This window comes from Salmo trutta, chromosome 37, assembly GCF_901001165.1.
Source record: "Salmo trutta chromosome 37, fSalTru1.1, whole genome shotgun sequence".
NCBI classification, from domain to species: domain Eukaryota; kingdom Metazoa; phylum Chordata; class Actinopteri; order Salmoniformes; family Salmonidae; genus Salmo; species Salmo trutta.
Window position 1 is genome coordinate 11,217,949 of NC_042993.1, and position 71,137 is coordinate 11,289,085.

General features: G+C 44.6%; 5 protein-coding genes and 2 long non-coding RNA genes across 8 annotated transcripts in view; 5 read left to right on the forward strand and 2 right to left on the reverse strand.

Annotated features, from left to right (window-relative positions):
- Positions 1-508: 508 nt before the first annotated feature.
- LOC115176695 (apolipoprotein A-IV-like) lies at positions 509-2,317 on the reverse strand. The gene is made up of 4 exons (XM_029736893.1): positions 2,219-2,317; positions 2,056-2,109; positions 1,699-1,849; positions 509-1,347 (listed from the first exon to the last, which is right to left on the reverse strand). The coding sequence occupies exons 2-4, from the start codon at positions 2,093-2,095 to the stop codon at positions 771-773; spliced, it is 768 nt and encodes a 255-aa protein (XP_029592753.1). The 5' UTR covers positions 2,096-2,109; positions 2,219-2,317; the 3' UTR covers positions 509-770.
- Positions 2,318-4,347: 2,030 nt separating this feature from the next.
- Positions 4,348-6,047, forward strand: apoa4b.2 (apolipoprotein A-IV b, tandem duplicate 2). The gene is made up of 4 exons (XM_029736892.1): positions 4,348-4,503; positions 4,608-4,663; positions 4,906-5,056; positions 5,174-6,047. Exons 2-4 carry the CDS (start codon positions 4,624-4,626, stop codon positions 5,748-5,750), a joined length of 768 nt encoding a protein of 255 aa, XP_029592752.1. The 5' UTR covers positions 4,348-4,503; positions 4,608-4,623; the 3' UTR covers positions 5,751-6,047.
- A 5,413-nt stretch (positions 6,048-11,460) lies between these two features.
- Positions 11,461-13,062, reverse strand: LOC115176696 (uncharacterized). The gene is made up of 2 exons (XR_003872267.1): positions 12,944-13,062; positions 11,461-11,499 (listed from the first exon to the last, which is right to left on the reverse strand). It is a non-coding gene; the product is annotated as an uncharacterized LOC115176696 (long non-coding RNA).
- A 12,610-nt stretch (positions 13,063-25,672) lies between these two features.
- On the forward strand, positions 25,673-30,796 carry LOC115176693 (apolipoprotein Eb). Its single transcript, XM_029736891.1, has 5 exons — positions 25,673-25,735; positions 26,333-26,398; positions 26,976-27,129; positions 29,155-29,442; positions 29,547-30,796. Exons 2-5 carry the CDS (start codon positions 26,356-26,358, stop codon positions 29,887-29,889), a joined length of 828 nt encoding a protein of 275 aa, XP_029592751.1. The 5' UTR covers positions 25,673-25,735; positions 26,333-26,355; the 3' UTR covers positions 29,890-30,796.
- Positions 30,797-36,741: 5,945 nt separating this feature from the next.
- On the forward strand, positions 36,742-38,650 carry apoc1 (apolipoprotein C-I). Its single transcript, XM_029738367.1, has 4 exons — positions 36,742-36,842; positions 37,572-37,638; positions 38,055-38,196; positions 38,321-38,650. Exons 2-4 carry the CDS (start codon positions 37,584-37,586, stop codon positions 38,385-38,387), a joined length of 264 nt encoding a protein of 87 aa, XP_029594227.1. The 5' UTR covers positions 36,742-36,842; positions 37,572-37,583; the 3' UTR covers positions 38,388-38,650.
- Positions 38,651-64,552: 25,902 nt separating this feature from the next.
- Positions 64,553-66,632, forward strand: LOC115177021 (apolipoprotein C-II-like). The gene is made up of 4 exons (XM_029737467.1): positions 64,553-64,689; positions 65,648-65,710; positions 66,018-66,219; positions 66,323-66,632. Exons 2-4 carry the CDS (start codon positions 65,662-65,664, stop codon positions 66,408-66,410), a joined length of 339 nt encoding a protein of 112 aa, XP_029593327.1. The 5' UTR covers positions 64,553-64,689; positions 65,648-65,661; the 3' UTR covers positions 66,411-66,632.
- Positions 66,633-69,341: 2,709 nt separating this feature from the next.
- Positions 69,342-71,137, forward strand: part of LOC115177478 (uncharacterized) — an 8,526-nt gene continuing 6,730 nt past the window's right edge. Inside the window, exons 1-5 of one of the 2 annotated variants that reach the window (XR_003872411.1) lie at positions 69,342-69,485; positions 69,947-70,108; positions 70,251-70,502; positions 70,613-70,746; positions 70,911-71,092. This is a non-coding gene — a long non-coding RNA (uncharacterized LOC115177478). The other variant, XR_003872410.1, reaches the window with a different exon arrangement.

Here is a 71,137-nt window from a genome sequence, read left to right on the forward strand (position 1 = left end):
ACAGAGAGACACACAGAGAGAGAAAGAGAGAGAGAGACACAGAGAGAGAGAGAGAGAGAGAAAGAGAGAGAGAGAGAAAGAGAGAGAGACAGAGACACACACAGAGAGAGAGAGAGACACACACAGAGAGGCACACAGCAAGTATTTATGTTGCTAAAAGAGAGAGAGCGAGAGCGAGACAGAGAGAGCGAAACAAAGAGAGACAGAGAGAGTGACACATAGAGACACACACAGAGAGACACACACAGAGAGACACAGAGAGAGAAAGAGAGAGAGAGACACACAGAGAGAGAGAGAGAGAGAGAGAGACAGAGAGACAGAGACACAGAGAGAGAGACAGAGACACACACACAGAGAGGCACACAGAGACAGACACACAGAGAGAGACACACAGAGACAGGGAAGAGACGGGGACAGCCATAGTTGTGACTTTTCCTGTGTCCTTAAGTGACATATTGCATGTGTAATTGGATTGTAATGAATGAGGGAACAATCTTGCATATGTTCATAATTTCAATAGCTTTATTTTTCTTAACAAATTAATGAAATTATAAAAAGTTGACATTATTCAACAAGGTAAAAACAAACACATATAAATATTTGAGTGTGAACGTTTGGTTTACATTTCTCACCCTGCACTAAATAATAATAAATATGATGCTCTGGGCATATGCCCAGTTTAGTTTCCATGTTTTACAGTGCAGTTCAGGGTATGACAAAATCACTGAAAACATTTCAGAGGATCAAGGAGTGGTGTTGGTTTGAGCCATTTAGTTGGTGTTGGTGAAGGCCTGGTAGAGGGCGGTGAGCTGGGCCTTCAGGTCCTGGGCATAGGGGTCCAGCTTGTCCTTCAGGTCCTCAGCATAGGGGGCCAGGCTCTTCTGCACCATCTGAGCTCTGGTGGTCAGCTCGCTCTGGAGATTCTCGGCCAGGGGGGCCACTCTCTTCTGGAAGTCCTGCAGGCGCAGGTCCACCTTCTGCTTCAGCTCGTCAGTGTAGGGGCCCAGCTGGGACTGCAGCTCCTTCACACTCTCCTCCAGACTCCCCTTCAGCTCCTCACTCTTCTGGAGCAGGGTGGCCCTCAGGGCCTCGGAGTCCAGGGACTCTGCATAGGGGGCCAGATCCTGTTTCAGCTGCTCCACTCTCTGCTGGACTTGTGTCTTCATCTCCTCCGCGTAGGGCTCCAGTTTCCCCTTGACACTGCCCAGGTCCTGCTCCAGACGCTCTTTCAGCACTTCGGCTTCCTGGGTAATCTTGGTCATCAGGTCCTTGGCTGCAGGAGGAAGCTGCTCCTGAAGGGAGACTGCGTACTGGCTGGCCACGTCAGCGCTCTCTGTGATGCGGTCACTGCAGGAGAGGAGAGGGGTCTGGTCAGGATTCTAGTTTTATTTATTGATTTTATTTTACTTACTGTAACTAGGCAAGTCAGTCAAGAACAAATTTGTATTTACAATGACGGCCTACCCCGGACAAACCCTCCCTTAACCCAGATGACGTGGGCCAATTGTGCACCACCCTATGCAACTCCCAATCACGGCCGGTTGGGATACAGCCCGGGATTGTCTGTAGTGATGCCTCTAGCCCTGCGATGCAGTGCCTTAGATCGCTGCGCCACTCGGGTGACTAGTACTCTGAGGGCTTCCACTACAGACATTACACACATGTTATGACAACTAGATCACAGGTCAAATGACTTACTTGACATCCTGTCCCAGCTGAGACTTCCTGATCATCTGGACGGTGTCGTCGGCAGTTTTTGTTGCCTTGGCGACGTAGTCCCAGAAGGCATCTGTCAGCTGCTCCAGCTGTGGCTTGGGTTCATCAGCATAGAATAGGTTAGCATGGCAACCTGTTGGGGCATGGAAGTAGAGTTAGTTCCTGTGAAACTGCTAGTTTAACCTGACCTACTTTATGACCTTACACTGTTCAAGGAGCTTGAAGTAGGCCAGGTTTAAAATAATAATCATTCTAATAATCTTGTTGCATTCAAAAGGTTTCAATTATTTATTTTTTTACAGAGTAGTTATGGTTGTGGTAACATTAGATGTTACTTACCAGAGAGTATAGCAATCGCAAGCACCGCCAACACCTTCATATTTGCGTCTCTCACTGAAACAGAAACATCGTTAATCAATTACACTTCAATTACATTTGAATCTTAGAACCCTAAAATCCTAGTTTCTCAACACCTTGTTTTGAATCTCAGCATTGGCCTCACCTGTTTTTTTCTTGGTGTATTTCTGTGTATTCAGTCTGTCTGTGTGTCTATCAGACCAGTGCCATGCTGTATATATAGTCGAAACCTGCTGTAGAGCTGTAGATGTAAACCCAAAGTCCAGGAGTCACTGCCATGTCACCTCTCTTCCTGCTTCTGCTACAACTCCTTGCTGGCTGTCATCACATGACTGTGCGGTTACTATATTGACATGTCCCCCCCACATTCTGAAATTGCATTTTTGTCGCCAACAGTTTTATCATTGGAATGTGATACAAAACGAGGCACCTGTGTGCTTTAGGACCATGTGGACACCTCCGAGCGGTTGGGTAGTCTGTTTGGAGTGTTTATCCGACTGGATAAAAAATATAGAAATCATTTTCAAAAATATGTCCCCCCCACTTCTAAAACCCCTGCTTACAGTAATGCTAATGGGTAAAGGCATTTCACTGCTGATGGCCAGCAGATAACCTTAAACATGTCCACACCAAAGACACTTTGTAATCAGGTCAAGCAATGAGACCACAACCACATATACAGTATAATACTAACTAGATTCTACGGATGCTGGCATTAGTACATTTCACTTTTCAATTTGGTGCTTTTCGACAAGGACATGATTTCATTATAGACATCCTGGCGTTTGTTTAGCCATCAAAGGTAGCATCCCAACGATTGTGTCACCTCAACTGCCAAAGCAAACCTATAGCGCAGTGTCAACCTTGACACATTTTAGTCATCACTGGGGTCAGAGGTTATTTGAGGTGTTGAACGTTGCACTGTAGTGCATTTACATAGGAAATAGTAGATTCCAGGCAACACCCTCTCCTTATTCTACTCTCTATAGAGTGGCACTGTGATGGTTTGTAATAAGGCACAGTGGGCAGATAGGAGGTTTAGAACTCAACTCCTGACTTCAAAACTCCAGATTACCAGGGTGTGACATCATGAATAACTCAAGTGATGTAGAATGAGTGCTGTGAAGATTCTCAATCCGGCCATTCTCTGGTTAGACTGATCCACCTTTTTGACATGGTAATGTCGTTCCCAGACACTTCTTTGTGAAATAACCTGGGGGCAAGGTTATGACAAGGTAAACTACCAGTATAGCACAGTAACCCACTATCCATTTAAACAGAATACCTACAGTATGACAAAGGGGGAGCTTTACTTTGAAAAATGAAAGTCTACTGTAACATTTAATTGATTCCAAATAAGTTCCTAGACACCATACCTTATCTACTAGCTATTGTGAAATCACATCTAATGAATAGACTGGGCCCATGCGACCCCTAACCCTAGACCCTATCACAGTGTGCATGAGCCGGGGTCAAATGAACTTTGGTCAGACAACTGACACATGGAAGTGCTTGAACACATAAACCTCACAGTGAAACTGAAAACTATATCATAGAATATATTCTGGGAGTCAATGCCAGCTGTCTGGGCATCAAACTTAAACTGACTATTAATCAATACCCTATCTGATCAGACTGATATATCATGAAGTTTGGGAGGAAGGTGTTGTCTGGACAAAGTGCTATTTATGTCTGAGAAATGGCTGTGATTGGCTCAGAGAATGGCTGATTCGATCTGAGACTTTCTGTGCCATCAAGGAAAAATCCATGAAACTGACCTGGTGTGAACCAGATACTCACTATCAACATTGTAGAGTTGTAGCATCGTATATAAAGACAAAGATACATTATGGTTGAGAGAAAGGAACAGGCTAGTGTATGTAAAAGTGCATAAGCCTCAATACAACACAATACATCTACCCTCAGATGATATTAACAGTAACAGACCTGTATAGCTGCAAGGCCAACAAGTGTCCCGCTGCACATGTATCACTACTGCATATCATTGAAAAACTATAGACAAGGGGATTGAATGGAGATGTGTTTATCAGCATGCAGTCCCAGGAGATTGGTCTTCACTGTGTATCTCTGATCACTACTTTATGTTCCAAACTCTGTTTGTGACACTTTACCCAGAGGTGATGATAACGCAGTGCTCTCCTGTGCGTTCTGGGTCCAGGGGTTCATTGGGACAGGTCCAGGGTGAGTTGTAAGAACATAACTGGGCTGGGTCAAGTAGACAGGTGCTGAGTGGTGCACTGCGGTCTGAGGGTTTATGATTTGGAGCACTGCTGACAGCGAGGCACTGGCTCCTGGACTTTGTGTTCCTTACTGCTCTGCTTACTATATATACAGGCCAGGACACGGCTGAAACTACAGTCACTGCAGACTGGACTCAGAGATACACCAACACACTCATACACAAAGACGGTAAGCTGGATTCTACAAATCCATGGTGTTATTTGATAGTATTCCATTATGTTTTTTTTCTGGTGGATTACAATGTTTTAAGTGATTGTTGCTTTATTTCACAGTATCTGATTGAGAGTCATGAAGGTCCTTGTGGTGCTCGCTCTGGCTGTATTCACTGGTGAGTGGGATACAAGAATATTTCAGATTATAAGTGACATTTATAGAGCTGAAGTACAGCAACATAATACCTTCCATCAATCTACCAAATTCATTTGAAGTCAATAGTCAATAATAACCATGGCAGAGGGGCTATACTTTTCTAGTTACCTTAATGCCGCCAACAGGTTGCCATGCCTAACCAGTAATGACCTTGAAAAATACAGTTTCACAACAACTAACTCTTCTGCTATGCCCCAACAGGCTGCCATGCTAACCTGTTCTATGCTGATGAGCCTAAGCCACAGCTGGAGCAGCTGACAGATGCCTTCTGGGACTACGTTGCCAAGGCAACGCAAACGGCCGACGACACCGTCCAGATGATCAAGAAGTCTCAGCTAGGACAGGATGTCAAGTAAGTAATGTGATCTGTGATGTAGTTGTCATAACGTGTGGAATGTCTATAGTCGAATCGCTCAGATTACTAGGATGGGCACCTGAACTGACCCCCCTCTCCTCTCCTCTCCTGCAGTGACCGCATCACAGAGAGTGCTGATGTGGCCAGCCAATACGCCATCTCCCTACAGGAGCAGCTTCCTCCTGCAGCCAAGGACCTGATGACCAAGATTACCCAGGAGGCTGAGGTGCTGAGAGAGCGTCTGGAGCAGGACCTGGGCAGTGTCAAAGGGAAACTGGAGCCCTACGCAGAGGAGATGAAGACACAAGTCCAGCAGAGAGTGGAGCAGCTGAAACAGGATCTGGCCCCTTATGCAGAGTCCCTGGACTCCGAGGCCCTGAGGGCCACCCTGCTCCAGAAGAGTGAGGAGCTGAAGGGGAGTCTGGAGCAGAGTGTGAAGGAGCTGCAGTCCCAGATGGGCCCCTACACTGACGAGCTGAAGCAGAAGGTGGACCTGCGCCTGCAGGACTTCCAGAAGAGAGTGGCCCCCCTGGCCGAGAATCTCCAGAGCGAGCTGACCACCAGAGCTCAGATGGTGCAGAAGAGCCTGGCCCCCTATGCTGAGGACCTGAAGGACAAGCTGGACCCCTATGCCCAGGACCTGAAGGCCCAGCTCACTGCCCTCTACCAGGCCTTCACCAACACCAACTAAATCACAAACACTTTCCTCCAACGGACTACTCTTGCCCTCTTGATGACTGTATTCTCCCTTCAAAGCCTTAGAACATTCCACCGTTGTCAACAGAATGAGGGAGAGTTTACAAAGATGAACTTGGTAATGCAGATGAGGTCCATTCTGTATTTTGTATGAACTGAATTGGCTCTGATGAGTCAATGACATCTTTGTATTTTGTTTGTTTGTTATCTGAAGGTTGGTCAGTGACTGTGCCATGTTGGTGTTGTATTCTTAATTTATGGAAATAAAAAGCAAAACTAAACATAACTTAAATGTATTGTGTCTGATGTGTCGTGTCTAGGATGCTAATTTAAATAGTTTAAGCTACTTCCCCAAATGATAAAGTGGTGATAAGGGTATGAGGTGGAAGGTCATATTAGGACATACAAATAGTAGATAAACATTGTCCAATAAGACTGGATCAGTAGCATATTGTAGTTCTACATGCAACCAGTCATCTCTCTTCAACATAAGCATATGCGTCAGAAATATCAGAAATAAGTGTGTGTCACAGCATAAACAAATCTTGAAGATGTTTAAATATTCCATTTACATTTTAGTCATTTAGCAGACGCTCTTATCCACAGCGATTTACAATTAGTGCATTGATCTTAAGATAGCTAGGTGGGACGACCACATATCTCAGTCATAGTAAGTACATTTCTTCTCATTAAAGAAGCTAAATATCTTACTCAAAGGGAGAGTAAAAGCTATTAGGATTATAGCCTGCAGTGTTTGTCTTCAAAGTGGAAGCCATAATTACAACCTCTGTGTTGTGATAATTGTGTTGTTTGTTCTATAACCTGTTAGTTCATATGCCTTGACACCGTGATATAAAGGCCTATAGCCGAGACAATAGGAAGACACAGTGGCAGAATAAATTCAACCACACATTTATTTCATTACAAAACCGGAGAGCAACATCTGTCCGGTGAAGTCCACAAAGCATATTACATGTAACAAAGTTACATGACCTACAGCATGGTCAATCAAGTTAATATTTCTGACATTGTCGAACTACTGAACAACTATTGATTTAGAACATCGGTGTTACGGCAAGTCCCAGAGAAAACAGGAGCTGCCTCCACTATTCCAGCACCATTTCAACTTCAACATTTCAACATCATCAAATCACCGATTTTTAGTCTAATACAGTTACAACTAAAAGATTTCCGAAACAATTTAGTCCAATCAACGTAAGCTAAATATCATGTGGTTGACCATGGTACTGATATTTGTGTGTGTGTGTGTGTGTGTGTGTGTGTGTGTGTGTGTGTGTGTGTGTGTGTGTGTGTGTGTGTGTGTGTGTGTGTGTGTGTGTGTGTGTGTGTGTGTGTGTGTGTGTGTGTGTGTGTGTGTGTGTGTGTGTGTGTGTGTAGAAAAAGTAGATAAAACATTATGACTCACCCTACTTGAAGAGAAACGCCAATGTCATCCTCCTCTCTTTCATGTTGACGAAACCGTCTATGACTGTCATACAGTACATGCTTTTAGTTTTTGTTGTCCTAGGCTACTGGGCTAAAATGCTTGCTTGCTAGCCTAACTTCCTTTCATGGTCAACGATTAGCCAGTTAGTTAACATTAGCCTACTACATCTCCCGAGTGGTGCAGCTGTCATCTCCTGAGTGGCACAGCGGTCTAAGGCACTGCATCTCAGTGCAAGAGGTGTCACTACAGTCCCTGGTTTGATTCCAGGCTGTATCACATCCGGCCGTGATTGGGAGTCCCATAGGGCGGTGCACAATTGGCCCAGCGTCGGGGTAGGCCGGGATAGGCCGTAATTGTAAATAACAATTTGTTCTTTAACTGACTAGTTAAATGAATGTTAAATAAAATGTAAAAATATAAAAACATCTACTGTAGCTACAAATTGAACTTCCATCCTCTCAGGCCAGGGGCACAAAGTATGAATTAACATTTGGATCCAAATCCCTATCTCCATCCATGGCTAATTTAGGATTAGGCCACCAGAGGACAACAACACAACGAGATGCAACAATCCAAGTTTTTTTCTTTTGATGTGGTGTGAATCCAAATCCAAAATGGATTCCCTAAACACTTTTCTTTGGTGCACCAGGACCATTCACAGTTGAGTTCACTCAGTTTAACTCAAAATATATAAATTATTGTATATGTTTTATTATTTTTTATTGGTACATTTTGGGGGGAAGGCTGGCTTCCCTTGGCATCCATGAATACACACCACTGGCAATAGCTTGCTTGCTCCTTCAACATAGTTTTAGAATGAATGCCATCTAGTGGCAGTTCATTGTCAATTCAGGGAATTATAAAGCCCTGTGCAATGATGGTGATTTACTGACCTCATCACAGAAATCAGAAAATAACCATATACACAATCACCTGACAAACAGTCATGTACAGCTCTCTCTACCCCCCCCCTCGCTCTCTGAATTACTTGTAAAAACAGCACAGTCCTGTAACACTATCTGAAAACCTATCACACCCCACAATCCCAAAACCCCTCCAGAGGTGGGTATGGAGCATGTTCAGAGCTGTCTCTGCATGTCTGATGATGTACCTGTATCACCCATCCTCCCCCTCTCACCCTCCGGCTCTGCCAGGGCTCTCCCATGCCGCCTCACCCAGAGGAAAACAACATTCCTTGGCTCTGCCCCAAACTGCCACTGGCACCAGTAACCGTTAACCCTGCTGGGTTAGCCATGTACTTCCTTTGTTCAACATCATTACATTATCAACCTAATATAAATTACCTGTAAAACGCTTTCTACTGGCCGAACTGTTAACCCTCCAAACACTGTTAGACAAGCATATTATTTGTTTACTGTTACCTGCATTGGGTAGCAGAACGTATGTCCATAAAACAACTCTGTGAGAACAGGGAACATGACAACTCAACATAAACCAAAAGTGGATGTTGATTTAGATCTTTGCCTGGTAGTAAGACTGTAAAACAAATCTCTGAGATCTGCCTTATGCCACAGGGGTTCTGTAATGATAGACTAAATAAAGGGCCCGCATCTAAGCCTATAATGAACTGGCAAAAGGCTAATAGATAAGAACAACAAGAGACAAGTATGGAAATGGGCCTTACAGTGTTCCTTATGTTCCTTGGAGCAGCATTTTTACATAGTGAACTGTGTTTGATTTATGGTCCTTGTTGTTTGCTAGTAAACAGACACTGACTGTATTTCTATGTAAAAAGAACATTGGAGGTGAGGTCAACCAATTGTTCGGTGCAAGTTGCCACCAGTCAGCTACGTAAGCAAAATCAGTGAGTTAGAAGCAGATGACTGACCACACACACGGAGAATGGAATCAAACCTTCAAAACAGGACCCAGCTGAGCGTCCTTTGGCCCAGGCGCAGCCAGTTGTGGTGACATCACAGACTCATGTGAAGTTAGAGGTGAGAGGTCTCACTCTGACCAGAGGTGACCAACTAACCACAGACCACAGTCCTCCAGCTCCCGTCACACCACTCCTGACTCCAAGATGAGCTGGCTGGGGTTATGAGAGTTCACTGCTAACCGACAACCTCTCACACACTGCCCTGGTAGACGCATATTACCACATCACCCATCCTTACAATGAGAGGGAACAAATAAATAGATCTTTTTTAGGACAAGAGGAAGTGTCTTCTGTTACAGAACTCTGTAGAAGTCTGTTGGTCTGTCTTTCTACAGCTAGTTATACCATACCATCATTCTTCTTATTCTCTCTCTCACTTCCCTCGCATTCTCTCTCCTTATTTCAATGCCCCAATGTTCATGCCTTGAAAGCCATTACAAAAGCTCAACTGCACTACTCTTCATAACAGCTGTGCTGCTTTCCTTGTCCCTCGTGGTCCCAACTTTAGTAGGACATGTCTGTCCCAGCAGGGAGAGCAGCAGTGGGTAGGGTATGGAGTTCAGCTCAGACTGAGACATTTAATTACAAAGAGTGAACCAAATCACAATCAAATCAAATTGTATTTGTCACATGCTTCATAAACAACAGGTGTAGTCTAACAGTGAAATGCGTATGGGCCTTTCGCAACAATGCAGAGAGAAAAAAATAGAAAACATTCTAGAAAAATAATAAACACGAGGAATAAATACACAATGAGTAACGATGTGCAAGGGTAGCAGGTAATTAAGGTAGATATGTACATATACAATACCAGTTAAACGTTTTAGAACACCTACTCATTCAAGGCTTATTCTTTATTTTTACTAATTTCTACATTGTAGAATAGTAGTGAAGACATCAAAACTATGAAATAACACATATGGAATCATGTAGTAACCAAAAAAGTGTTAAAAAAATCAAAATATATTTGAGATTTGAGATTCTTCAAATAGCCACCCTTTGCCTTGATGACAGTGTTGCAAACTATTGGCATTCTCTCAACCAGCTTCACCTGGAATTATTTTCCAACAGTCTGGAAGGAGTTCCCACATATGCTGAGCACTTGTTAGCTGCTTTTCCTTCACTCTGCGGTCCAACTCATCACAAACCATCTCAATTTGGTTGAGGTCAGGGGATTGTGGAGGCTAGGTCATCTGATGCAGCTCTCCAACATTCTCCTTCCCGGAAAATTAGCCCTTACACAGCCTGGAAGTGTGTTGGGTCATTGTCCTATTGAAAAACAAATGATAGCCCCACTAAGCTCAAACCAGATGGGGTGGCGTATCGCTGCAGAATGCTGTGGTAGCCATGCTGGTTAAGTGTGCCTTGAATTCTAAATAAATCACAGACAGTGTCACCAGCAAAGCACCCCCACACCACAACACCTCCTTCGTGCTTTATGGTGGGAAATACACTTGCGGAGATCATCCGTTCACCCACACACGGCGGTTGGAGCCAAAAATCTCCAATTTGGACTCCAGACCCAAGGACAAATTTCCACCGGTCTAATGTCCATTGCTCTTGTTTCTTGGCCCAAGCAAGTCTCTTCTTCTTATTGATGTCCTTTAGTAGTTGTTTCTTTGCAGCAATTCAACCATGAAGGCCTGATTCACACAGTCTCCTCTGAACAGTTGATGTTGAGATGTGTCTGTTACTTGAACTCTGTGAAGCATTTATTTGGGCTGCAATTTCTGAAGCTGGTAACTCTAATGAACTTATCCAAGTTCTTCTCTCAAGAAACTTTCCAAGTTCTTGAAATGTTCCGCATTGACTGACCTTCATCTCTTAAAGTAAGGATGGACTGTTGTTTTTCTTTGCTTATTTGAACGGTTCTTGCTATAATATGGACTTGGTTTTATTTGAGCTGTTCTTGCCATAATATGTACTTGGTCTTTTACCAAATATGGCTATTTACATTTTAGTCATTTAGCAGACGCTCTTATCCAGAGCGACTTACAGTAGTGAATGCATACATTTCATATATTTTTTTTTCTCGTACTGGTCCCCCGTGGGAATCGAACACACAACCCTGGCGTTGCAAACACCATGCTCTACCAACTGAGCCACACGGGACCTGGCTCAGTTGGTAGAGGGGCCTGGCTATCTTATGTATAACACCCCTACCTTGCCACAACACAACTGATTGGCTCAAATGCATTAAGAAGGAAAGAAATTCCACAAATTAACTTTTAAGTAGGCACACCTGTTAATTGAAATGCATTCCAGGTGACTACCTCATGAAGCTGGTTCAGAGAATGCCAAGAGTGTGCAAAGCTGTTGTCACGTTCTTCAAAAGGGCGGGACCAAAGCGCAGCGTGCGTATAGTTCCACATATTTTATTTCAAAGTGAAACTTAACCTCTCTGGGCTATGTGGGACGATTTCGTCCCACCTACGTAACAGCCACTTCAATCCAGTGGCGCGATTTTTGAATCGTTAGAAATGCTATAACTTCAATTTCTCAAACATATGACTATTTCACAGCTATTTAAAGACAAGAATCTCGTTAATCTAACCCCACTGTCCGATTTCAAAAAGGCTTTACAACAAAAGCAAAACATTAGATTATGTCAGCAGAGTACCCAGCCAGAAATAATCACACAGCCATTTTTCAAGCTAGCATATCATGTCACATAAACCCAAACCATATCTAAATGCAGCACTAACCTTTGATGATCTTCATCAGATGACACACCTAGGACATTGTGTTATACAATACATGCATGTCTGTTCAATCAAGTTCATATTTATATCAAAAACCAGCTTTTTACATTAGCATGTGACGTTCAGAACTAGCATTCCCACCGAACACTTCCGGTGATTTTACTAAATTACTCACGATAAACGTTCACAAAAAGCATAACAATTATTTTAAGAATTATAGATACATTACCCCTCTATGCACTCGATATGTCCGATTTTAAAATAGCTTTTCGGATGAAGCACATTTTGCAATAATCTAAGTACATAGCCCGGCATTACAGGGCTAGCTATTTAGATACCCACCCAGTTCAGCCTCCACCAAAATCACATTTCCTATAAGAAAAATGTTCTTACCTTGCTTGTTCTTCATCAGAATACACTGCCAGGACTTCTACTTCAATAACAAATGTTGGTTTGGTCCCAAATAATCCATCGTTATGTTCCAACAGCGACGTTTTGTTCGTGAGTTCTAGAATGCTTCTTCGCGGTGTCGCGCATGGCGCATTGGCGTGTCAAAAATGTCTAAATATTCCATTACCGTACTTCGAAGCATGTCAACCGCTGTTTAAAACCAATTTTTATGCCATTTATGTCGTAGAGAAGTGTTAATATTCCGACCGGGAGTATGCATTGAGCCTAAACAGCCGAATAAAATTTCTCCTCAGAAGCGACTCATGCACGCGCATCATTGAAAGGTCCTCCGAGCATCCACTTACAAAAGGCGATAATATATTTCAACCTGAGGTTCCCTCGTAAACCTTCAGTTATTTCGCGGGCTCTGAGAGCCTATTGGAGCCCTGGGAATTGTCACGTTACAGCTAAGATCCTTACTTTTCAATAAAAAGAGGTAAGACGCACGACTCCTTGTCAGACAGGGTACTTCCTGCTTGAAGCCTTGTCAGGTTTTTGCCTGCCATAGGAGTTCTGTTATACTCACAGACACCATTCAAACAGTTTTAGAAAATTCAGAGTGTTTTCTATCCAAACCTGAACAATAATATGCATATTCTAGCTTCTGAGTTGGTGTAGGAGGCAGTTAAAAATGGGAACATATTTTTTCCAAAATTCTCAATACTGCCCCCTATACCAAACAGGTTAACAAAACAACAAAGACCAAATGAACGTGCCGTTCATAGCACACAATGCACTAAACAAAACAATAACCCACAAAACAAAGGTGGGAAAAATGCTACCTAAATATGATCCCCAATTAGAGGCAACGATTACCAGCTGCCTCTAATTGGGAACCATACAACTCACCAACATAGAAATACAATGACTAGAACACCCCCTAGTCACGCTCTGACCTAAACACCATAGAGAACCAAGGGCTCTCTATGGTCAGGGCGTGACAGCTGTCATCAAGGCAAACGGTGGCTATTTGAAGAATCTTAAATATAAAATATACTTTGATTTGTTTAACACTTTTTTGGTTACTACATGATTCCATATGTGTTATTTCATAGTTTTGATGTCTTCACTATTATTATACATTGTAGAAAATAGTAAAAAATAAAGAAAAACCCTTGAATGAGTAGGTGTTCTAAAACTTTTGACCGGTAGTGTAGGTAGGGATAAAGTTAGTCAACAGGACAGATAATAAACTGTAGCAACAGCATATGTGATGAGTCAAAAGAGTTCAATGCAGATAGTCTGGCTAGCTATTTGGTTAACTACTTAACAGAGAGAACAGTCTTTGACTTGGGTAGCTGGAGTCTTTGACCATTTATATGGCCTTCCTGTGACACCGCCTGGTATAGAAGTCCTGGATGGCAGGGAGCTCGGGCCCAATGATGTACTTGGGCGTACACACTACCCTCTTTATCGCCTTGCGGTTAGATGCCTAACAGTTGCCATATCAAGTGGTGATACAGCTAGTCAAGATGCTCTCAATGGTGCAGCTGTAGAACGTTTTGAGTATCTGACGGCCCATTCAAAATCTTTTCAGCCTCGTGAGGGGGAAGAGGCTTTCTTTACAACTGTCTTGGTGTGTGTGGGCCATGATAATTCCTTAGTGATGTGGACACCGAGGAACTAGAATCTCTCGACCCGCTCCACTACAGCTCCGTCGATGTGGATGGGGGCATGCTCGGCCCTCCGTTTCCTGTAGTCCACAATCAGCTCCTTTGTCTTGCTGACATTGAGGAAGAGGTTGTTGTCCTGGCACCACACTACCAGGTCACTGACCTCCTCCCTATTGGCTGTTTTATTGTCGTCGGTGATCAGGCCAACCACCGTTGTGTCATCAGCAAACTTAATGATGGTGTTGGAGTCGTGCGTGGCAATGCAGTCATGGGTGAACAGGGAGAACAGGAGGGTACTAAGCACGCACCCCTAAAGGGCCCCCGTGTTGAGGGTCAGCATGACAGATGTGTTGTTGCCTACTCTCACCACCTGGGGGCGGCCCGTCAGGAGGTCCAGGATCCAGATCCAGTTGCAATAGAGATTGTGTCATCTGTGGATCTGTTGGGGCGGTATGAAAATTGAAGTGGGTCCAGGGTATCTGGGATTATGGTGTTGATGTGAGTCATGACCAGCCTTTCAAAGCATTTCATGGCTACAGAAGTGAGTGCTACTGGGCAATAGACAGGTAGACAGGTTACCTTGGCATTCTTGGGCACAGGGACTATGGTGGTCTGCTTGAAACATGTAGGTATTACATAATGGGTCAGAGAGATGTTAAAAATGTGAGTGAAGATACTTGTCAGCTGTTCAGCGCATACTCTGAGTACACGTCCTCGTAATCCGTCTGACCCTGCGGCCTTGTCAATGTTAACCTGTTTAAAAGGTCTTACTCACATTGGCTATGGAGAGCGAGATCTCACAGTCATCCTGAACAGCTGGTGCTCTTATGCATGTTTCAGCGTTGCTTGCCTTGAAGCGGGCGTAGAAGGAATTTAGCTGGTCTGGTAAGGTCGAGTCACTGGGCAGCTCGCGGCTGGGTTTTCCTTGGTAATCCAACAACCCTAGGAACCTGTTGGAATGTAAAAACCTAATTCAATGCTGTTCCCACATTAAATGTGTGAGAAAAATAACTGATGTTAGAGGCCGGTCAGATATCACAAAAGGATTGTGTGACAACAGATTGTGAGGTTGTTTGGATTCAATTACTTCAGTAATCCTCTGACTGTGTGCTGAACAGGACTGAACTTGTCATGCTGTTGAATGCCCACTTTTTCCATCTGACACACCCATACTGTGACATAGAGTATAGGAAGCATGTGGAATTCTATGCATCAAATTGAGAGACATTGTAAACATCTGATGGGTGATTTGATTTTATGTTACATATTTTTTATCCAGTCAAGTAATGTGTAAACTAAGATGGTAATTTTATTTTACATGAGTCCTCAAATTGCTTGTAGTCAGAAGAGAACACATGCACTGCAGTGGCTGTACATCTCAATATTTGCTAGCTAGCTATAGGTATACATATCCATTCCGACCAATCAGTGAAGAGATAGAAGTTGACTCCTGGAGGTTATCTCATAGTATCAGGCTCTGAACAAACCAATCAATTCCAGTTCGTGTTTCTTGGGAGAAGGCTTCTTGTGATAACAACACAGAGAGGAATGTCTAGTATTGACAGTAGAGGTAGCGTACCTGCTGGACCATTCTCGGTAAAGGCCATCTGTACTGCTGGAATCAGTAGTGGTGCTGATAACAAGACCAATATATGACCAGCATTGCACATATATAGACTGTCATTACCTGAGTATAACAATGACTCAACATAAGATTCCTCATTATGAAAGCTCTGTTGTTGTACCACTGGGGCTTTCCAGAACCCCTTACAAGACCCAAGATGTTAACTTTCACCATACAACACCATCTCCAGCCAAGCCTTAACTATGCTTAGATCTTACTATGCCAGACTAAATTCCTGAGCAGAACATATTCAGGTCAAATCTGATACCGCAAGGACATTGTTGTTGATCAGGATGTGGCCTTGATGTACTTCCATTGTATTCATCAGTTGTGTAAAGTACTTAAGTAAAAATACTTAAAAGTACTACTGTCACGAATGTCATTGGAAGCATACTCGAACCAAAGCGCAGCGTGATCTGGGTTCCACATGTTTATTAAATGAAACTCTCAAAAAACAATATAGAATAAACGAACACGTGAAGCTATGGAGTGCTCACAGGCAATTACACATAAACCAAACAAGATCCCACAAAACACAGTGGGGAAATGGCTGCCTAAATATGATCCCCAATCAGAGACAACGATAAACAGCTGCCTCTGATTGGGAACCCTACCAGGCCAACATAGAAATAGAATAACCTAGATTACCCACCCTAGTCACACCCTGACCTAACCAACATAGAGAATAAAATGCTCTCTATGGCTCACAGATCCGCCAGCATCGGTGGCAGCTATGGTGCAGGACTTTGCCCCCGCCCAGACCAGCTGGGTAGAATGCCGCGCCCGGACTGGGCCTCGGCGCAGAGAAGGACCCCGGCCATGGAGCTTGGTTGAACGCCGCACCCGGACTGGGCACCGGCGCCGAGGAAGGCTCCGGCCATGGAGCTGTTGGCCGCCATGCCTGGACTGGGCACCGGCGCATAGAAAGGCTCCGGCCCTGGAGCGGGACTGGACACCGTGCCTGGACTGGACATCGGCGCAGAGGAAGGCTCCTGCCCTGGAGCGGGACTGGACGCCGTGCCTGGACGCCGTGCCTGGACGCCGTGCCTGGACGCCGTGCCTGGACGCCGTGCCTGGACGCCGTGCCTGGACGCCGTGCCTGCACTGGGCACCGGCGCAGAGGAAGGCTCTGGCCTTGGAGCTGGACTGGACGCCGTGCCTGGACTGGGAACCGGCGCAAAGGAGGGCTCCAGCCTGTGGACCATCGTAGGAGATTCCGGACTGTGGACCGTCACAGGAGGTTCCGGACTGTGGACCGTCGTAGGAGGGTCCGGACTGTGGACTGTCGTAGGAGGTTCCGGACTGTGGACCATCGTAGGAGGTTCCAGACTGTGAACCGTCGCCGGAAGCTCTGGACTGTGAACCGTCACCGGAAGCTCTGGACTGTGAACCGTCGCCGGAAGCTCTGAACTGGGGTCCGTCGCCGGAAGCTCTGGACTGGGGACCGTTGCCGGAATCTCTGGACTGGGGACCGTTGCTGGAAGCTCTGGACTGTTGATGCGCACTGGAGGCCTAGTGCGTGGAGCCGGTACAGGTGGCACCGGACTGGTGACATGCACTTCAGGGCGAGTGCGAGGAGCAGGCACAGGACATGCCGGACTGGGGAGGTGCACTGGAGGCCTGATGCATGGGACCAGCACAGGTTGCACCGGACTGGTGACACGCTCTTCAGGGCGAGTGCGGCGAGCTGGCACAGGACGTACTGGGCTGTGGAGGCACACTGGAGACCTGGTGCATAGGACCAGCACAAATTGTACCGGAACGATGACACACTTCCCACGGCGAGTGCGGGGAGCTGGCACAGGACGTACTGGGCTGTGAAGGCATTCTGGAGACTTGGTGCGTAGAGCCGGCACACATGGTACTGGACAAATGATATGCACCTCAAGGCAAGTGCGGAGAGCTGGCACAGGACGTACAGGGCTGTGGAGGAGAACTGGAGACCTGGGGCATGGCGCTGGCACAGTTTTTACCAGACTGCTAGCACGCTCCTCAGGACGAGTACGGAGAGCTGACTCAGGTGGCATCAAACAGATAACACGCTCCTTAGGGCGAATGTCGTGCATCATACACCAACACAACAACTCTCTCATTTCTCTCTCCTCAAATTTCTCCATCAACTCACTGACGGTCTCTGACTCTCTCTGTTCACTCTCCTCCAATTTCTCCCTCTTCTCCCAGATTGGCTCTGGTTCGCTCCTTGGCTCTGTCGACCACCCCGTGTGCCCCCCCCCAAAAAAATGTGGGGCTGTCGTTTGGGCTTTCCTTGTGGCCGCGAACCCCTGCGTCGTCACTGTCCTCCCTTCTCTCCTTGCGTCTGCCACCAAGGAAGGTGATCCTGTCCTGCCAGGATTTCCTCCCGAGTCCAGGATCCCTTCCCATCCAAAATCTCCTCCCAAGTCCAGGATACTCTCTCCTCCTGGGCACGCTGCTTGGTCCTGTTGTGGTGGGATCTTCTGTCATGAACGTTGTTGGAAGCATACTCGGACCAAAGCGCAGCGCGATCTGGGTTCCACATGTTTATTAAATGAAACTCTCAAAAAACAATAAAGAATAAACGAACACGTGAAGCTATGGAGTGCTCACAGGCAATTACACATAAACCAAACAAGATCCCACAAAACACAGTGGGGAAATGGCTGCCTAAATATGATCCCCAATCAGAGACAACGATAAACAGCTGCCTATGATTGGGAACCCTACCTGGCCAACATAGAAATAGAATAACCTAGATTACCCACCCTAGTCACACCCCGACCTAACCAACATAGAGAATAAAAGGCTCTCTATGGTCAGGGCGTGACAACTACTTAAGTAGTTTTTGGGGGTATCTGTACTTTACTTTACTATTTATATTTTGACAACTTTTACTTTTACTTTACACATTCCTAAAGAAAATAATGTACTTTTTACGCCATACATTTTCCCTGACCCCCAAAAGTACTCATTACATTTTGAATGCTTAGCAGGACAGGAACATGGTCCAATTCATGCACTTATCAAGAGAACATCCCTGGTCATCCCTACTGCCTCTGATATGGCAGACTCACTAAAAACACATGCTTTGTTTGTAAATGATGTTGGTGTGTGCCCCTGGCCATACTTAAATAAATAAAAACAAGAAAATGGTTCCGTTCTGGTTTGCTTAATATAAGGAATTTGAAATGATTACTGTTATGTTTCCATGTTAGATGCTGCTCTTGTATCGGTCCATGTTCGTCATCATTAAACTCACTAACTGCACTTGCTTCCTGACTACCTGCATCTATGTTACAGAATATTGCCTCGGCGAACAGGGAGACCTTCTTCGCCATCACCACGATCAGCTGGCGCAACTGGGGACAGCGATGGATGAGGTCCTCCGCGTTCTTCAATGTCTAGATCTTTCCCAAGGGGTGTCACACCCAACGAGCGAAGGATCCTCTACCATGAATCGACCCAGTGACCCAGCACCACAGCCCATTCAACAGTCTGCATAGGTCAGCGATGCCCGTTTGTCCCTTTCAGACAAATACGGGACTCCATCCAAATGCCATGGCTTCCTCCTCCGGTGCTCCCTCTAGTTTTCTCATCAAACGGGAGCCTCCACCACCGAGAGGTCCAAAGTTGTCACGGTTATATCCCTGTTGACCGGTGGGCGTGGGAGAGAGGAGAGGAGGAGCTGGGTTCCTATGGGAGGTTCATGGCTCTGTTCAGAGGAGTTCAATCAACCACTGGAGGGCAGAGAGGGGGGTGAGCGACCTACTCCAAATACGGCAGGAGGACCAGACTGCTGCGGAGTACGCCCTCACTTTTTGTACAGTGGCAGCTTCCAGCGGATGGAATGAGCCGACGCTCCGCACCTTATTCAGAAGAGGATTGCGTGAGGAAGTCCAGACAGAGCTGGCATGCTGAAACAACACCCTCTCATTGGACACACTCATTACGATGGCCATCCGTCTGGATAACCATCGCCTTTCTCCCTCCTTCGTTGACCAATCTGAGTCAGAGTCTGAACCCATAGAGGTAGGGGCCACACGCCTCCCTGCGTCTTTGCAACGCCGTCGGAGAGAGCTGGGGCTCTGTCCCTATTGTGGCCAGGAGGGACACAAGCTTCAACAGTGTCTGCTACGTTCTAACCCGAGAGTCAGTAGATCAGAGGGACGGTCCAGTGATCGTCCGTCTCCTGGGGTAGGTGTGAGTTTTCCATCTTCACTCTCCGCCAAACATTTTTAGTATCAATATCACTGGCTGTCCCTCATGTTTTGTTTCCACAGCTCTATGTGGACTCCGGTGCCACTGGGAATTTTATTAACCAGGCCCTTGCCTCCTCCCTGAACATAACATCATACCCTCTCTCCTCTCAGTTTCCAGTTCAAGCGCTGGAAAACTGACCACTGGGATCTGGCACAGTCACACACATCACAGCATCACTCACCATCACCGTGGGACCCATGCACCAAGAAAGCCTCCCCTTCCTCATCATCCAGGCACCTGTACACAGTCGTCCTCAGTCTCCCTGGCCGAGGATGGAGATTACGGCCTGGGCACTCGGATGCCGGAAGACCTGCTTTCCCCCTGTGGTTCCACGTCGGTTGAGAGTCTTGTAGTTGCCCTCCAGGACAACATCCCGAAGATTTACCAGGATCTCCGGAAGATTTTCTCCAAGACTCGCGCCACCTGTCTCCCTCCTCATTGCCCCTGGGACAGTGCCATCAACCTTCTAACAGACTCTGCGCCTCCATCCAGGAGGCTCTCCAACAGGGTTTCATTCCCCCATCCACCTCCCCTGTGTCAGCTGATTTCTTCTTTGTGGCCAAGAAGGAGGGGTGTCTTCGTCCATGTATTGACTACAGAGGTCTCAATTCCATCAACACCGCTAGCCTCTCCCGTTGGTGCCGGCCGCCATTGAACAGCTCCATGGGGCCCAGTTTTTTTTTACCAAGCTGGACCTGCGGAGTGCCTACGATTTGATCTGCATCCAGGAGGGGGATGAATGGAAGATGGCCTTCAGCACAGTGTCTGGGCACTACCAGTACTTGGTGATGCCTTATGGTTTAGCCAATGCTCTGTCGGTGTTCCAGGCATTCGTGAACGAGGTGTTTCGGGACATGCTTGGACACCAGGTGGTTGTGGGTATATCGATAACATCCTGAACTACTCTGCCACCTTGGAGGAGTACATCGCCCACGTCTGGGTAGTCCTGAAACACCTCCTGGAAAACCATCTGTACGTAAAAGCGGTGAAGTGCCAGTTCCATTGGGTTGCCATCTCCTTTTTGGGACATAGGAACAGCCCGCGGGGAGTGGTTCTAGAGGAAAGAAAGTTAGATGCGGTCAGGTCATGGCCAGTCTCAACCATCATAAAGGGACTAAAACAGTTTTTGGGGTTTGCCAACTTTTATTGCCGCTTCATCAGGAACTTCAGCTCCATCGCCTCTCCACTCTCAAAGGTAGTCCCCATAAGTTGCCGTGGAATCCGGCGGCTGAGGCCTTCCACCTGTTGAAGGGGCATTTCACCTCCGCCCCGTTGCTGAAAGACCCAAACCATATGCTGCCCTTCGTGGTGGAGGTGGACGCCTCAGAAGTGAGCTTGGGGGCTGTCCTGTCACTATCAAGGTAATCCACAAAAACTCTATCCATGAGCATACTACTCTAAAACACTTTCCCCTGCAGAGAGGAACTATGACGTCGGTGATCGGGAGGTCCTGGCGGTGAAGTTGGCAGTGGAGACACTGGCTGGAGGGCACCACGGACCCGTTTCTCATGCTCACCGACCATCGGAACTTGGAGTACATATGGACAGCAAGGCGGCTGAAGTGGTCCCATCATACCGCCCTCTGGAATCGTTGCCCCTGTTCTCTGAAACATAGACCTGGACATCCACCAGGCTCTGGAGAGGGAACCCGCACCAGCTACCTGTCCTCCGGAGAGCACCTACATTCCCACAGAGGTAAGGGATCGGCTTTTGACCTGGGTGCACACATCCCTTGCCGATGGACACCCACCAGCACCACTCAGTCTATCTCTGTTAAGTACTGGTGGCCCACCTTGGCGCAGGACGTCGCCCACTACGTCAACTCCTGCTCCATATGAGCCCAAACCAAGTCTCCCGGAACGCTACGGGAGAAACTCCACCCCTCTCTGTGCCTCAGTGGCCTTGGACCCATCTGTTGCTAGATTTTGTCACTGATCTTCCCCTGTCTGATGGTTTCACCACTTTTATGGTTGCTGTGGACCGATTCTCCAAATCCTGCCGTTTTATTGCTCTCTGGTCTCCCTACCGCTCTCCAGGTAGCTGGGGCACTGTTCCAGCAGGTCTTCTGGCAGTATGGCCTTCTGGAGGATATTGTCTCCGATTTGTGGCCCCCAATTTACATCACGTGTATGGAAGGCTTTCATGGAGGAGATGGGGTGTCACAGTCAGCCTCACTTCCGGCCTCAATCTAACGGGCTTGTGAGAGAATGAACCAGGAGCTGGGTAGGTTCCTGAAGAGTCACTGGGAGTGGGCCCGACTCCTTCCTTGGGCTGAATACACTCAGAATTCATTGCAACACTCCTCTACCGGGCTGACTCCCTTCCAGTGTGTTCTGGGATATCAGCCGGCCCTGGCTCCGTGGACTCCGAGCCAGAACGAAGCTCCTGCGGTGGACGAGTGGTTCAGGCGCACAGAAGAGGTATAGAATGATGCCCATGTGAGATTCCAGCGCGCCATCAGAAAGAGCAGGCAGATCACCACCACAGTGAGGCTCCTGTGTTCCATCCTGGTGATCACTTCTGGCTCTCCACCAGAAACCTCCCGCACCGCCTGCCCTGTAAAAAGCTGTCCCCGGTTTGTGGGACCGCTCAAGGTCCTCTGGAGGGTCAACGAGGTAACTTACAGGTTACAACTCCCCACTAACTACCAGATCTCATTATCTTCTCATGTTTCCCACCTCAGGCCGGTGTTTCCAAGTCCCCTGGCTGATCCCACTCCCCATCTCCGGTGCTCGACGTTGCCGGTCTACTAACCACCGGTCCTGGAAAAACCTCATTACGCACACCTGGCAACCCTCATTACACACACCTGCGCCCCATCATGAGGCAAACCTGGACTCCATCACTAACCTGATTACTTCCCATTTATCTAGCACTCCTTTGTTATCACCATCCAAGCAATATTGTTTGTTTCCATGTTAGAAGCTTCTCTTGTTTTGTATCGTTCATGTTCTTTGTCATTAAACTCACTAACTGCACTAACCCTAAGAATATAATTTGAGGGATGCTTATATTTGTCCTGTTATAAACAATGGTCTGTTTATATAATGGAATGGAATTCTTTGTTGCATATCCCAACTCCCCCTGAGATACCTGCAGGGAGTGTGGTCATGGCCAGGGTCACCATTGTACAGTGCCTCTGGAGCAATTCGGGTTAAGTGCCTTGCTCAAGGGCACAGAGAGATATTTCACCTTGTCGGCTCTGGTATTCGAATCAGTGACTTTTCGGTTACTGGCCCAAAGCTCTAACCTCGCTGTCCAACAATACATAAACTGTGACGAGACCTAACAAAAAGGAGAATTAGAGCTAAATGTGGGTGTGAGTTGAACTCATATGGCTCTGGAGTCAGCACTGTATTTTTGTCATTGTCTCAGTTCCTTACAGGCTTTGAACAATAAAGCTATCTCTGTCAAATCCTTATCTTGAGAGGTATATTGAGGTTATAATATGCACATTTTCTACAGTATCTCATTGGACATGCCTATCCCAACTAAACTCTTTGTTGCCCCTCACGCCACTCTCTCTACCGCCCACTCATAATCCTTCCTACTGCACCCCATCTCTATCCCCAAGCCCTGACATGTCCCTGAGCACAGCAGTATCTTTCCACTCCTTGTTTTGCACTGATCCCTGTTACCCTGGGGAGTTATTGTTTTGAGGAAATAACAGATGTTAACAGTTACAGTGCCTTCAGAGAGTTTTCATACCCCTTAACTTATTCCACATTTTGTGTTCAAAATGAATGCAAAATGGATTATATAGATTTTTCTCTCACCCATTTACACACAATACCCCATAAAGACAAAGTTAAAACATCTTTTAACATTTTTGCAAATGTATTTAATTAAATACAGATATCTAATTTACATAAGTATTCCTACCCCTGATTCAATACTTTGTAGAAACACCTTTGGCAGAGATTAAAGCTGTGAGTCTTTCTGGGTAAGTCTCTAAGAGCTTTTCACCCCTGGATTGTGCAACATTTGCCCATTATTATTTTCAAAACTCTTGAAGCTCTGTCAAATTGGTTGATTATTTTCAGGTCTTTAAGATTTTGCCTGTGCTTAGCGCCATTCTGTAATTTTTTTATCCTGAAAAACTCCCCAGTCCTTAACGATTACAAGCCTACCCATAACATAATGCAGCCACGACTATGCTTGAAAATATGGAGAGTGGTACTCAGTAATGTGTTGTATTGGATTTTCCCCAAACATAACACTTTGCATTCAGGACAAAAAGTGAATTGCTTTGCCAAATGTTTTGCAGTATTACTTTAGTGCCTTGTTGCAAACATGATGCATGTTTTAGAAAATTTTTATTCTGTACAGGCTTCCTTCTTTTCCCTCTGTCAATTAGGTTAGTATTGTGGAGTAACTACAAAGTAGTTGATTCATCCTCATTTTTCTCTTATCACAGCCATTAAACTGTAACTGTTTAACATCACCATTGGCCTCATGGTGAAATCCCTGAGCGGTTTCCTTCCTCTCCGGCAACTGAGTTAGGAAGGACGCCTGTATCTTTGTAGTGACTGGGTGTATCGATGCACCATCCAAAGTGTAATCAATAACTTCACCATGCTCAAATGGATATTCAAAGTCTGCTTTCTTATTTTTACCCATCTACCAATAGGTGCCCTTCTTTGCGAGGCATTGGAAAACATCCCTGGTCTTTGTGGTTGAATGTGTGTTTGAAATTCACTGCTCAAATGAGGTACTTTACAGATAACTGTACGTTTGGGGTACATAGATGTGTTTAACGTCATTCTAAAGTCATGTTAAACACTATTATTGCACGCTAAGTGAGCCATGCGACTTATGTGACTTGTTAAGCACATTTTTACTCCTGAACTTATTTAGGCTTGCAATAACAAAGGGGTTGAATACTTACTGACTCAAGACATTTCAGTTTTAATTTTTAATTAATTTGTCCACATTTTGAAAAACATTATTCCACTTTCACATTATGACAAAAAAATCAACATTTAATACATTTTATATTCAGGCTGTAACACAACAAAATGTGGAAAAGGGGTGTGAATACTTTCTGAAGGCGCTGTAAATGACTGATCCCAGTTGGATTGTAAATAGTGAATGGTATTATTCATGTAATTCTGGTAGAAGATACCTGCCGAGTGGCAGGTAGCCTAGTGGTTAGAGCATTGGGCCAGTAACTGAATGGTTTCTGGATCGAATCTCTGAGCTGACAAGGTAAAAATCTGTTGTTCTGCCCCTGAACAACAAGGCAGTTAACCCACTGTTCCCCAGGTAGGCTGCCATTGTAAATACAAATTTGTTCTTAACTGACTTGCCTAGTTAAATCAAATAAATGAAGATGTTCCATGGGTCTAATTTCATTAATGTAGACTACTTACCCAGTCTGGTCATTATGGAGACAGTGCCTTTCAAATGAATTGGATTGGTGACCATCATGGATTCAAATAGCCCAATGTAAATGAATGAAGACTGATGCTGAGTGGAGGGTGTAGTCAGTTGAAATAAACTGATTGCAGACCATTGGAGCTGCCTGACAAGGATAGCCTATTTACACATTCCTGGTGCCAGCAGTAGATTATTACTGGCCAAATAATTGTTCTCTGAGACATTTAACATTTAATTGTATTGCCAATTCGGATTACATAAAATACACGTGAAAAAGCCAAAGACCAAGAAGGAAATTTATAAACAAACTGAATGAGCCACAATCACATCTAAGAGTTCTTCAAACGAGTTTCTTTGTTTCAAATAGCCTACAGGTGTTTTCATAGAAGCACAGACTATTTTCGTTGACGTACATCATAAACTATATACTGCACAATCACCATACAGCCAACAACAACGCTGAGATGAGAACTTCGAACGCGTAGTGCCACATCGTGTGGAACGAACCATGAGCTGAGCCACACATCATCACATGCGCGCTCTCCAGCTACAGGCGCGCGGCCGTCCCAGGACAGTATAAAAATCCCGGCGAACTGTCCCAAGAGCACGGAGAGAACTGGATTTCTTAGGTGAGTGAGGAGTGGTGACGACTAATGGGCACCATATAATCTACAAACGCGCTTTAGTCATGAGTGAAATAGCTTGTTTTTAGTAGAAATATAAAGCATCTCATAAAGTACGCTAGATTTGATACCGAAATAGAGACTACTTATAAATAATTGCATTAGGTTAGGCTACTGTAGCCTACACATTGGCATTGAAAAGCAAGTAATTCATCTTCTGACTGTAGTGTGCAGATTAACCAGACCAAATGTATGGTAAAACTGTTAAAAATAGATTGTTTGTAGGGAAACTACAATACCTTATTCGTTTATAGCATAGTGACTGGATTTAAAGTTCAATCTGAAACGTTTAATTGCATAGAACTAGTTTAGTTGCTATTCTAGAAGAGCTCAGTGAGTACAGTTATGGACATTTAGCGTCCATGAAAGGTTATTTTTCCTATTTGTTCTATTGGCTCAGAGTAGTATTCTACTTTATTAAAAAAAATATTCTGCCAATTCTTCCAATGTATTACCATTGTATCTTTGTATATTGTTGTATTTGTTTTCTATAGGTTTGATAGACAACCACTGTCTGACATGGGTCTATGTCTGTTTTCATAGGTGTATCTGTCTGTCAATCAATCATGAAGGCGGTGGCAATAATACTTGCTCTGGCAGTCATCTCTGGTAAACCTGGGTTTACACGGTTCCCTTTTGACACTGTTATCAATATATACAGTGCCTTGCAAAAGTATTCATACCCCTTGAATTTCTTCACATTTTATTGTGTTACAAAGTGGGATTACAATGGATTTAATTGTAATTCATTACAATTAATGACTATAATTTTGTTATAAATGGTTTATTAATCTTTAAAAAATGTTAGAATTGTTCTTCTACTTTGATATTACAGAGTATTTTGAGTAGATTACAATGAAATACATTTTAATGCCACGTTGTAACATAATAAAATGTGAAGAAATCCAGTGCAAGGCACTGTATATACAGTATATATATTTAGTATTAGTCAACTGTATATACAGTATATATATTTAATATTAGTCAACTGAATGTGCATGAATGCATTTACTGACTCCTTGCTGGAATCAGTCTTTTAGGATATACTCTTACAATACTGTAACACTTGTATAATTAGGCTTCATACTGTACCAAGGCTCCACACTCATTACCAGACTGGGTTTAACCCCCCTGATGGTGTATATTATGGAAACCTCACCTCAGAGCTCTCTGTGTCCCCCTGCAGGCTGCCATGCCCGCGCCGTGCGCCAGGCAGAGGCCCTCCAGAACCACTGGGAGGAGAACGTTGAACGCTTCTGGACCTACGTGTCTGAGATCAACAGCAGAGCCGACGGACTGGTGGAGAACCTCAAGGCCTCCCAGCTCAGCAGAGAACTCGAGTGAGTGGCGCATTGTAATACTATTTCATTCTGCTTCATCGCTCTCATTATCACCTTGTGCTGTGTGACTGTCCCTGACCATGCCTCCCTGCTTTCCCCTCTCTCCCCCGTCCTCCCCCCGTGTCCCTGACCATGCCTCCCCTCTCTCCCCTGTCCTCCCCCCTGTGTCCCTGACCATGCCTCCCTTCTCTCCCCTGTCCTCCCCTCTGTACCCTGTGTCCCCCTATGTCCCTGACCATGCGTCCCCTCTTTTCCCTCTCTCCCCCATCCTCCCCCCTGTAGCCCTGTGTCTCCCAATTTCCCAGACGATGCCTCCCCTCTTTCCCCTCTCTCCTCCGTCCTCCCCCCTGTACCCCTATGTCCCCTTATGTCACTGACCATGTCTCCCTCTACCCACTTTATGACCATCTCTGACCATGTCTCCCTCTACCCACTTTATGACCATCTCTGACCATGCCTCCCTCTACCCACTTTATGACCATCTCTGACCATGCCTTCCTCTACCCACTTTATGACCATCTCTGACCATGTCTCCCTCTACCCACTTTATGACCATCTCTGACCATGCCTCCCTCTACCCACTTTATGACCATCTCTGACCATGCCTTCCTCTACCCACTTTATGACCATCTCTGACCATGCCTCCCTCTACCCACTTTATGACCATCTCTGACCATGCCTCCCTCTACCCACTTTATGACCATCTCTGACCATGCCTCCCTCTACCCACTTTATGACCATCTCTGACCATGCCTCCCTCTACCCACTTTATGACCATCTCTGACCATGCCTCCCTCTACCCACTTTATGACCATCTCTGACCATGCCTCCCTCTACCCACTTTATGACCATCTCTGACCATGCCTTCCTCTACCCACTTTATGACCATCTCTGACCATGCCTCCCTCTACCCACTTTATGACCATCTCTGACCATGCCTCCCTCTACCCACTTTATGACCATCTCTGACCATGTCTCCCTCTACCCACTTTATGACCATCTCTGACCATGCCTTCCTCTCCTTACTTTATGACCATCTCTGACCATGCCTTCCTCTACCCACTTTATGACCATCTCTGACCATGTCTCCCTCTACCCACTTTATGACCATCTCTGACCATGTCTCCCTCTACCCACTTTATGACCATCTCTGACCATGCCTCCCTCTACCCACTTTATGACCATCTCTGACCATGCCTTCCTCTACCCACTTTATGACCATCTCTGACCATGTCTTCCTCTACCCACTTTATGACCATCTCTGACCATGCCTCCCTCTCCTTACTTTATGACCATCTCTGATCATGCCTCCCTCTACCCACTTTATGACCATCTCTGACCATGCCTCCCTCTACCCACTTTATGACCATCTCTGACCATGTCTTCCTCTACCCACTTTATGACCATCTCTGACCATGTCTCCCTCTACCCACTTTATGACCATCTCTGACCATGCCTCCCTCTACCCACTTTATGACCATCTCTGACCATGCCTCCCTCTACCCACTTTATGACCATCTCTGACCATGCCTCCCTCTCCTTACTTTATGACCATCTCTGACCATGCCTCCCTCTACCCGCTTTATGACCATCTCTGACCATGCCTCCCTCTACCCACTTTATGACCATCTCTGACCATGTCTTCCTCTACCCACTTTATGACCATCTCTGACCATGCCTCCCTCTACCCACTTTATGACCATCTCTGACCATGCCTTCCTCTACCCACTTTATGACCATCTCTGACCATGCCTTCCTCTACCCACTTTATGACCAACTCTGACCATGCCTCCCTCTACCCACTTTATGACCATCTCTGACCATGCCTCCCTCTACCCACTTTATGACCATCTCTGACCATGCCTCCCTCTACCCACTTTATGACCATCTCTGACCATGTCTCCCTCTACCCACTTTATGACCATCTCTGACCATGCCTCCCTCTCCTCACTTTATGACCATCTCTGACCATGCCTTCATCTACCCACTTTATGACCATCTCTGACCATGCCTCCCTCTCCGCAGCACCCTGATCACTGACACCATGGCTGAGCTGACCGTGTACAAGGAGGACATCCAGACCAAGTTGGGCCCCTACGCCCAGGACACAGTCGCCCTGCTGGGCCAGGACCTGCAGCTTCTGACCACCAAGCTCCAGACCGACATGGTTGACGCCAAGGAGCGCAGCACACAGTACCTGGGAGAGCTCAGGACCATGATGGAGCAGACTGCTGATGATGTCCAAAACCGTGCCACCACCTACACCCGCAAACTGAAGAAACGCCTTAACAAGGACACCGAGGAGATCCGCAAGTGAGTATAGATGGCAACAGCTAATGTACTGTAACAGCTTGATTTCCAACATAAAATAATATGTCTTCCAAGTGATGCTAACCCCCTCTGCCTCTCCCACCCAGCACCGTGGCCACCTACCTGGGTGAAATCCAGTCCCGTACCTCCCAGAACATGGATCTCGTGAAGGAGCGTGTGGAGCCCTTCGTGAGTCAGGCGCACGACACCGCCATCCGGAGGCTGGGCAGCTTCACTGACCTTCTGAAGAACCAGGCTCAGGACCTGAGCCAGCAGGTCTCCACCCAGGCCGAAGGCATGCGCGAGCAGCTGGAGGCTACCGCCGAGGACCTGCGAACCACCCTGGAGGGCAAGATCGATGAGCTCAGCAGCCTGATCGCCCCCTACGCCGCCAAGATCCGTGAGCAGCTCCAGACCACCATGGACAAGGTCAAGGAGAGCATTGACTAAATGGACCCAGGGGAGGGAGGGGTTTGGAGGACTGGTGTCCCGCCACTACACCCCTGTTTAAGTAGGGGTGGGGTTGTGAAGCACTGTGCCACCATTCACCTAGCTACCACAGAGAGGAGGAGGGAGTTAAGTGTTACTGATGCTGTTTTCACTGTGTTGGCACTGTGTGTTTTGATTGAGGGGGGTTGATAGAGAGAGAGGGGGTGAGGATGATAGAGCTTTGAAGGGGTCTTGAGCAGACAAACACAGTCCTTTATGTCTGTTCAGGCCTGTTCAAACACACAAGAGGTCATTGTTTTTAACTTGCTTTGCTTGTCTTCCTCGTTATAAGTGCTCTAGATGTCTCCTCCAAATTGTTCTACTAATCTGCATCAGGTTTCTAAGGCTGCTATATGGGATACAAGGGGGGTTGAAACAGTATCTAACAATCGTGAGCCAAATTGTCTCTGGCCCATTCCAGCGCTGTCCCTGTCCTTCATTTCAATAACTGCACTGAATTAAGACTGGGCTTATCTCCAGTACTAGCATCAGTCTGTCCAGAACCAAAGGAGCAGAACCACTCCATGCCTTGCTTGTCTATGATGCTGTATCTACACCTGCTCTGTAGGCTCTGTATTTGTTGTGATTCATATCGAAGTGTATTTACTATGACTGTATTATGATGCGAATATGACTATGAAACTTAAAGGTATACTTCACAGGGTCCATATACTACCTGTCTGTAATTTTTCAGTTTGGCCAGAGTGTCTCTGCCACTTCACAATGTAACACGCCCTGCTGCTCACTATAGTACACTGTTGGTCTGGCTGTCTGGCTGTCTGGCTGACTGGCTGACTGGCTGTCTGGCTGACTGCAGTGTGCTACCCAGCGCTGTGTAAATAAAATGTGCTTGTTGCTCAATTGTCAGTGTGTCCTTTTCTTGTCAAACCTTTATCAACTTTTTTCAACTTTGACATTTCTTTATTTTTAGTTACAATGACAAATGAAGTAGTTAATATAGCTGAATAGACGGATCTTCATCTTACAATTTTTGGTTGATGAACACACAAAACAAATCATTTATAAATTCCCTCTATCATGCACCATGTTCTGATAACAATGATAAGCTGAACCAGGTTTGTTACAGCTGGGGTTGGAGTGAAAACCTACAGGAGGGTAGCTCTCTGGGAATAGGGTTGGAGTGAAAACCTACAGGAGGGTAGCTCTCTGGGAATAGGGTTGGAGTGAAAACCTACAGGAGGGTGGCTCTCTGGGAATAGGGTTGGAGTGAAAACCTACAGGAGGGTAGCTCTCTGGGAATAGGGTTGGAGTGAAAACCTACAGGAGGGTGGCTCTCTGGGAATAGGGTTGGAGTGAAAACCTACAGGAGGGTAGCTCTCTGGGAATAGGGTTGGAGTGAAAACCTACAGGAGGGTAGCTCTCTGGGAATAGGGTTGGAGTGAAAACCTACAGGAGGGTAGCTCTCTGGGAATAGGGTTGGAGACCCCTGACATACAGTAATTCAGTGTTGGTCTTTATAAACCACAATGTAAGTTGAATTGAGATCTACGTTAGGTTATAATGTCACGTAACATCACATCTGGAGGCTCCAGAAATAGGTTGGACAGAATGTCTTCTTTTCTTTCATCTTTTCCCATCCCCAGATCCCATGTCTTTGACCCCGAAACACCAACCCTAAACCCTCTGTAGGCAGTTCTCTACTACCTGTACACTCATTAACACACACTTGTTCCTTATAATATATTTTTCAGGGTACCTATCCTTCTCCCTAACCCACATCCCCCTTTCACATTTTCTTTTAGAACCCTCCCCCACCACCCATGCACACCTCTCCACACACACTGTCAATTCATCTCCTAATCTGTACAGATGGTGCTTGATTGACCAAACACTAAAGGGCCTTCTGCCCCCTCCTGCCCTGCAGGCCTTTCTTTCTCTTTTGTCCCCTTTCCTCCCTCCTTCCGTACCTCCCTCCCTCTCTCCCTGCTTCCCCGGTCCTGGCTTGTCGGGATCTGCTCTCACATTCCTTTCTCGTTATCCCAGCAGGTTTCAGGAACCATGTTTGTGTTTTCATCTACTACAGTTGAATACAGAAGTTTACATAGACCTTAGCCAAATACATTTAAAGTCAGTTTTTCACAATTCCTGACATTTAATCCAAGTAAAAATTCCCTGTCTTAGGTCAGTTAGGATCACCACTTTATTTTAAGAATGTGAAATGTCAGAATAATAGTAGAGAGAATGATTTATTTCAGCTTTTATTTCTTTCATCACATTCCCAGTGGGTCAGAAGTTTACATACACTCAATTAGTATTTGGTAGCACTGCCTTTAAATTGTTTAACTTGGGTCAAACGTTTCGGGTAGCCTTCCACAAGCTTCCCACAATAAGTTGGGTGAATTTTGTCCCATTCCTCCTGACAGAGCTGGTGTAACTGAGTCAGGTTTGTAGGCGTCCATGCTCGCACACACTTTTTCAGTTCTCCCCACAAATGTTCTATAGGGTTGAAGTCAGGGCTTTGTGATGGCCACTCCAATACCTTAACTTTGTTGTCCTTAAGCCATTTTGCCACAACTTTGGAAGTACGCTTGGGGTCATTGTCCATTTGGAAGACCCATTTGCGACCAAGCTTTAACTTCCTGACTGATGTCTTGAGATGTTGCTTCAATATATCCACATAATTTCCCTTCCTTATCATGCCATCTATTTTGTGAAGTGCACCAGTCCCTCCTGCAGCAAAGCACCCCACAACATGATGCTGCCACCCCCGTGCTTCACGGTTGGGATGGTGTTCTTTGGCTTGCAAGCCTCCCCCTTTTCCCTCCAAACATAACAATGGTCATTATTGCCAAACAGTTCTATTTTTGTTTCATCAGACCAGAGGACAGTTCTCCCAAAAGTACAATATTTGTTCCCATGTGCAGTTGCAAACCGAAGTTTGGCTTTTTTATGGCGGTTTTGGGGCAATGGCTTCTTCCTTGATGAGCGGCCTTTCAGGTTATGTCTATATATGACTTGTTTTACTGTGGATATAGATACTTTTGTACCTGTTTCCTCCAGCATCTTCACAAAGTATTTTGCTGTTGTTCTGGGATTTTAGTCATTTAGCAGACACTCTTATCCAGAGAGACTTACAGTAGTGAATGCATACATTTCATACATTTTTTTTTCTGTGCTGGCCCCCTGTGGGAATCGAACCCACAACCCTGGTGTTGCAAACACCATGCTCTACCAACTGAGCTACAGGGAAGGCTTGATTTGCACTTTTCGCAACAAAGTACGTTCATCTCTAGGAGACAGAACACGTCTCCTTCCTGAGCAGTATAACGACTGTGTGGTCCCATGGTGTTTATACTTGCATACTATTGTTTGTACAGATGAACGTGGTACCTTCAGGCGTTTGGAAATTGCTCCCAAGCATGAACCAGACTTGTGGAGGTCTACAATTCTTTTCTGAGGTCTTGGCTGATTTCTTTTGCTTTTCCCATGATGTCAAGCAAAGAGGCATTGAGTTTGAAGGTAGGCCTTGAAATACATCCACAGGTACACCTCCAATTGACTCAAATGATGTCAATTAGCCTATCAGAAGCTTCTAAAGCCATGACATCATTTTCTGGAATTTTCCAAGCTGTTTAAAGGCACAGTCAACTTACTGTATGTGAACTTCTGACCCACTGGAATTGTGATACAGTGAATTGTATGTTAAATAATCTGTCTGTAAACAATTGTTGGAAAAATTACTTGTGTCATGTACAAAGTAGATGTCCTAACCGACTTGCCAAAAGTATAGTTTGTTAACAAGAAATTTGTGGAGTGGTTGAAAAACGAGTTTTAATGACTCCAACCTAAGTGTATGTAAACTTCCGACTTCAACTGTATGTTTATAGATATTCCACCCTTCTCTCCCGTCTAAGATACAGACGTGCACGAAGGTACACACACACAGGTGCATAGGTACACAAATGCTATGATAATTGCTTTTGATGGATTTACAGTTCATTTTTGCAATTTGCCTTGTAATGTCGCTGACCCTGCTGCTATCTTGGACCCAGTCTGTGTTGCAAAATAGTTTTATCTATGAGATTTTAGGTTTATACCTGGATAAATCGTGTTTAAAAGAACACGTAAACACCAGAAACACACAGTAATAGTAAGGTATTCTGTCAGAGCAAACAAAACATGGAGTTTTTTGAGTGTAGTTAACAGAAAGTGTGCGTCACAAAGTTTGCCTCTGAAGCGTAGGATAGAGGCCAGCAAGTAAACATTTAGGCAGGAAGGCAGGCAGTGAAGGCCACCACATATCCCTCCTCTCTGCTCCACCAATCCCCTACTGCAAAAAGCACTTACACCTACAATACTTTAGTGTTGTTGTTAATGGTAGTTTTAATAAACTAAACAAAGATAATTCTCACTGTATACAATAGCACTATGGGCGTCTTTATTTTTGAAGTTGAAGCACCGCTTCGTGATCAAGTCTATAAATATGAACACAAGCACCTTAAAATGTGCTCACACATCCTTTATTAACCAGGGAAAAAACGGTAGAAAAAATACTCCAAGCAAGCAATAACTGTGTCTCGTAAACCACCCCCACTCAACCCTAACCGTAAAAAGTATCATACCATTTCAAGTATGTGACCTTGTATTCAATGAGAAGAAATGAAGAGCAACAATGACTACAATGACCTCTCCCCTAAATCAGGTCACACTCCTAATAACAACCTCTGTGTTCATTGGAAAGTGAGTGAGCAAGTTATTGAGTCACAATTTGTTTCTGTTCCTCCTTTACTGGAAGGCCGTGTTTGGGTGAAATGTCCTACACTATATTAAACCCTGGATGTATTTGCAACGGTCTAGCCAAAGAGAAAACAGGAAAACCACAAGCATTCTGCCAGTCAGCACTTCTTCTCACATACTATACTGCAGCTCCTGGGTGTCTCTGGCTCCGGCTGAAGCAACAAAGGGCTCCAGCTAGCAAGTGTTGGCATAGCAAAACCGACAGTAACCCCCGACAACTCCCCCACAGAGATTTTACCTCTTACTACCCTTCCTCCCCCCTCTTCCCCCATCTTGGTGCTGGAACACAAACCATTCACCACAGGAGCCCTTTGGCAAAAGAAGGGGGGGAAACAGTCTTTTATCAGGCAGCTTGTTATTGCAATTCATGAGCGAGTGAGACATGGACGTTCATGCCTCATGCATCACACAAAGACTCACACTCTGCCACAGGTGAGGAATGGCTACTGTGTGATTAAGAGGTGCAAGACAATGGTCATCTCTGCATCATAATAGGGTTTCATATAGCTACAGCCATCAGCACCAAAGGGGCACCCTGCTGTGGGCAGCAGAGGGCTGGGTGTAAAGAGGGAAGTGCTGCAATGAGGAAAACATACATACCCCTCCAGCACTAATGAGAGGTTACTATAGTTCAACAAACTGTAGTCCACTACCGCTGTATGCCCCAACACAGAGAATGACCTTCTAGACTTACTTCCCCATTTTAAGAATAGTGCAACAAATCTGGTGTTTTCCGAGTTGTGTCCATGTGATTATTTACACCAAACCCCTGTACCAAACATCACACACGCACACACGCACACACGCACACACGCACACACACACACACACACACAGACACACACACACACACACACACACACACACACACACACACACACACACACACACACACACACACACACACACACACACACACACACACACACACACACACACACACACACACACACACACACACACACACACACACACTGACAACCACAAAAAAGAAGAAGGTGACATAGACTTTGCCAGACTTTGTAGTTCTTGGACGTGGAGTTACGTATAGGCTATTCCAGTACAGTAGAGGTTTGTTGACCCCAGCTTCTCTCTGTTGGAGACAGCATGAAGGAGCACTAATATAATGGACTTCTATCAGATTTACATAACAGGGGACAAATATGATACTGTGCATGCTGTATCCCATGATAACACCGATAACACAGATCTGTGTGTGAGGTCAGTGAAGGGCAATGGGATTGAAAGTAGATCAGAGGGGAAGAAGCGCACATGTTAAAGGCCTAATTTATATATTATGAAATTGATAGGTGTCAATAAGGATTCCATCACACAGCTTTCATCTATTCAGAGAAGGCAGAACAGGGATGACTTCAGGGAAGGGAGGAGGGAAGGATGGAATGGGGCCCAAATACTTGCCTTGCCAAAAAAGACTAAGGGCTGGATTCAATCCGTATCGCCAGAAGATCTGCTTTAAAATGCAAAGGTCATTGAATGCAGTCAACACAACGGTGGGAATACTGCCTTTAATTATCGGTCGCAGATCTTCAGTGCTACGGATTGAATAGAGCCCTAAATGGACTGGTCTGGTGGACTCAGAGACAGATCTGCACTGAGCACCAGAGTCAATGCAGTGCTGTTTAGTGATGCCACTGCAGAACTGTATCAATATCTTACCTCAGTAGTATAAGTATCTTATGACCTAGTTTATGGTCATAGTCCACTTTAGGTCTGTATCTTTGTGCTCTTACAGTCTGATGATTTACAATGGATATTTTATGATTAATTAATATCACAATATAAAACCTAAGGCAGGTTGAGAACCCCCCCACCCAGATCAGACTGTGAATTACAGATACAGTCAAATAAATACATTCCCACAAAATCTGATTAAATAAGTGTGGTTTGAAACAAGACAGGACATGGACCATACCTCAGCTGGGCTCTCTGAAAAAGGGAGATGGGGGAGTGTTGGTTAATCTGGAGGAGTAGGTGGGAGTAGGCCACTCTTGGCATGCGCTTCATTGGGCGATGAGGGGTCACCATAGGTCAGAAGTGGTGACTACTGATTACGTCAGCGTCCTGGGATATATAGAGGGACTCCGTCAGTCTGTCAGACACACTCGGGTTATTTTCTCTCTGAGACGGGAAAACAGGTAAGATGAACCTACTTTTCACTGGCATTTCTAGAGACTTCATTTCATTGTTATTACTTCAAATGTCTTTCTTTGCATGTGTTTTCTCTTTTCTGAGCAAACACATAGGCCGGTATATCTGCGACTTTGGGTCATCAGTTTATTTACTATAAATAAATGCACGAGAATGCCGCCAATGCAGTTGTTTATTTTATACCCCAAATTTTCCATAAATCTATACCAGTCTCTCAAAATCCGTTTGCGGTATTGTGCCGACATCTAGGTGTAGTTTATACAAGCGGGAAAGACATTCAGCCTAGCTTCTGTTTCTGAGCGCCATCCAATGCTCAGGACAGATATTAAAATAATACATTTTTATGTTAGTCTACTAATTTAATCAAATGCAGGTCAAGTTTAATCTGAAATGTAAAATGTAAGTTTTTTTTCTTGCTAATTTAAAGCCACCAATCGAAGATGTGTGATGGCTAGAGAACGCAAAGGGAGCTGTCCACTGTGCTGACCGCACGGGCGCGCTCTTTCACTAGCCACACGTGCAGCTGAACGGTTTCAGCTGTAACACATAACAGCTTTTGATCATTTTCACTTGTTTAGCACAACTCCTGATGAAGCCCTGACAGCATAACGCTTTGATTTTGTTTAACTCATAACTAACTCATCATGCAAACCTTTTTATGATGGAGGATATTAAAGGCAGGGTGTTTTGTTACTAAATTTGTCTTTCGCTTGCAGCCAACAGTCAAGATGAAACTGTCCATTGCCATTGCCGTGTTGATGCTTGTGTTCGCCGCACACACAGGTATGAAGCCCTACCCTATTAGGCATCCATTACACTCTAACTCTATCTAGTCATTACCATTGCTCCTTCACCTCCTTCAATACTGGCGTCAATACTAATGCATTATCACTGGTGACACGTGTGTGATGTTTCTCTATCACACAAACACATGTACATGCACATGCATGTACACACTCACACAGCCTCACACACAAATACACTTGATAACAGTCGGTACAAATCCATTACAATTAAATGCCTAAGTCTGACCTCAAATACACAATACAAATATATTATTATGAACACACGTGTACCATCTATCTCTCTCTCTCCACCGTTCTATCTTCATGATGAAACCCTCTGTCTCCCCATTTTCCTGACTATTTCCAGTTCTCTGTTCATAGTTCTAACCCTGACTCCTTTCTCTCTCTCTACAGAGGCTCAAGAGGCTGAGAAGACCATTGAGGAGCATTTCACCACCTTCGGCAATCAGATGAAGGAGCTAAGTGATGACCTGACCGTCAAGACCAAGGACATAGTTGAAAAGATTGGAGACAGCGAGTTCGTCACCAAAACCAGGTACACGCACACACATCCCCCCCAAAACATAACCCAACATTACATTCATTGGAGATCTACATTAGTACTCTGAAATAATTAAAGACTGAAATGACTCACTGTGTGCCTGTCTCTCTGTCTCCAGGACCTGGTTCACTGAGCAGTTGGACAAGATGAAGGCCAAGATCGACGAGACCTTCCCCAAGCAGTAGTAAGCCTGTACACCTCAGACCCTGCCTGTCTAAGACCCCCCACACCCCCATCACGCTTCTTGCTCTGTCTTACCTGGTGACGCGGTTGCTATGACGCTGACACGTGCCTTGTGCCGACAGACACCAAGGTTATATTCCCCCTCTGTGAAGAGACCGATGTCATCTCTGTGTAATTGTTACGGCTTGCTTTAATAAACATGGCTGGCTTTAATAACCTGGAACACAATGAGCTGAACAATAAAAATACCTTTGTGATAAAACTATATTTGTGGGTTGTTATATTATGCATTTGATTTGCTACAGTAAGAAGTCAACCTGTTCATTTTTAAAGAGACCAATGAGTCCAGGCAATGACAAGTTAGATGTTATTCTGAACAATGAGTTTGATCGACATTGATTTTGATTTGACATGTGTCTCTTCAACTAATATATGAGGGGCACATCAATCAATCAATGAAATTGATATATAAAGCCCTTTTTACATCAGCCGATGTCACAAAGTGCTATACAGAAACCCAGCCTAAAACCCCAAACAGCAAGAAATGCAGATGTAGAAGCACGTTTTTATAAGGATATAAAGACATGAAGACCTGTACACATAATACAGACAGTATGCATAACATATATTAAAAACAGTGCAGAAAGACCAACCATTCACTTCGTCTCTGTTTATGATGCATTGTGGGACAGGTGTAGGATGTTAATGTGGTCAAAGTGAATGGTCAGCTGACCAGTATGACACAGCGGTTAAAAACACCATGGTGGCCAGAGAAACAATCTGTGCATTCTGACTGAAAGATACTATACTTAAAAGCAGTCTGCAACACATGTCATTTCACATTTTGCCCAGACACTTCTCTAACTGAGATTCAGCAGTAAGACAAGTGTCTGCCAATGGCCACTTTCTTCCATTCAACATGTTTGTTGTGTGCAGCCCTGAAAAGTATCTCTATAAACAATGTTCAATCTCTTGAAACGTCATGTTCCTGTGCTAAGATATGCTTCCCCTAAAAAAGACACAAACTTGTGTCACAATCACAAATGGACTCTGGATTTATGCTGTTATTGAGCTCTCCTTAACAATGAACGCTCTGTAATGCAATACAACAGACATACTTTGATGCTCTGGATATAATGTATCACTCTGGATATCCACACATCAATAGCTTTACTGAGAGATACTAACCCGGTCAAATCATTCTGCAGAATGAATTAATAGCAGAGAGTGTTCTGTGAGAGATAGTGGTCTATCCATCTATGTCAATAGCAGACACCAAAGGGCAATTGGGAGCACTACACTTGCTGCTGGTCCTCCATTTCACAAGGCCCGGGCTAAAGTCACTGTTTATCCTGAGTTAATGATTACTATGCTGTCCCTGTTTACTGGGATCTGCTCCTGTGTTTGACCAGAGGTCAAGGGTCAGACGGTAGAGGAGGTCCAGGGGGCAAGAGGGTTGTGCACCCCACCAGGTAATACTCCTATTTTCACCCTATTTTCTGGTGAAGTGTCATGATAGTGAGCAGCGTTAATCTGCTCTCTGTACCCTCTTCTCACAACAAGCAACTATTGTGCTGTGTCTGTCGACAGGACCAGAGGTCAAGAGGCGAATGGACAAAGGGCATCTATAGAAAAGTAATAGTAGGAAAACAAGATTTGAAAATGACATCCACAGTTGGTCATGTATTAGTGTGTCATTCAGTATTGTGCCTGAAACTGATGTGTTGCAGAGAGAGAGAGAGAGAGAGAGAGAGAGAGAGAGAGAGAGAGAGAGAGAGAGAGATAGGTATTCTGAAATGCACTCTATTTCATTGACCTGCTGTCTTCTTAATAGATATATCTGGAGCACAGAGATATAAAGACCTGGTGTGAATACTTACAAGCCAACATGTCCACTCGTCTTTAATACAGAAACTTTGGGCAGCTATCCAGACAATGTTGGAATTGAAAACATTATGAGAGATTAATGTAACCTTTTGGCAAATGCAAGGATGAAAGTTTAACATGAGAGGCTTTTTTAAATGTGTTGCTAGGAGTTAGTGTTCCCTTTGGGCAGAAATTGATACTGCAGCAGCTGACACAAGTCATTTATCTTATTTCAAGATGTTTTGTGTTAACCCTTTTTTCGGTTAAAATAAGCAAAATTATCTTCCAATGAAGTTAGATAATTTATCTTGGTAATTTTTTAAAATATATAATCTAAAGGGAATTATCACTAAATATAAGATATTTCAGCTTGCTTACATTTCGGTTTTTGCAGTATACCCAGAAAATCTTTTCTCAAAAATTAAATAAATAAAGAGTATCGAACCACTGGACTACTTACGACTGACTCACTGATCATCCAAGCCAATCCAATCAGTCCACCACTTTCCACCCAAAAAGAGACCATCGGTCAGTGGTCACCAAAACAGAACAATGTACACATGTAACCAAGTAAAAGCGCTGTGAGAAGTCCTCTAATTCAAATAAAGTGACTTGATTCCACTAAACAGATTGGACAATACTGAGAACAAACACTAAGGTAAAGTGCTCCCTAAAATGCTATTTCACTTACTTTGAATTGTGTAGTTTCTAGCTGTATTTATACTGGAGGCTAGCCGTTATGTGTGATAATGTTGATTACAGAAATATATACACATATCAGTGATCTATCATTTGAATGTATGATTAGTTTTGTTTGGGGTGATGAAAAATGTAATGTACTGTTTATTGAATAATTTCATTATATGTAATATCTATTTTCTAAGTGAGATGTGTATTTTAGCCAAATCTTCCCATTCTGTTTCCATGACAGATGCAAGGGAAACTGATGCTAGTTGCTCTCCTCTTGCTTATTCAAGGTGTGGCCGTGCATTTCAACATTTTTTATTGTCTATCTAGACTATCCTCCATTGAACTGTTGACATGGACTGGTAGTATTTTGAGTATGGTTTTCATCCTACTGTAACCTCTCTCCTCCATAGCGTGTGTCCATAGTGGCCCAGACGCCAGCCCCAGGGGACTCTGACTCTGAGGGGCTTCTGCAGCGGGCAACAGAGGCATACAGGTACAAACAGACACACAGTCACCATGGCCGACCATGCCGTTTTAAGGAAAAAGGTAAAAGGTATGCACTCAGTAGATGCTGCTTCCAACTGATTTATTCTTGTGTGTGTGTCTTACAGGGCAGCCAAAGTTAAAGCCCAGACAATAAGAGAGGTGGTGCAGGCCTTTGCTGGTGCGTACTACGAAGACCACATCAAACCAGTGGCTGATCCCTACATGGACTGGGTCTCAGCCTCCACCAGTTCCTTCTGGGACAGAGTCAAGGAGAAGATGGACCAGTACAGACCCATCTAATGGCACCTGAATCTAAGGCAGGCGAACACCCACCCAGCTCACTGCCAACACATATACTCATGCAAGGTGGTACTAGGACTGATTCTATATTCATATGCACTAGGGATTACAACTAGGACATTTGTGTTACAATGTTTTAGAAGAGCGCGTGAACACTGCTGTATGATTTGGCCGGTGAATGAGGACACCCGTTTACTAGTGTTTCATTAACCTCAGCACAAGGGTTGTGATAGTTTTAAAACTGCCATAGTGTATCAGTAATCATACCGTTAGGCTCACATATTGCATCTAAGTGAGTCAATTAACTATTGTGAACCACCAAAATGAATTAACACTAAATAAAATGAAAACATTTAATTGGACCATTATAGTGTTGTGCCTTTTCATAAACTTTCCCTTGACACGGTCTACACTCCTCGCATTCATCAATCTCTGAACTGAATGAAGTAGAAAGCTGAGAGAGACTGAGAATAGATTTTAGAATGGCAGAGAGGCAGAGAGAAAGCAACAGTGAATGACAAAGAGGGAGAGAAAGAATGAGACAGAAAGAATGAGACAGACAGACAGACAGACAGACAGACAGACAGACAGACAGACAGACAGACAGACAGACAGACAGACAGACAGACAGACAGACAGACAGACAGACATCAGTGATGAGAGTGATAGCTACAGACTGTGTTGAAATCGGAGTGTTATCTAGGTGAGAGTTGACAGTTGAGATACAAGGTTCAGCAGGTGTGTCTGGTTGGAGAGGAGATGTGTGTGACCTGCAGGCCGTTTCTCTCGGGTGTCACTGTGTGGACTGCAGACATCGATCCTGGAACACAGTCAACATACTCTGGGCCCTGTTTAATTCAATCAAACCATAGTCTGACTAACTGGGATACATGAAACACATTCAAATAGACAGCGAGAATGGACCTTAGCGTGAATAAACCGTTGAGATACTTTTTTGTTAGACATTGTAAAGAGTGTTTTGTTGTTGAGTTCGTGAATTCTGAATGTGTGCAAGAATACAGATTTCAATGAGTTACATAGAGGCAGTCGAACATACTGGTTTATGTTCCACACAAATGTTGACAAATCAATTATGGAAAACTGTCAGACTGTTAAAATGCTTAACATGATTATTCATTCATAAAAAATCTCTTTCATGCACTGATATGCAAACGTTTTGGAGGAGAATTTAGGCTTTCCTACATATGCAGAAGAGTGCATTGCAGCATAAATAGATTTCAGAAACGAATCCAAGTGATAATCTGGATGCATTGCATCACCTGTCTCAAGTGCAATGGACTTTGTTTAGGCAAACGAGTGTGTGGATGTTTGTCCCATAGGTACAGTGGGCTCTGGTGTGTCTGGTGCGTGGGTGTGTGTGCGTGTGCGTGAGTACCTGTGTGCATACTCATTAGATGACGTTTGTTTACTCTCCTCACTATATCATGGTGTCTACTTGTCCAGATTGCTTTACAGACAACTCAGCCACCAAAGGAGACTGTCATTTAATTCACTGGGATCTGTACACAGACTACAACAGGTTGTCTTTTTCTCTCTCTCTTCTCATCTTTTATACATATATTATTTCAATGCTCTAGTATCTCTAAAAATAGAAATGTATTAATGTATGAATTATTTATTTTCTCATGTATTTTAAGATGCATCTTCCTTTCGTATCAATTATAGTTTCATTGATGCCTGATCAGAATGGTGTGATTTCTAGTCTAATAAATAGACAGGCATTGCATTTAACTTCATCTAAATAATGCATATAAATTCTTATTGTGTTTGTTTTTTTCTTTCAGAAATGAACGGAAAATTGGCATTCGCCTTAGTGCTTGCACTCCAAGGTAAGACCTAGAACCTGCAACACACACCCTGCAGAACTCAAACCAGATTTGTGTTTTTTCATCAGAAATGAATGCTTATAGGTACCTTCATGTGTGTGTAAAATATTGTTTACTGTTCTCAAATGTTTAATTCATAGGTTTTAGATGTGTATGAAATGTATTTTTTTGGCAAAAATGCTATATATCCATTGTTTAGCTGGAATGGAAGGTTCGTGTCCTGTAAATACTGTATATTGATGTCACAAATGTATCATTTGTACAGTTCTTTATAAAAAATGTAGCTATTTGTCACATTTGACTGTGTTAAACCTAGCTGTAATACAACTTATTTCTGTGAGAGAGGTGGATATATAACATTTTGCTAAAAAACATGATTATTTATCTCTGAAATGAAACCCTCGTGATATTTTAAACAAAGACATGGCTGTCATTGAACAACCCCATGGCATGATTAGATAGTGAAAAAACACACCAATCTCTTCCATAATCTCTTTAAACAATAAAAGCAAATTGACCAACATTTATGAAAATGGATATATAGCGTTCATTCCAGCCGTTTCTACAACAGAAGGTAATAGCCACCTTTGACCTGCAGCTGTGTCAGTGACAGTGAGAGAATATGTCAGCAACAGGAATGCATAGCACAGTTAGTTAGTTGTATGTTTATCTGAGAGGTGATAGGCTTTGAACTGTGATGGACTTGTGGAGGTGATAGACCGACCATGTTGAGCAGTGACACAATGGGCATCAGAACCCACTGCTACACAATCTGCAGGGATAAGAGAGACCTCAGATGTCAGGTTGAAATGGCCTTTGTTTATTTCAGCCGAGTTTACTCATCATGAGAGCGATCAAACCAAGTGACCGAACTACCTCCATTACACAGACACAGACACTAAATCAACCTTACTAACACACACTGCCTGATTATGTGAAGCATTTGAGTATATTAGGGCTATTTTGTGGCTATAGTTAGTCCAGTGGTTTTAGATACTGTTTAACAGCAGTCAATCAAGTCAAGCATGTGCAATGAATGAATAAATACTATCTCTTCCCTGTCTCCCCTCCAGTCTCTGTGTGCCTGTGTGAAGTACCAGAGCCAGACAAGGAGCTGGTGGAGAAGTATGAGGCCATGAAGTCTGTGTTCTACAAGAGGCTGATGAACGCCTACAGCAAGGTGCAGGCTGCTGTGGGGCCTATGACTGAGAGCCTGGGCCAGGGCCAGGGCCAGGCTGCCAAAGACTACATCGAGGAGCTGCAGGGCAACCCCAAATTCCTGAGCGCTGTCAAGATCGGAAGGTGAGTGCCCCACCGCGACACAACCAAGTTAACTTGTCGCGTCAATCCAGACCCTGCACTGAGTCAGTCTGTCAGTCTGTCAGTCTGTCGATGTCCTGTTGTCCTGCTTGTTTGTCTGTCTATCCGTCTGTCTGATTTACTGTCAGTTCTTCTGTCTATCTGCCCATAACTTTGAAATAGGATTTAAAATGATTATAGGATCTTAGATATTGGTCCTTCATGCCCATCAACATGTTAACTAGATATTTTACCATTCTCTATTAACCAGTGGACACATCAGAACTTAAAATACCATTTCAGGTATTTCAATTACATTTCACTACATTTCAAAACAAGTTTTCAGATCATCTTTATTTGAAAAAACAAATAGTTGGAAATATACTTGGAAAGTATTTGAAAATACTTAAATACACTGGCTCAGATACGTTCCCATGCATTTAACCCAGATATTTGAAATGCTTTCAAATACAATTTGGAAGACTACTTGTTTTAGTTTTCTCAAATAACCATTCAAATACTCAAATAAAAGTACTTATTTTGGGCTGTGTATTTCAGAATACTCAAATACACAGATGTAAAAATAAAATTTAAAAAACACTCAAAAACACATGTATTTTAACCCAGGTCTGGGACACATAGGATGGCTGTTAACCTATAACATCACTGACATCTCCTCCTGTCTCTGTGTGTGTGTTGTCCAGTGGTCTGGCCCAGGAAGCAGCACCCTTGGTGGACAAGGCCCGTATGGCCGGCCTGGGTCTGTACGGACACTATGTGCGCCCCCATGTTGGCACCTACCTGGATGAGGCCATCACCTCCATCAAGGTTTACCTCGACAAAGTCCTGCCTGCCGAGGATTGAGCCCTAGATAGCCTCCGTCACAACGGACCACCCCACACGCTTGTACCTTTCCACACAGGGCTTGGCTCTGCTTTAGCTGTGCTTCTGATACATGTATTAAATGCTAGAGGGGGAAAATACCTGAAGGTGATTGAGAAGAGAAATGCACAATGCAAAACGCATTCCCTCCCGTTTTCTATGTCAACACTTTCCTAGACATGACTGTTCAAGGGAAACAAAAGTCAAAGCATGGTAGATAGGAAGATTGACATCTCGCAAGAGCTTTAACATTCATCCAACATTGTGCATGTATATAACTACGTGTTTGATACTCTCACAGGAGTTTGTGTGTGTGTGTGTGTTTGTGTTCAATAAAGATCTGAAAGTTGAAACTCTCGACTGATACTTGTGCATCATGTTTAATTAGGGTACGAAAAACATTTTTACTCATCTATATGAATAATAATATCATGAACCAGATTTTTCTTTAAGTACCACAAGTGAGAAATGTTGATCAAACTGCTTAATTGTTTATTATTAAGAAGTTACGGTAGCACTTTATTTTAGGGTAAAGAAATGACCAGTTATGTACTTATTATTAACATTATTCATTATTTAAGAGTTACATGGTAACATGGTGAATACACAATAATAACTTATAAAAACAGGTGTTTCTTGGAATTCATTAAAACAAGCACCAAGTGATTAAAGCTGTAGCCCGTCACTTGTTTTGACTGACAACAGAACAGGACAGAACATGACAGAACAGATTGTCACGACTCCTGCCGAGGGTGACTCCTCTCCCTGTTCGGGTGGCGCTCGGCGGTCGTCGTCACCGGCCTACTAGCTGCCACCGATCCCTTTTTCCCTTTTCTGTTGGTTATGCCTTTATTTGTTGCACCTGTTTTCAATGAAGTTATTAGATGAGCATTTAAGCCCGTCTCCCCACCTGTTCTGTGTGCGGGCTTGTTTCTTTCATTTACACTGTGTGTTGTGTAGTGGATTGTGTTTTTTGGGACTTTGTATTTTGATACGCCCTGTTGGTTGTGCGTAATAAAAGCACTGTACTAAACGTTTCTGCTTCCTGCGCCTGACTCCACACCCACGACGTCCAAGCATTACACAGATGAGAACAGTGTCGTGCATCATTGAAAGTGAAGACTTATTTTATCAAATTATCAAATTATTTTATCAAATTAATTCTTTATTCTTTATTTATCAAATTATTTTATCAAATTAATTCTCTGTAATTATTATTACGTGATTAAACTAATCACATAAATGTAATTAACTAGGAAGTTGGGCCACAAGGTAAATCTTCAGATTACAAAGTTATAATTTTCCTAATATAACTCTTCAGATATTTTAATATATGATCAATTAGTCTTGTAGTTAATGAATTATTCTTTACCTCACGTTAGTCTCATTCCAAACGTCGTAAATTGTTGGTTATCTGCACGAACCCAGCCTTTACTATGAATCATCCATACACCAATTGGCTAAATAATTGATTTACTAATTAACTAAATAATCACAGACATGCATAAACAAACAACACAGTAGACATGGTTACAAGGAAATGATAGGGGAGGTTCCCTAGTGGGCTAAGCTGATGTGACGGCTTGGTGGACAAAGGGAAGTGGTTGTGGACTGAGAACAGGCGGGAAGACAAAAGGAATCACTACGCAGTTGATAATTATACTAATTGAATTGCTAATCCTTCGCACATGAACGCTCACTCAATCGGGAATAATTGCAATCAATATATATTTACACCCAGTGTGTCGTCGTGATCTCTGCTGGAATCGTCAGTCCTTCTGTCTGTTGGAGAGTTCATCCGAGCGTCTCTCTCTCTCTCTCTGCTTCCCTGAAGATCAAAGTCTTTCGTGGTTATATTGGATACTTCAGAGTACCATTCAGAAATGTTCTCATAGAATAGATGTTTCGGCGGTTGTCGGTCTTCGCATGCCAGGTTGACATAATTTCTAGCTGCAGACTAGTAATTAGTATCTAAAATTTGCTCTTATTCTGTAGGGATCGATAATCTCAGAGTTTAACAATTTCCAGCCGTGTAGCTGTGGTATGATTAGGAATTCAATAACTATTCGCAATCACAGCTCACGCTGTGGGTTTGCTTAGTTTAAACTCAAACCTGTGCCCCCTCGGTGTCCATTGAGGTAAGCGTGGTCTGAAGAGGATTTCCTCAGGAGGGGGTTTTATTCATTACAATAGAAAAGGAGGTTCTAAGATGCCAGATCATGTCTGTGCTCACGGGGGTGGGCCAATGACTTAGTTAAACTTTAAAGGGAATACAATTATCTCACATTAAAGGCTTAACATCACATTACATCATTTCACAAATAGTTTCATCTTTACTCATTAATTTAATACAAGAATTAGATGCAAACCCCATAATTGAGAAATGTACACATTCAGAGATATAGTTATGTGTGTTTCCTGTCCTCTCTGAGGTCACCAAATGAAACACACTCATCATACCTGTCCCTTAAGTGTCCACGTACCATTCCCACCTTATCACAAGTGGACATTTTGTATCAAATTCCCATTTTGGGGAATTAGGAGTTTGCCATGTGAAATCCTTTGTTCTCTCTATGTGTCTCTCTTTCTGCATGGCCAAGGGGAGAGAGTCTCCACCAGGAATTTACGACCTGAGATAACAGAACCTGGGTGTAGGAGAGAGAGAGGGGGGGGGGGCTGCGATCTATACCCAGAAAGGGCCACATCATGACAACAGGACAGATGAGAACAGGACAGAACATGACAGAACAGAGGAGAACAGGACAGATGAGAATAGAACAGGACAGAACAGATGAGAACAGAAGAGGACAGGACAGAACAGATGAGAACAGGACAGATGAGAACAGGACAGAACAGGGCAGAACAGAGGACAACAGGACAGATGAGAACAGAACAGGACAAGACAGGACAGAACAGAGGAGAACAGGACAGATGAGAACAGAACAGGACAGATGAGAACAGAACAGGACAGAACAGAACAGAGGAGAACAGGACAGAAGAGAACAGAACAGGACAGAACAGAGGAAAACAGGACAGATGAGAACAGAACAGGACAGAACAGAGGAGAACAGGACAGATGAGAACAGAACGGGAAAGAACAGAGCAGGACAGAACAAGACAGAACAGGATGGTCCAGAACAGTACTTGGCTGTGTTCGAATACCCATACTAACATACTGTATACCACATACTTCGAGATTTTTCCAATTATTTTTAAATTTTTGTGATTTCCAAATGTTCCCTTAGATTACCACCACTACCATGCCTACCAGAGACCTTTGTGCCAATGTGTGATCCATACTGACAGTAGGGTTGGACGATTTTAAGATTCCATCTTCTATCGACGATATTTGACAACCATTGACGATGGTGATGACATCGTAATGTCACAAATGATTAGCATATTTGAATTTGACTGCACCTCCAGAGTCTGGCAGCTGACAACAGCGCAGTGGAGTGAGCACAGAGCAGGGGGACATGCCAAATGACCCATTCCCTATTTGCCATAGAAAAATACATTTTAATACATATGCGGTAGTTAGACTATTAATATAATGCAAGAGACCAATGTAGATACATACAATACCCCATAATGTCAAAGTGGAATTATGTTTTTAGAATTTTTTTTACAAATGAATTAAAAATTAAAAGCTGAAATACCTTAAGTATTCAACCCCTTTGTTATGCAAGCCAAAATAAGTTCAGGAGTAAATTATGTAGGCCAATAACACAAAATCTAAATGGAATCAATTTTATATTCAGGCTGTAACATAACAAAATGTGGGAAAAGTCAAGGGGTGTGAATACTTTCTGAAGGCACTGTATAGGCTTGACGAAGTTCAATCTCAGAAAGTTGACTAGAGAGGGAACAAACAATTAGAAGATAGACTAATTTAATATGAAATTGAAACAAACCTGGTATGTTTCTGCTTTACTTGACCAAAGCATAGGCAAAATAGATTGTCGGTCGGAAAATCCCTCTTTGCAAACCAAACAGCCAATAATATAGGCCTACACATAGGCTACTGTCAATAAAAGTTGCGATAAACGTTACTTTGATAAAGTTCAACTTGTAAACTAATAAGCCTATTATGCCTTTTGCCTATCGAACTTTAAAAATACTAAATTTACAATCAGATAAAACAAATGAATATTTATAACATTCTTTATAACACTTCAAAACGAAGTAACATTGGCTTATGCTAAAAATGAAAAGGCCTGATAGGATATGTCTTTTGCCTATAGAACTGTACAAATCCTAAATATAGGCCTAAAAGTTTGAAAATATATAAAGTATCTTAAACAAAATAAATATAAAAATGACCTAAATGAATGCGAAGAAAACTGTAAATAAGTCATTTAAGGTTTGACAGAATATTTTTGCCTATCCTATAGGCTATGTCTTTCAAACAAGATGCATCTTGATTTGAATTTAGGCTACAATATAAAATACAATTTCAAAAAAAGTGCAATTAGAAACCATCAGGTTTCTGGTAAGGAGAACCATTATGTTCACCCAGAGCAGCGAACTCAGCAAGATGATGGACTTGTAAATGTTGACAGAGGTTTGTCCCTACTTTCCCTGATTATCTTTTTGCATATTCTGCAAGTGACCAATCAGGTCTGCTGGCTCACATTAATAATTCAGCCTGAAATCGAAGAACTGCCAGACAGGCGAAGATGTGCTTTGAATTCTTCCCCACCAAGTCAGCCATCTTTTTTCCTGATTTAGCATAAGTTAGGCTATATAGGCTTAGTGAAACCCAGTCCCATCCTTTTTTTTACAGTCTGAATTTCCTTTTTTAAAGTTGGCTGATGGATGAAAGAGGCACTTAACCAGATGATCAAGATGAAATAACAATAAACTACACTTGATATGTATATTATAGGCATATTCGCTTTTAAAAGGTAGGTTAATATAACTGATATGAGTATTTTTATGGACAAATAGCCCTATCAATTTTTTAAAAATCATGCAGTCTAGACTAGATAAAAAATAACTAGGCATAAAATTGTTCAGCTAAAAGACCAATGCAGATTCATCATAATTCACCTCTATTTAAAATATTACAATAATTTGGGGACAGGTCAAAAAACATTAAACATTTATGGCAATTCAGCTAGCTTGCAGTTGCTAGCTAATTTGTCCTATTTAGATAGCTAGCTTGTTGTTGCTAGCTAATTTGTCCTATTTAGATAGCTAGCTTGTTGTTGCTAGCTAATTTGTCCTGGGATATACACAATGAGTTGTTATTTTACCTGAAATGTACAAGGTCCTCTACTCCGTCAATTATTCCACACATGAAATGGTCAAGAGAATCGTTTGTAGTCATCTCTCCTCCTTCCAGGCTTTATCTTCTTTGGACTTTATATGGCGATTGGCAACTAACTTTCATAATAAGGTGTATTACCATAACCGACCTCAGTTCATCTTTCAATCACCCACATGGGTATAACCAATGAGGAGATGGCAAGTGGGTATATGCTTCTAAAGCCAATGAGGAGATGGGAGAGACAGGACTTGCAGTGCATTGTGCGCCACAAATAGAATCAACTTCTATTTTAGTGCCTGGCAACGGAGACGCTTGTTGGGTGCAATGTTTGAATAACATGTATGTGTACATTTATTTTGCAATGCTCGCACATGCGAGCGTACGCGACGAGTCCGGTTTGGGCATGGTGTAATTAACAGATGTGTGTTGTTTAAAGTTCATTTGTGATATTTCTTTCCTTCTTAAAACCTCTTACATCTAGGCGTTCCGCTAGCGGAACCCCTAGCCAACAGCCAATGGGATCGCATGGCGTGAAATACAAAAACAACTAAAATACCACAATTCAATTTTCTCAAACATACGACTATTATACACCATTTAAAAGATAGACCTCTCCTGAATCCAACCACGTTGTCCGATTTCAAAAAGGCTTTACAGCGAAAGCAAAACATTAGATTATGTTAGGAGAGTACATAGACCAAAAAAACCACACAGCCATTTTCCAAGCAAGCATATAGGTCAATAAAACCCAAAACACAGCTAAATGAAGCACTAACCTTTGATGATCTTCATCAGATGACAGTCCTATGTTATACAATACATGTATGTTTTGTTCAATCAAGTTCATATTTATATCCAAAACCAGCTTTTTACATTAGCATGTGACGTTCAGAACTAGCATACCCACCGAAAACTTCTGGTGAATTTATTAAATTACTCACGATAAACGTTCACAAAAAACATAACAATTATTTTAAGAATTATAGATACAGAACTCCTTTATGCAATTGCGGTGTCCGATTTTAAAATAGCTTTTCGGTGAAAGCACATTTTGCAATATTCTGAGTAGATAGCCCGGCCATCATGGCTAGCTATTTTGACACCCACCAAGTTTGGCACTCACCAAACTCAGATTTACTATAAGAAAAATTGGATTACCTTTGCTGTTCTTCGTCAGAATGCACTCCCAGGACTTCTACTTCAACACCCAATGTTGTTTTGGTTCCAAATAATCCATAGTTATATCCAAATAGCTGCGTTTTGTTCTTGCGTTCAAGACACTATCCGAAGGGTGACGCGCCGGCGCGTATCGTGACAAAAAAATTCAAAATATTCCATTACCGTACTTCGAAGCATGTCAAATGCTGTTTAAAATCAAATTTTATGTGGTTTTTCTCGTAAAATAGCGATAATATTCCGACCGGGAGACGTCATTTTTGTTCAAACACTGAAAATAGAAAATGGAGTCTTCACATGCACGCGCACACCCGTGTCATTGTTCTCAGAACGACCACTTTCCAAAACCCCTACTGTGTTTCGCCCAGGGACTGCAGAGGCATCATTCCCCGTTCTGGCGCCTTCTGAGAGCCTATTGGAGCCATAGAAAATGTCATGTTACAGCAGAGATCCTCTATTTTCAATAAAGAGGCTATAGAAGGACAAGAAATGGTCAGACAGGGCACTTCCCATACAGAATCTTTTCAGGTTTTGGCCTGCCATATGAGTTCTGTTATACTCACAGACACCATTCAAACAGATTTAGAAACTTTAGGGTGTTTTCTATCCAAATAAAATAATTATATGCATATTCTAGTTTCTGGGCAGGAGTAATAACCAGATTAAATCGGGTACGTTTTTTATCCGGCCGTGAAAATACTGCCCCCTATCCTAAACAGGTTAAATTGGGTACGTTTTTTCATCCGGCCATGAAAATACTGCCCCCTATCCATATCAGGTTAATGTGTTTTAGCCAATCAGTTGTGTTGTGACAAGGTAGGGGTGGTGTACAGAACATAGCCCTATTGGGTAAAAGACCAAGTCCATATTATGGCAAGAACAGCTCAAATAAACAAACAGAAACGACAGTCCACCATTACTTTAAGACATGGTCAGTCAATGCGGAACATTTCAAGAACTTTGAAAGTTTCTTCAAGTGCAGTTGCAAAAACCGTGAAGCGCTATGATGAAACTGGCTCTCTTGAGGATCGCCACAGGAACGGAAGATTCAGAGTTACCTCTGCTGCTGATGATAAGTTCCTTAGAGTTACCAGCCTCAGAAATTGCATCCCAAATAAATGCCTCACAGAGTTCAAGTAACAGACGCTGTGAAATATATTTTCAATAAAACATTATTATTATTTTTTTTACAGCTGTTTGAAGCTGGTGGACCAAAACCAAAAGTAGAAGGCTCAAGCGCGAGTCTCCATGTAATGCGTGCGTACTGGCGGCAGAGAAGTCAGGCGCAGGAGAGCAAAGACTGTGTTACAACGGCGCAGTTCAATAATAAAAATCACTGTGAACAAAAACAATAAATTAATACAATGGGACGAAACCCTTCGCATGCCAGACATAACGTGCATAAACTCTTACAATCAACAATTCCAGACAAGGACATGGTGGGAACAGAGGGTTAAATACACAACATGTAATTGATGGACTTGAAACCAGGTGTGAGGGAAGACAAGACAAAACCAATGGAAAATGAAAGGTGGATCGGCGATGGCTAGAAGGCCGGTGACGTCGACCGCCGAATGCCGCCCGAACTAGGAGAGGGACCGACTTCGGCGGAAGTCGTGACAGTACCCCCCCCCTTGACGCACGGCTCCAGCAGCGCGCCGACACCGGCCTCGGGGACGATCCGGAAGGCGAGGCACAGGGCGATCCGGACGAAGACGGTGGAACTCCTGCAGCATTGAAGGGTCCAACACGTCCTCGACCGGAACCCAGCACCTCTCCTCCGGACCGTACCCCTCCCACTCCACGAGATACTCGGCGCCTCGAATCCAGTATGGAGCGAACGGAGTACGCCGGGGCCCCCCCGATGTCCAGAGGGGGCGGAGGAACCTCCCGCACCTCAGACTCCTGGAGCAGTCCAGCCACCACCAGCCTGAGGAGAGACACATGGAACGAGGGGTTAATACGGTAATCGGGTGGAAGTTGTAACCTATAACAAACCTCGTTCACTCTCCTGAGGACTTTAAATGGCCCCACAGACTGTGGACCCAGCTTCCGGCAAGGCAGGCGGAGGGGCAGGTTTTGGGTCGAGAGTCAGACCCGGTCCCCCGGTGCGAACACCAGGGCCTCACTGCGGTGGCGATCTGCGTTCTCCTTTTGGCACATCATGGCCTGCTGAAGGTGAACACGGACAGCTTCCCATGTCTCCTCCGCACACCTGAACCAGTCGTCCACCGCAGGAACCTCGGTCTGACTCTGATGCCAAGGCGCCAGAACCGGCAGGTACCCCAGTATGCACTGGAAGGGAGAGAGGTTAGTGGAGGAGTGGCAAAGCGAGTTCTGTGCCATCTCAGCCCAGGGCACGAACGCCGCCCACTCCCCCGGCCGGTCCTGGCAATAGGACCACAGAAACCTGCCCACATCCTGGTTTACTCTCTCCACCTGCCCATTACTCTCGGGGTGAAACCCTGAAGTAAGGCTGATCGAGACCCCCAGACATTCCATGAACGCATACCAGACCCTAGACGTGAACTGGGGACCTCGATCAGGCACCCCATAGTTCCGGAAGACGTGCGTAAACAAGGCCTCCGCAGTCTGTAGGGCTGTAGGGAGACTAGGCAGAGGGAGGAGACAACAGGACTTAGAGAAACGATCCACAATGACCAGGATCTTGGTGTTATCCTGTGAGAGTGGAAGATTGGTCAGAAAATCCACCAACAGGCGCGACCAAGGCCGTTGTGGAACGGGTAAGGGGTGTAACTTACCTCTGGGCAGGTGCCTAGGAGCCTTACACTGGGTGCACACCGGGCAGGAGGAAACATAAACCCTCACGTCCTTAGCCAAGGTAGGCCACCAGTACCTCCCGCTCAAACAGCGCACTGTCCGACCGATCCCAGGATGACTAGAGGACGGTGACGTGTGGGCCCAATAGATCAACCGGTCACGAACAGCAGACGGGACGTACAGACTCCCAGCGGGACACTGGACGGGAGCGGGCTCTGCATGTAACTCCTGCTCAATGTCCGTGTCCAGCTCCCACACTACCGGCGCCACCAGGCAGGAGGCGGGGAGTATGGGAGTGGGATCCATGGGCCGCTCCTCTGTGTCATACAGCCGAGACAATGCGTCTATCTTCACGTTCTGGGAGCCTGGTCTGTAGGAAAGGGTAAACACAAAACGGGTGAAAAACATGGCCCACCTTGCCTGGCGAGGGTTCAGTCTCCTTGCCGCCCAGATGTACTCCAGATTACGGTGGTCAGTCCAGATGAGAAAAGGGTGTCTAGCCCCCTCAAGCCAATGTCTCCACGCCTTCAAGGCCTTGACAACAGCCAACAGCTCCCGGTCCCCCACGTCATAGTTTCGCTCCGCCGGGCTGAGCTTCTTCGAGAAGAAGGCACAGGGGCGGAGCTTCGGTAGCGTACCTGAGTGCTGAGAGAGCACATCTCCTACCCCAGCCTCGGATGCGTCCACCACCACTATGAACGCCAAAGAGGGATCCGGATGGGCCAGCACGGGAGCCGAGGTAAACAGAGCCCTCAGGTGACTAAAAGCCCTGTCCGCCTCAGCTGAGCACTGCAAGCGTACCGGGCCCCCCTTCAGCAGTGAGGTAATGGGAGCCGCTAACTGACCAAAACCCTGAATAAACCTCCGGTAGTAGTTGGCAAACCCTAAGAACCGCTGCACCTCCTTTACCGTGGTGAGAGTCGGCCAATTACGCATGGCTGAAATGCGGTCACTCTCCATCTCCACCCATGAGGTGGAAATGCGATACCCTAAAAAGGAGACGAACTGCTGGAAGAACAGGCATTTCTCAGCCTTGACGTACAGGTCATGCTCCAGCAGGCGACCAAGCACTCTGCGCACCAGGGACACATGCTCGGCGCGTGTAGCGGAGTATATCAAAATGTCATCATTATACACCACTACACCCTGCCTGTGCAGGTCCCTGAAAATCTCATCTACAAAGGCTTGGAAGATTCATCAACCCGAACGGCATGACGAGGTACTCATCGTGCCCTGAGGTGGTACTGAAAGCCGTCTTCCACTCGTCTCCCTCCCGGATACGCACCAGGTTGTAAGCGCTCCTGAGATCTAGTTTGGTGAAGAAGCGCGCCCCGTGCATTGACGATGTGGCTATGAGTGGTAGCGGGTAACTATACCTCACAGTGATCTGGTTCAGACCCCGATAGTCAATACACAGGCGCAGACCTCCCCCCATTTTCTTCACAAAAAATAAACTCGAGGAGGCGGGTGAAGTGGAAGACCAAATGTACCCCTGATGCAGGGATTCGGAGACATATGTTTCCATAGCCTCCGTCTCCGCCTGTGAGAGGGGATACACATGACTCCTGGGAAGTGCAGCGTCTACCAGGAGATTTATCGCACAATCACCCCGTCGATGGGGTGGTAATTGAGTCGCCTTCTTTTTAGAGAAGGCGAGAGCCAAATCGGCATATTCAGGGGGAATGCGCACGGTGGAGACCTGGTCTGGACTCTCCACCATAGTAGCACCGACAGAAACCCCTAAACACCTCCCCGAGCACTCTCGCGACCACCCCGTGAGAGCCCTCTGTGGCCAAGAAACAGTGGGGTTATGACAAGCTAACCAGGGTAGGCCTAGCACCACGGGAAACGCAGGAGAGTCAATAAGGAAGAGACTAATTCTCTCCTTGTGACCTTCCTGCGTCACCATGCCCAGAGGAGCGGTGACCTCCCTAATCAACCCTGACCCTAATGGTCAACTATCTAAGGCGTGAACGGGGGAGGGCACAGCCACAGGAACAATGAGGATCCCTAAACTATGGGCGAACGCTCTATCAATAAAATTCCCAGCTGCGCCTGAATCGACGAGCGCCTTATGCTGGGAATGCGGGGAAAACTCAGGGAAAGTGACATACACAAACATATGTGCAACAGAGGGCAATGGGTGAGAATGGTGCCGGCTCACCTGGGGAGACCTGCTGCCTCGATACCTAAAGGAACCAACCCGGCACTGACCGGCAGTGTGACCTCTGTGGCCACAGATGGTGCACGAGCTGGAACCTCCTCCGGTCTCCCTGCGCACCGCCCCTCCCAGCTCCATGGGTATTGGAGAGGGGGTGCGGGGGGATGGAACCAACAGCCCTCGATCTGAACATCCGCGGGTAGCCAGCAGGTTGTCCAGCCGGATGGACTGGTCCACCAGCTGGTCGAACGTGAGGGTGGTGTCTCTGCAGGCCAACTCCCGACAGAATTCCTTGCGCAGACTGCAGCGATAATGGTCGATCAGGGCCCTGTCGTTGCATCCCGCACCGGCAGCCAGGGTCCGATACTCCAAGTTGAACTCCTGTGCGCTCACCCGCTGCTCTACCCTCGGGCAGGTGGTTGAAGACTGCCCGGAAGGGGCGGGTGAACTCCTGAAATTGGTCCAACGCCGCATCTCCCTCTTTCCACACAACGTTGGCCCACTCCAGGGCTTTCCCAGTGAGGCACGAGACGAGGGCGGACACCCTCTCACGGCCCGAAGGAGCCGGGTGGACGGTTGCCAGGTACAAGTCCAGTTGTAATAGGAACCCCTGGCAGTTCGCAGTCGTCCCATCGTATTCATGGGGAAGGGAGAGGCGAATCCCATAGGGACCAGGAGAAGGAGGAGTGCTTAGTGGAGACCCTGGTTGTGCTGGTGGAGGCGATGGGAGAACTACTTGTCTCTCCCAGCGGTCCATTGTCTGGACAACGCGGTCCATGGCAGTGCCAAGATGGTGGAGCATTGCTGCGTGGTCCCGGATGCGCTCCTCCACCCCTATACCCGGGGTACCTGCTCCTGCTGACTCCATAGCTTAGGTCTGGAATTCTGTAATGCGTGCGTACTGGCGGCAGAGAAGTCAGGCGCAGGAGAACAAAGACTGTGTTACAACGGTGCAGTTCAATAATAAAAATCACTGTGAACAAAAACAATAAATAAATACAATGGGACGAAATCCTTCGCACGCCAGACATAATGTGCACAAACTCTTACAATCAACAATTCCAGACAAGGACATGGTGGGAACAGAGGGTTAAATACACAATATGGAAATGATATAATTGAAACCAGGTGTGAGGGAAGACAAGACAAAACCAATGGAAAATGAAAGGTGGATCGGCGATGGCTATAAGGCCGGTGACATCGACCGCCGAACGCCGCTCGAACTAGGAGAGGGACCGACTTCGGCGGAAGTCATGACACTCCATCATGGGATGAGGTGAGGGGAGATTTGTTTTGAATGCAGCATAGTGCTGTTGCAATTCACCTAGTACTAGGCTGCATACAACAACAAAACATTCCCTTTGAAACACTATCATTCCACTATTACTGCAGATATATTATGGACATTTTCTGAAATTACAGTACAAATATTAAATAGAAAATCCTATCTGTAGCACCTTTAAGTTGCTGTATAAAACATCTGACATTGTATTCCCATTTGAACTGTTGTGCTTTTAAATGGTTGAAAGCACAGTGATAACACATTTAGGTGACAACTAAACCAAAAATCTGACATTGATTTTACATTGGAATTTGCATGTGCTTTTAGATTGTTAAAATCATAGTGATAACGCATTGGGAATTCAGCAAATTTTTGGCTATCTTTTTGAGTCGGCGAAAATAGGTTGTAATCTCATTGATCAACGTATCAACCAACTTTTATCCAATTCACCACGTTGAAATGATGTGGGGATAGCATATCCATCTTTTACCCACTCTCTCGCTCTCTTCATCAACACCTGAACGGAGGAGTGCACTTTGACTCAGAGAACGAAAAAAAATCAACCAGTCCCCAATCAAAACCAATCAGCAAGCAGTATAGCTTGTCCTGTTACATTTCAATACAGCTATCTGGATTGGCAAATACACAGATTCTCTTATTTATCTCCGAGGAGTGCACTTTGGCTCGGACAACAACAAGTCAACACATCCCCTCTCATATATATATATACATACAGGCTAGCTCACTGCTGCTTCTCAGCTACTGCTTGCATTCATTCCTGTCACCCAGTACGGAGAGGAGAAACAGTGAGAACAGCCATCTTGGTTTGTTTCACCATCTTTTGGTTCACCATCTTTTATTTCACCATCTTCTGGTTCACCATTTTTTGGTTCACCGTGTTTTGGTTCACCATGTTTTGGTTCACCATCTTCTTTAGGTTCTCACACCTGCATGGAGAAAAAGAAAACACATCTTACTAGTGTAGCTACTTCAGGGTGCACGTGACGATAATATCACTGTTATAAGATGTTGTGTTGTATAAGATGAGTACTACTCATGTCTGTCTCCAGACTGTTGGACAAAACGCTCTCTGGGAGAGATCAAGTAGAGGGTCTTGAGAGGGGTTCCAACTTAAAAGAGTAACTAAAGAAATGATGACATGTCTATATGTGGTCTGCTGCATCATAGTGGGACAGAGACCCAGAAAGACCAGTTTATGTATGGTTTGTCTGACCCTCACCATGATGTTTTCTTTGCCCACAGATCTGAGTGACTTCATGAATAAGATTCTGGTCATCACCGTGCTCGTAGCACTTCTGTGCCTCAGTAAGTACACAGTCAAAACCCTGATTGACAGACTAACTGAATGATAGACAGAATGACTTACTGGTGGTGTCCCAGGTTGTCTTTTTTGCAGTCTCACTGTGCATCCCAGAAGGTTTCTATATCATATTAGTGTGGTTCCTGAAACGTAAAAATACCACCTGGAGCGACTGACTGACAGACTGACCAACCAACCATTTTGAGCCGGCTAAATGTAGACTTTCACACACACTTTGAACCGCTAACCCTAACCCTCCTCCTCTCTTCCAGGTGCTCAGGGCATCCGTTTTCCCAGGCAAGCTGAGGAAGGTGAGGCTCCAGAAGAGGTAGCTGAGGAGCGTGCGGCTGAGGAGGCCGTGGTTGAGGAACCGGCCCTGGTGGCTGATGTTGCTCATTTCTTTTCCATGTGTCTGTGTGTCCATCAGGAATGCCTACATTGACACCACCATGGCGGTGAGGACCTACTCTGGCATCCTGCAGGAACAGGTTTACCACATCTTACACCAACAGTAAATATAATTCATTGCTTCCCTCTGCATCTTCAAAGTCCCTTGGTGAGGAGACTGTCGCAGCTGTGGGTCCCTACTCTCTTTAGGTTCACCTCAGACAGCACACAGAACCTTACCATTATGAATGAAGAAAAGAGCCCTAATGTTTCACCACAGGAAACCCAGTAGGGAAGAAACACATGTCAAACTATAGTGGCACCCAGTGGTGCAGTGGACTCAAATGACTCTGACGTCAGACTACAGAAACATCTGGAACAGTTTGAAATACTGTATTGTTTTATGTCAACAAATGATCTTGAAATAAAAACATGAATAGCAGGAAAACAGTAGACCATATGTGTTTCTTGAGGAGCATGATTCAGTTGTATGAGTCTGTATGACCTGTTTGTTCAGTTGTGTATTATTAGACAAACTTGTGTAATGTAGGATATGTTCATGCATATCTCCCAGATTTGTATGATGAAGATTACAGACCAGTACAGAATAGTACAGAACAGTACAGAACAGTTCAGTCCAGAACAGAACATTCCAGAACTGTACAGAATAGTAGTGTAGAGTACAGAGGGATAGAACAAAGTTTCCTGAACTGGGCAACTGAGTCACACAAGTCCAACATGTTTTTCCCACTATCAGAGAAATACAGCAGACATACAGTGTGGGTGGTCAATCACAAAGTGCAAATATTACATGTCTGCTGTTGCTGTTTCACTGCACCCTCTTGCCAGGTTGCCATGTAGCTGAATAGGTTCTTCATAACCTACTTGGCTAAATAAAGGTCCTAAATTAATAAGACACATACACCAATTAAAATATATTTAATGAGTTCGATCTTCAATCGCACTCCAAAAGCTAATTCTGCGCCAAACAGATTGGATAATGATCAAGGGCACAACCCTCCCCATTCAACCAATGATCAGTGAGAAGGGATATGGTCAGTAAGTTTTTGCTTTAGTGCTACAGATGATCTAAGAAAATGTGCATTACTCTGTCCTTGTCCGTTCCCTTGCTATGTCAACTAATTTATTAATACCTTCGATTCAGTCAACACTTCATTTTACAGCAAGTGATTTACAAATGTCAAGACATTAGGTGCATACCAGGCTGTCCCTTCAGCTTATCATCACCACCATCTACTAGAGACCTGGTCATAGTGACAGGGCACAAAACAACCTGACGTGTGACAGGGAATCAGGTGACTAGAGTGTTTACACAGCACTAAGTTTAGTATACAAAGAAAAGAGGCTTTCCATTTTAAGGAAAAGTTCAGTATTTCACAACTTAATGTTAAGTTTGTAGTGTCTTTTAAAAGAAAACAGATGCATGGATTACAGTTTCTCCTGGACCATAAGCATTTTCAGGGTGAGGAAACATCTAATATGAAGTTGTAAAAAAATATTGAACTCCCCCTGTTAAACCAATCTTGTCTAACACGGGAAATGTAACATAATACTGGAAATGTACAATCATACTGTCACGGTTGTGTGGAGAGACGGACCAAGGCGCAGCGTGCTCTGAGTTCCACATATTTTATTTTGTGAAACTTACAAAACAAAAGGAAACAAACAACTAACCGTAACATCAGTGGTGCTACATGCACTAACTGAAAACAAGATCCCACAAAACACAGTGGGGAAATGGCTACCTAAATATGATCCCCAATCAGAGACAACGATAAACAGCTGCCTCTGATTGGGAACCATACCAGGCCAACATAGAAATAAAACACCTAGATAGAAACACCCCCCTAGTCACACCCCGACCTAACCAAAATAGAGAATAAACAGGCTCTCTATGGTCAGGGCGTGACAGTACCCCCCCCCCCCCCCCGCAAAGGTGCGGACTCCGGCCGCAAAACCTGAAACCAACTGGGGAGGATAGGGGGGTGACTAATGTCGGTGGCGGCTCCAGTGCGGGTCTTTGCCCCCGCCCAGACCACGGGTCCGGCCATGGAATGAAAACATGAAATAAGAAGAAATAAGAATTTAAAGTCATAAGACATGGCCAGATATGGAATTGTTAACACATACTAACTACACTACAGCCTCTGAATGAGTGTCTTAATTTTGTTGTCAGCAAACTGTCAAGTAATGCAAGTGGAAGAAATGGCACAGCAGCCATTTTGGGAGGGGGTGTGGATGACCACACACCATAGCAGTCTTTTTTTTTTTCTTCAATCAGCTGTAAATGTAGTCTATCCATGCTACCGATTTTTAACGCCAAATACGTGTTTTTATCATTGAGCACGCCGTGCCCGGACTGGGCATCGGCGCAGGGGAAGGCTCCGGCCCTGGAGCTGAGTTGGCCGCTGTGCCTGGACTGGGTACCGGCCTTGGAGCTGGACTGAACACCGTGCCTGGACTGGGCAACGGCACAGAGGGAGGCTCCTGCCCTGGAGCAGGACTGGACGCCTTGCCTGGAAGCTCCGGACCGTTGACCCCTGCTGGAGGCTCCGGAACGTTGACCGTCGCCGGGGGCTCCGGACTGGGGACCGTCGCCGGGGGCTCCGGACTGGGGACCGTCGCCGGGGGCTCCGGACTGGGGACCGTCGCCGGGGGCTCTGGACTGGGGACCGTCGCCGGAGGCTCTGGACTGGTGACGCACTTCAGGGCGAGTGTGAGGAGCAGGCACAGGACATACCGGACTGGGGAGGCGCACTGGAGGCCTGATGCGTGGGGCCGGCACAGGTTGCACCGGACTGGTGACACGCTCTTCAGGGCAAGTGCGGGGAGCAGGCACAGGACGTACTGGACTGTGGAGGCGCACTGGAGACCTGGTGCGTAGAACCGGCACAAATTGTACCGAAACGGTGACACACACTTCAGCGTGTGTCACCGTGCGTGGAGGAGACATAGGACGTACCGGACTGGGGAGGCTCACTGGAGGCCAGATGCGTGAAACCGGTGCAGATGATGTCACACTCCTCAGCACGCCCACGCTGCAGCACTCTCATCGCCACCACCTCTCTCCGGAATCTTTCATTGAGTTCCTCCTTCGACTCCCTGACGGTCTCTGGCTCATTCCTCGGCTCCGCCGACCACCCCGTGTGACCCCCCCCCCAAATTCTTTTGGGCTGTCTTTTGGGCTGTCTTTGTGGCCGCGAACCCCGGCGTCGTCGCTGTCCTCCCTTCTCTCCTTCCACGGCAGGCTTTCGTGTCCTGCCAAGATTTCCTCCCAAGTCCAGGATATTTTCTCCTCGATCTCCTCGTAAGTCCAGGATGCCATCTCCTCCTGGGCACGCTGCTTGGTCCTGTTGTGGTGGGATCTTCTGTCACGGTTGTGTGGAGAGACGCAGCACAGCATGCTCTGAGTTTCACATATTTTATTTAGTGAAACTTACAAAACAAAAGGAAACAAACAACTAACTGTAACATCAGAGGTGCTACATGCACTAACTCAAAACAAGATCCCACAAAACACAGTGGGGAAAAGGCTGCCTAAATATGATCCCCAATCAGAGACAACGATAAACAGCTGCCTCTGATTGGGAACCATACCAGGCCAACATAGAAATAAAAATAAAACACCTAGATAGGTTAGGTCACACCCCAACCTAACCAAAATAGAGAATAAAAAGGCTCTCTATGGTCAAGGCGTGACACATACTTTATTGTAAAATCACTTGACCTCACACGCACAGCCAGGACAGGTTATTAAGAGGATTTTTGAGCTAAAAGATCACAGCAGATTCATCATAATACACCTGAAGATTTGAATTATACAGTTTAAACAGCCCACAGCTACAGCACTGGGCTTCACATTAGATATTCAGTGATAACAGATCATGCTGCCCCACCATTAACTTTCACTGGAAGTGAGTCATTGACCAATAGTTTACCAGCACCACTTCGTGAATCTTTGTCTTAGTTTACCAGTACCATTTGAGTGCAGTGGGGTCTGTGCTAACCTGTAGTAACCAGACCAGCGTGTCAATGGTGATCTAGACTTAGGACTGTGTGCTTAGGCAAGGGGGGGGGTTTGTTGGAAGGGGGTGGTGGTAGGGGGTTGTAATATGAACACAAGATGTAATGTGAATGGGTTACTCTACTGACTTAAAAAGACCAATAAAAATCAACCAGTCCCCAATCAAAACCAATCAGCAAGCAGGATAACTTGTCCTGTTACATTTCAATACAGCTATCTGGATTGGCAAATACACTAAACTCAAATGATACTAAATCAACAAATGATGAACATGTTACTGTCATAGCATCTCCATCTTTGACACTGTCTGCCCTCTCTCTCACTTTCTTTATCACATACACAAACACCTGAACAGTGGGTGTTTATCTCCGAGGAGTGCACTTTGGCTCGGAGAACGACAAGTCAACACATCCCCTCTCATATATATATATACATACAGGCTAGCTCACTGCTGCTTCTCAGCTACTGCTTGCATTCATTCCTGTCACCCAGTACGGAGAGGAGAAACAGTAAGTACAGCCATGCTCGTTTGGTTCATCAGCTTTTGGTTCACCGTGTTTTGGTTCACCGTGTTTTGGTTCACCGTGTTTTGGTTCACCGTGTTTTGGTTCACCGTGTTTTGGTTCACCGTGTTTTGGTTCACCGTGTTTTGGTTCACCGTGTTTTGGTTCACCATCTTCTGGTTCACCATGTTTTGGTTCACCATCTTCTTTAGGTTCTCACACCTGCATGGAGAAAAAGAAAACACATCTTACTAGTGTAGCTACTTCAGGGTGCACGTGACGATAATATCACTGTTATAAGATGTTGTGTTGTATAAGATGAGTACTACTCATGTCTGTCTCCAGACTGTTGGACAAAACGCTCTCTGGGAGAGATCAAGTAGAGGGTCTTGAGAGGGGTTCCAACTGAACAGAATAACTAAATAAATTATGGCATGTCTATACAGATGTAGGATCTTCATTCCATCACCCTGTTGTTACAGTACATTTAAATGCAAACGTGTAGTATATTCAAGATTTAAAAAGGCTTCTAAAGTTAGCAATTTAACATTCCAGACTTGATTTGCTAACTAAAAATGTATCAACCCCAACATAAATGTCCATTAATTATAATCCACATAAATTCACATTTCCTGTTTTTCCAGGATTATTTTCCTGCTGTGAGAAACTGGTCACAGTAAGATCCTGCATCTGTATGTGGTCTGCTGCATCATAGTGCGATACAAACCCAGAAAAACTATAGTTTCATTGTCATTGAAAACATTGCCAACCTCAGAATAGCCTTACCTTAGTCATTGGAAACCTGTTAGAGACATGTTTGAGATAAAATAGAAGAGATTAGATGAGGCTGAGATGAGATAAGGCTAAGAGCAGAGCTGAAAAGGAAGAGGAAATGATGCTGACTAGTGGACAAGTTGATGTAGGGTTTATCTGACCCTCACCAAGATGTTTGCTATGCACACAGATCTGAGTGACATCATGAACAAGCTTCTGGTCATCACTGTGCTCGTCACTCTTCTGGGCCTCAGTAAGTACACAGCCAAGACCCTGACTGACTAACTGACTGACTAACTGACTGACTAACTGACTGACATACTGGTGGTGTTCCAGGATGTCATTTACTGTGCATCCCAGAAGGTTGCTGTATCATAATAGCATTTTGTTACACCCACAATAACATCTGCTAAATATGTTTATGCAACCAATAAGATTTGATTTGAAACGTTAAACACTCCAGACTGCAAATAAGAGCACCTCGAGCGGCAACATTGACTGACTGACTGACAACCAACCATCTTGACCCTCTATCCCTAACCCTAACCCTCTCCTTCCAGATGCTCAGAGCCTCCGTCTGCCTAGGCAAGCTGAGGAGGGTACGCCTGAGGAACCGGTCGCTGATGTTGCCGAGGCTGATGGAGAGCAGGGAACCCTGGAAAAGCTGACCGGCGCCGTCAAGAGCTACTACAAAACATCCATCAGCACCGCAACCAGCTGGCTGGACAGCATCAAGGGCCTGAAGCTGGAGGAGAAGGCCAAGTAAGACGCACACACACACACACACACACACAAGAACGGAACAGCAGGTCAAAATAGCAGGCTGACAGTTAATGCATTGTCCATGTGTCTGTGTGTCCATCAGGAATGTCTTCATTGACACCAGCATGGCGGTGAGCACCTACTCCGGCATCCTGCAGGACCAGGTTTACCACATCTTATACCAACAGTAAAGACCCTTCCTTGTTTCCCTGTGTCCCCAACGTCCTCAAAATGCCTTGGTGAGGAGAGCATCGCAGCTGTGGGCCCCTACTCTGTCATCCTGGAGCCTCCGATCAGCTTCACCAGACCTCCAACCCTCGGTGACGTCCCCACGGAGTCTGTGTAGATTGAAATACAGTATTATTTAATGTCAACATTTTACATTTTAGTCATTTAGCAGACGCTCTTATCCAGAGCGACTTACAATTAGTGCATTCATCTTAAGATAGCTAGGTGAGACAACCACATATCACAGTTGTAGCAAGTACAATAAAGTAGCTATCAGCAAAGTCAGTGCTAGTAGGTAAATCCTTCTTTAAATGTTTTTTTTTATGTCAACGTATCTTGAAATAAAAACATGCGTTTGTAGAAAACCAGTAAAACCTATGTGTTTCTTGAGAGGCATTATTCATATGAGCCAGTACGATCATTGTACTTAGTGTTTTATTATCAGACAAAGTTGAGAGACGTAGGATATGTTCATGCATATCTCCCACCGGTTTGTGACCTCAATATGGTTGTGTACAGTTGAAGTCAGAAGTTTACATTCAGTTAGGTTGGAGACATTAAAACTCGTTTTTCAACCACTCCACACATTTCTTGTTAACAAACTATAGTTTTGGCAAGTCGGTTAGGACATCTACTTTGTGCATGACACAAGTAATGTTTCCAACAATTGCTTACAGAAAGATTATTTCACTAAAATTCACTGTATCACAATTCCAGTGGGTCAGAAGTTTACATACACTTAGTTGACTATGCCTTTAAACAGCTTGGAAAAAAACGAAAATGATGTCATGGCTTTAGAAGCTTCTGATAGGCTAATTGACATCTTTTGAGTCAATTGGAGGTGTACCTGTCGATGTATTTCAAGGCCCACCTTCAAACTCAGTGCCTATTTGCTTGACATCATGGAACAATCTAAAGAAATCAGCCAAGACCTCAGCAAAACAATTGTAGACCTTCACAAGTCTGGTTCATCCTTGGGAGCAATTTCCAAACGCCTGAAGGTACCACGTTCATCTGTACAAACAATAGTACGGAAGTATAAACACCATGGGACCACGCAGCCGTCATACCGCTCAGGAAGAAGACGCGTTCTGTCTCCTAGAGATGAACGTACTTTGGTGCGAAAAGTGCAAATCAATCCCAGAACAACAGCAAAGGACCTTGTGAAGATGCTGGAGGAAACATGTACAAAAGTATCTATATACACAGTAAAATTAGTCCTATATCGACATAACCTGAAAGGCTGCTCAGCAAGGAAGAAGCCATTGCTCCAAAACCGTCATAAAAAAGCCAGACTACGGTTTGGAACTGCACATGGCGACAAAGATCGTACTTTTGGGGAAATGTCCTCTGGTCTGATGAAACAAAAATAGAAATGTTTGGCCATAATGACCATCGTTATGTTTGGAGGAAAAGGGGGAGGCTTCCCAACCGTGGAGGACGAGGGTGGCAGCATCATGTTGTGGGGGTGCTTTGCTGCAGGAGGGACTGGTGCACTTCACAAAATAGATGACATCATGAGGAAAGAAAAGTATGTGGATATATTGAAGCAACATCTCAAGACATCAGTCAGGAAATAAAAGCTTGGTCGCAAGTGGGTCTTCCAAATGGACAATGTTGTGGCAAAATGGCTAAAGGACAGCAAAGTCAAGGTGTTGGAGTGGCCATCACAAAGCCCTGATCTCAATCCCACAGAAAATTTGTGGGCAGAACTGAAAAAGCGTGTGCGAGCAAGGAGGCCTACAAACCTGACCAGCTCTGTCAGGAGGAATGGGCCAAAATTCACCCAACTTATTGTAGGAAGGTTGTGGAAGGCTTCCTGAAACGTTTGACCCAAGTTAAACAATTTAAAGGCAATGCTACCAAGTACTAATTGAGTGACCACATAGGACAACTAAACACATCTTGAACTGTTAGTTAATCTCTTCATAGGGTTGTGATATACTAGCAGGGATATGGCCAATCTGATGTAGCCTCAGTCTAAGATTCATTCAAACTGACTCAAATGTATTCAAACTAAATACCTCAAATCCCTGAGTAGGCTTCTTCTGAGTACCTGCGTTTCCCCATCTTGATTTCCCAATTCTCTCCCAACTTTATCTGTCTCACAAGGCCACATTGTTGCCTTCTCTTAGTAATCAAACCACAGTTAATGAATAGCTTCACTTGATATTACTAAACGAGGGCACTGCACATTGATACAAGGGGTTACGTAATGGTAGAGCACACTGAGTACTTTCATCACAGTGAAAAATTCACTTCAAGTGATAGGAATTAAATGAGTAGCCTAATCTCTCGTTTTTTTTTCTTCCAATGGTGACAGTAAAATGACATAGCACCTGTATTACAAAGAACAACACATGCGTCTCATACTAAAGGGCCAACGTGTTTTAAATTAAAGGGCCTTAAGTTTTTTGTTGTGTTTGTTTGTTTTTGCTTTGTTTTTGTTGTTTTAATAATTTAAAAAATATATATATTTGGTACTTATGTCAAGAATTGTAAATTGTTTGCTCTTATACAGATGTAGGATCTTAATTTAATCACCTTGCTGCAGGAGAGCTTGTTGTGTATTTGAGGTTTAAAAAGGCTTCTGAAGTTTTCGATTTCCACTTTGAAATTTCAGACTTGATTTTCCCAGAATTTCCCTGTATTAACCCTTAAAAAAATGTCAATTAATTAAAATCCACATTATAATTCACATGTCCTGTTACTGCAGGATTGTTTTCCTGCTTTAGAAAACTGGCTCAAATTAAGATCCTACATTTGTATGTCCAATTAAAAAATATATATATTACAAAAAATCTGTAATTGATTGAATGGGGGCATATAGCCGCACTGTACCTTTCCAGTCACAAACATGAGAGAAGTGCCAGGAAAACAAAGCACAGGTGCAGCCCAGGCAGTCAACTCCCAGAGATCTAAAGGCTAGAGGCACAGATACACAGGTATAAAAGAACCACAGACTAAACCCAGAGTCTCATACAGAGACCAAGACATGATGAAGCTGCTACTGCTGGCCTTTGCTTTGGGGTGTGCAGGTAAGACTGTAATACACAGTATCTACAGTATCATGAGACAGTTATGCAATGCCTGGGGTGGCAGGTAGCCTAGTGGTTAAAGCGTTGGACTTGTAACCAAAAGGTTGCAAGATCGAATCCTTGAGCTGACAAGGTGAAAATGTCATTCTGCCCCTGAACAAGGCATTTAACCCACTGTTCCTAGGCCATCATTGAAAATAAGAATTTGTTCTTAACTGACTTGCCTAGTTAAATAAAGATAATAAAATGAAGAATGATACCTTCTTTTAGAGATAGGTTTGGGAGGGAGATATACACCGAGTGTACAACATTATGAACATTATGCTCTTTCCTTGACATACACTGACCAGGTGAATCCAGGTGAATCCAGGTGAAAGCTATGATCCCTTACTGGGGGGGGGGGGGGGGCTGTTGGTGCAACTCAGTATTAGGAAGGTCTTCTTAATGTTTTTTACACTCAGGAGGATGGAGCGTTGTTGCAGGAAGTTTTCCAACCCCATTCCAGACCCTGGCAGGTCTACCTGTGGAACACTAAGGGGGGCTGGTATGGGGAGGGAAGGTGTAGGGGTGCCCTCATCAACGAGTGGTGGGTGCTTACCGCCTGGAACTGCTTTGTCGAATAGGTATTCCCCCTTTTTTCTTTCTTGAAATCAGTGTAAAATGCATGCAGCCCATATGTTCACCGAAAACAAAGAAATATTTTTTGCTAAGTTCCTCTCCACTCCACTCCTCTCCACTCGACTCCTCTCCTCCTCTCCTCCTCAGACCTGGCCACACTATGGTTTCTCTGGGGGAGCATGACGTGACAGTGGAGGAAGGGACAGAGCAGCACATCCGGGTGGCCAGATATGTGCAGCACAGGCCATAAGCACGAGGCCCCTCACACAGCCTGGCAATGGTGAAGCTGGCAGAGCCTGCCTGGTTCACTCAGCATGTCATGCCCGTAGCCCTACCCACAGGCTGCACTCAGTTCCACGAGAAGTGTCTGCGGCTGGGGCTCCACAGTACCGGGACAGGGTGAGTGGACCATAAAGCCAGGGGAGGGCTACATGCCTCAACCCAATTTAATGGAATAGATAAGCACCAAATAAACTCCCATGAGTCCCTATGTCAGTCCCTCCATACAGACGAGCCCAAACTAATCCTGAAGTGTGAAACACAGCGGGTCATTGATGACAAGATGTGCCAGATAGCCTTTCCTCTTTATTGGATTGAACACGCTTTCTGTGCTAAAACCATCATCTCAACCGACAACTGCCTGGTCAGTACATCAACAGAACAGTGCTTTGCAAACATTTATATTTTTATATTTATATATCTGGCTGTTGCATTGGAAACAAATAATATTATGATCAACGAGCTAATCAAGATTTTCCTTTGTACTTCACTGTGCCACCACACTCTCCCTCCCTCCCTCTTTCTCAGTCTGACCAGGGCAGTACTGTGGTGTGTGGGGGTGAGCTAAAGGGGTTGTTCTGGTCCGGTTCTTCTGACGTTGGTTTGTACACCCGCCTGTGCCTGTACCTTGACTGGATCAGTGACGTCATGAACACCCCTGATCCTACGCCTGAACCTGTGTGGACCACCGCAGCAGCAGCTACAACATGGTGATTGAAAAGAAAAACAAAGTGATATGTACTGAAATGTTCTGT

Excerpts from the sequence above, each read along its gene's own strand:
- apoc1 (XM_029738367.1), top strand. The coding sequence starts at position 37,584 with ATGAAACTGTCCATTGCCATTGCCGTGTTGATGCTTGTGTTCGCCGCA. Across the intron at positions 37,639-38,054 it reads TGTGTTCGCCGCACACACAG|AGGCTCAAGAGGCTGAGAAG; the intron begins GTATGAAGCCCT and ends CTCTCTCTACAG. Across the intron at positions 38,197-38,320 it reads GAGTTCGTCACCAAAACCAG|GACCTGGTTCACTGAGCAGT; the intron begins GTACACGCACAC and ends CTCTGTCTCCAG.
- LOC115177021 (XM_029737467.1), top strand. The coding sequence starts at position 65,662 with ATGAACAAGCTTCTGGTCATCACTGTGCTCGTCACTCTTCTGGGCCTC. Across the intron at positions 65,711-66,017 it reads CGTCACTCTTCTGGGCCTCA|ATGCTCAGAGCCTCCGTCTG; the intron begins GTAAGTACACAG and ends CTCTCCTTCCAG. Across the intron at positions 66,220-66,322 it reads AAGCTGGAGGAGAAGGCCAA|GAATGTCTTCATTGACACCA; the intron begins GTAAGACGCACA and ends TGTGTCCATCAG.
- apoa4b.2 (XM_029736892.1), top strand. The coding sequence starts at position 4,624 with ATGAAGGTCCTTGTGGTGCTCGCTCTGGCTGTATTCACTG. Across the intron at positions 4,664-4,905 it reads CGCTCTGGCTGTATTCACTG|GCTGCCATGCTAACCTGTTC; the intron begins GTGAGTGGGATA and ends ATGCCCCAACAG. Across the intron at positions 5,057-5,173 it reads CAGCTAGGACAGGATGTCAA|TGACCGCATCACAGAGAGTG; the intron begins GTAAGTAATGTG and ends CCTCTCCTGCAG.
- LOC115176693 (XM_029736891.1), top strand. The coding sequence starts at position 26,356 with ATGAAGGCGGTGGCAATAATACTTGCTCTGGCAGTCATCTCTG. Across the intron at positions 27,130-29,154 it reads CAGCTCAGCAGAGAACTCGA|CACCCTGATCACTGACACCA; the intron begins GTGAGTGGCGCA and ends CCCTCTCCGCAG. Across the intron at positions 29,443-29,546 it reads GACACCGAGGAGATCCGCAA|CACCGTGGCCACCTACCTGG; the intron begins GTGAGTATAGAT and ends TCTCCCACCCAG.
- LOC115176695 (XM_029736893.1), bottom strand. The coding sequence starts at position 2,095 with ATGAAGGTGTTGGCGGTGCTTGCGATTGCTATACTCTCTG. Across the intron at positions 1,850-2,055 it reads TGCGATTGCTATACTCTCTG|GTTGCCATGCTAACCTATTC; the intron begins GTAAGTAACATC and ends ATGCCCCAACAG. Across the intron at positions 1,348-1,698 it reads CAGCTGGGACAGGATGTCAA|TGACCGCATCACAGAGAGCG; the intron begins GTAAGTCATTTG and ends CCTCTCCTGCAG.